Below are 72,089 nucleotides of genomic sequence, written 5' to 3' on the forward strand. Positions count from 1 at the left end.
GATGGATGAACAGTCTGTTTACCAAGTAAATATAGTACAGACAGGTAAATTTTAGAGGCAACTTCTGTTAGATATACCAGCTTTCAGATCCTCCCACCCTCATGACACAGGAGATCTGTTTTTTTAGTGATATGCACTGTTACCTGAATGCAGCTGCCCTCTGTGTGCACTGAAAGAAAATCTGAAAATATTCCAGATTACCAGGAATTACTGTCATTAGTGTAAGGGACCAGGTACTCCATATGCTTTTGTCTGGTATCCCCAGTGAAGCAAGGCTAAGGGTTGGGCAATGTGTATCAGAGTAACCAGCATCAAGTTTTTCAGCCACTGAAGGATTATAGGGACCTGCACTGATGATTCTAGCACATTTTATCTTACCTGTATGATTCTTAAGGGTTTACCCTGTAAACCATACTTGAGGATACAGTTAAAACACAATTAAGACAACTGAGCCATCTTTAATACAATATCCACCCAGCTCTCTTGGGATGTGGACAAATTGTTTTAAAACTAAGAATAAAAAAACCCAGCAGCCCAGAGAAAGGTCTAGAAAGAACACTGTTTTGTAACATATTTTTTCTACATCTTAACTCATACCTTTTTTTTTTTTCCATCTATCACTTCTCACAATCCCACTATTTCCTTTTTTTCCCCTGAAATATATTTCAAAATTTCCATGAATACAAAAGTGAGAGTCACTGGGAATAGCATACCCACCACTGTTCCCAACTCACCTACTTCCTGGCTACTTCCAACTTCCATCAAAGTGTAGATATGTCCTGTCAGGCCACAAGCATTAGGTACTTGGGAAGACAACTGATGATCTGACTACAAGTCAGACAGTATTAAAAGATGTGCAGTTTAGTACTTTACCAGTCCTTTAGAGCTTCATAAAAATATAGAAAGTTCAAAACCAGACCTATTTCCATTATTATTTTGACCCAACCCAGTAACTTAAGGACAGCATTTCTTCTGTTTAAACGCCATGCTTCAGGTACTGAAAGTCCAAAATCCCAGACTCCCTACAAGTATCATGAAAGTGTGTGAAAGATTAGAAGACTGCAACATCACACATTACAAGATCAAACACTCAACAGCTGAAGGAACACAAAAACACATTAACAAAAAATGTTCCTTCAACCAAACCAGAAGAATGCCTTCCTGAAATATAGCTGGAGGACACGAAGATGGATGAATTTTGAAACCTTTATGCTTGAGGAAAGTCTGACAGCTTGGGAAGGATTTAAATCCAGGCTAATTACGAAAACCTGCAAGATTTCAGATTTCCTTGTCATGATACCTGATCTGACACCAAAGGTTTCAGGCAGATTGTTGAGACATCACAGGGGCTCTCATACTGCAGCAGAAAATTGTATCAGATCTTGTAGTGACCAAGTGCTCATCTCTTGCCTTCTCTGTAAAATTTACTGCTGAGAACTGCCCTGTCACAGACATTTCAAACACACTATAAAAACTCAACCTTGGTAAGTGATTTCAAATTAATGTCTTGAGGAAAAGGTGGCTAATATTTCCCTAGTGCACGCTGTTATTTAAATCTGAAATTACTAACATGTATTAATAATGTCCCAGCGCAAAGGTATTGACTTCTGTAGTTGGCCCAGAATCTGCCATGCAAAACACAATTTTCAGAAACAAAGTGCTAATCTGAATTGGGGTGCAATCACATATGATCCAGCCTCAGGTTTTCATTTCTCTCACTTCTACTTGTACGTGATACATGAACGTGTAACATCACAATTGTTGCAACACTGGTGCTTTGAATGCCCAAAAGGAATAAACTCCTGAAAGTACACCTAAGAAAGGCTTTCCTGTTTGCAAAGGAACTGAATAAACTCTCCTTCAAGCTATCTTCTGTAAGTGCAGTAAGGTGGCAAGATATAACATTTAGTTTCAAATTAATAACTATTTAGATTTTTGGAAAAAGGGGGAAGAATGTCATCACTGAGTTAGACCCAAAGTTTAATTGTTCTTTTTCAATTACTGGAATAAATTTCAAAAGATGGTATCCTTGTAAAGACTTTATTCTACAACCATCTTTGATTCACTAAAACTGGTATTCCAAAGGGAATCAGAGGTTTTAAAAAAATACCACTAATGCCATTTTCCTTCAGCTTTAATTAATTCTTTTTTATTTTTGTAAGTCAAATGAGTCAATATATTCCTAAATCATCCATCTTGCATTTTGATGAGTTAGTCTACCACCATTGTTCTGAGTTATGAAATTTCAAAGTCTCTTTGGAATACTAATTTCATATTTATAGGTTTAAACTTTTTTATTCCTATTTCCCTGAAATTTTTCTTGACAGTTGCTGATGTAAAATTAATATAAAATATTTAGTCACAAAATAGTATTGCTTTTATGCACATTGTGGTAAGAGGTGTTTTTTTTTTTTCCCAATAAAAACTATACCATCTTCCATAAAATCCTAAACATATTAAGAACTGTGATGCAGAACAAAATTACACAGGGTGAAACAGGTACCAGCACAACAGTGAGATTATATTACATCAAAAAATTTTAATGGTCCCAAATATATACTCAACAACTAAGCATACACTCAGGGGGGCAAAAAAAAATTCTGACACAAAAGTGACCACATCTAGAATTCCACTCAATCTTTAATCAAGAAGGGACAAACAAATCCCTCACCTCCAAAAAAAATTCTGCAGTTTAAAGGGCAAAGGGAACAGATTAAAAAAAAAAAAAAAAAAAAAAAAGAGGAAACTTTATATTCGGCCCTCCCCCGTAGAGGTTTTTAAAACCTGTTGTAGCTTGAGTAAAATGTTCAGAATGTACGATTTCAAAGGCAGGTCTCTTTTATACAAAGAAACTGCTGGCATTCTTAACTAGTGAAGAATTAGCGCAAAAAACCACCTCTTCTTCAGAAGTCTCATACATGGTCCAAGAAAGCATATTCTGATTGTAGCAACTGACCAGCCAATGCAGAGTTCCACTAACAAAACTCCTGCCCTGTTGGCTTTTTTTGTTTTTGTTTTGTTTTCCATTTCCTTCCCTGAGAAAAGGGCAACGTGTGGTCCAAGCTGGAGAGCTCAAAGGCGTAAGTCTTTCCCCTAAACGAAGTATTTCCCCTCCTTCTGCTCCTTTGAATTGGCACTTGATTGGCAGAAATCCATTTGTATAGGTTGATCTGTGTCACACACAGTAGTTCACAAAAGATTGCTGCTTTGCTGTGGTTTTGTTTTGTTTTTGGAAAAAAGATCCTTCCCCCAACTAGTAATGTTCTTCCGCAGTTGCCATTATGATGACTCAAGCTTTGCTTTCTTTGACAAAGGTAATGTTTCCTCTTTATCTTCATCTTCATCATCCTCTTCATCATCATCAGGATAATCTACAAGCCCAACAAGGCCTCCCTACAAAGACAGACACAATTACTACAATTAAGAAAATATTTGCACATACTCACATTTGTATTGGAAAATGATGTCTGCACGGAATATTACCGTAAGTATACTGATTCAGGAAGTTTTGAATAAAATGAAGCAGAACAATAATAAATCCTTCAGGAAGAATTGTCTGAAAAATGCTTAAATGAATAAATCCAAAATGGGCTTTCACCTATCTAACTGGATGGAATTATTTCCAGTTGAAATTTAAGAAGTCCAAAAATCTACTTAGTTTTTCTAAATGCCACTGCAGCTCTATCTGTAAAGATTTAAATCTTTTTTTAAGGAGCACGGCTGAATGCAGCAACGAGCAATCTAGAGGCATCTCAGAAACAAACAAAGAGTATCCTTCAATTTGAATTTCTGAATGACGATACTTTTAGAGCACAGTCTGTCCCAACAAAAGCTAGTTTAAATGCATAGTAACTTACATAATTTTTTTGTGTAATGTAATTGAATGAGGTGTATGGGTTACAGAATGTAAAAACTTGGCAGCTGAAAATGAAAACATACCCAGTAATATTAAAAAATACCTTGTATTGCAAACAAACACAAATTTTAAGAGCAGGCAGCTGTGGACCCATGAAGAAGTGACACAAACTTCTAGAATTTCCTCCAACTACAGTACGTTTTACTTTCTGAAGCTTGACCAGCATTTGACTGCAACGGCAGTTACTGGTACTTTACTGCAAGATCATATTACTTATTCAGGTGTCTAATGATAAATATCCAAACCAGAAAATTTCAGCCAAATGGCTACCCAAATACAACTTGATAAACAGTTACATACATTCTGTACAGTCACAACATAACACTGAATATACTACACATAACAAGATCAGATAACGAACAAAAAACCCAATTTCAACACTGTTTCTGGTATGCAGCTGTAGCACGTTCATGAACAGTGTAAATTTTACTGCCAAGAGGTAGCTTATGCCTGAATCCATGAATGTTTTTCACTGCACTGCATATTCAATGTACATTTTTCTTTTACTACCACGACTTGAAATTTTGGAGCCAATACTATATGCAATATGCTCCATATGCAGACCCCATTTCAGAATCAATGAATTACTGTTTTGGAAAGAACAAGCCTCCAGCAGAAATATGGAACAGAATGAACTAAACTCTAAGCCAATTCTATCCCTTTTGAAAAGTGCTTGACTAACTCTTTTTTTTTCCCCCATAAATAAAATAAATCTGCTTCCCTTCCCCACAGAAGGATTTAGAAGATGTAATCCTTAGTTCTTCCATCAGCCAAACTCTTCTTATTCAGGTGTCGTCAGCAGAAGGTAATCCAAATAAACTCTTAAACTATGTTTGACTATAATAAAGAAAAGCCCTAGAATATCATTTACCTTTACTAGAAGTTAGGTGAACAGAGTTGTTCCAAGGCTGTGTGAGATCTGAGATAACAAACCTGGCCTTTCTTGTTATGAAAGTAAATTCTCATTACCTGAACTACACTGTAAGAACACTACCTTATCTGTCCCCTGGTGCTGAGAAAACACCAATCACTCTATCTCCTTGACTTAAATAAGTTTAAATAGAGCTTTAGCCAAAAATACAATAAAATCCAACCAGTGTTCTAAAATATATAAAAAATGCTGGTTTGGGATATTCACTGCAAGTTTATAGTGACTCTTTTAAACAGGATTTCTTCTTCTACTTCAATATGTTCCAACCCAAAACTATATGTTATTGCAAAAGATAAAAAAAGTCATGCTAGGTATTAAAAATTGTTTACATTTTGGCAACAGAAACCACTGCTACAAAATACAAGTTATTTCTTTCATATGTGCCTGTTGCATCATTCTGAACAATATTAAAAATGGTAACAGCAGAACTTCTCAATGGGGGTGGTGGGAATCCAAGAAGTTATTTAATGGGCATTAAGTTATTAAGTAGGCAATTTACCATTGCTGCTTTTCTGAGAAAATAATGTTGCTTTATAATGACATTACAAGTGCACTTTGGAGTGGAGCATCTCCCTTATGAGGAAAGGCTGAGGGAGCTGGGTCTCTATAGTTTGGAGAAGAGGAGACTGCGGGGGGACCTTATTAGTGTATATAAATATATAAAGGGGGAGTGTCATGAGGATGGAGCCAGGCTCTTCTCAGTGGCAAACAATGATAGGACAAGGGGTAATGGGTATAAACTGGAACACAAGAGGTTCCACTTAAACTTGAGAAGAAACTTCTTCTCAGTGAGAGTGACAGAACACTGGAACAGGCTGCCCAGGGGGGTTGTGGAGTCTCCTTCTCTGGAGACATTCAAAACCCGCCTGGACACATTCCTATGTAACCTTATTTAGGTGTTCCTGCTCTGGCAGGGGGATTGGACTAGATGATCTTTTGAGGTCCCTTCCAATCTCTAACATACTGTGATACTGTGATACTGTGTGATACTGTGTGATACTGTGAAAATTTGGCAATGTTTCCAAAGTATTTCTGTATTTCTACCTGCCAAATACCCTGTGCAATTCAACAAAAGTAAAGTGTCGTCTGTATTTCAACATAAATATCACTGCAAACAGCAGCTAGTGCTATGGCTCATACTTCAAGAGTTTGGGCATTAAAAGAGCTGTTATTTCTTCTTTTTATATACATGTCATATCTCCTTAAAAATGCTAAAAATCGGACAAAATGTACACACAAACCAGATGGTCCATTATCGCATAACCTATCAGAATTCACTCAAACTTGGGAGATGATAATGCAAATCCCTAGTCTGTAACAGTTAATTCAATCTACATTCATTCAGAGTTACCTTAGTTGTGATAGCTGCCATCTGAGATGTGCTTTTAGAAACTGATCCTGGAGACCCAGGGGACCCTGGAGATCCAGGTGACCCTGGGGACCCAGGCAGATTGCTTGCAGATGACTGGCTGGTAAGGTTAGATTTTGTACCACTGGAAAAGGAAAGCTTGAAACTTGGGCTCTGACGACCTGAAAGGTTAGTTTTCAGAAGAACTTCCTTTTCTTCACTCTCTTTTACTGGAGAGAAAAAAATAAACAAAAAAATATGCAAAAGTAGAGCAGTATTATTTAGCAAAATATTTAATTACATATCACTTTACTGTGTGGGAAAAGGCTCAGCACTTTGTGTACTGCTTGGTAAAGTGAGTAATCATAGACTTTTTTTTCTCATACTACTATACTAGCTACCAGATGTTGTCACTGGCCAGGAATGGACAATTTTATTCTACCAATGAAATCACCTGAACGTTTACATAGAAAATTTTGAATTATAAACCTGAATAAAACACAGGAAAACTTGACTATCAGCTAAGATTGCCTTTCAAATGCTTAAAGAAATCTGTAACAATATTTTGCATCATGCTGCTTTTAAAGACAACAAAACCTGTTTTGAAGGGGTGGTCTAACAACTTGGTGTCACAACTGCAAAATCTAAGAACTTCAGAATAAATATATGCTAATCCTTCACTGCAGTAGGACTACAGAATGCAAGTTATAGCTTCTGCATGAGCCATATGGCATTACTCTTATCACTTACATTTTTTCCTTTCCATGAATTTACTGATAGGGTCCATAATATCTTCATCATTTTTAGTTTTGTCAGAAGGGGGCACCACTGCCTCTCCATCTTCCATATCATCTTCATCAGTATTAAACCACATTTCCTCCTCATCCTCCAGGGTTCTTGCATCCCTTCTGTATCTATGGTTTCTCAAAATGGACCGCATGCTGCCAAACAGTAAGTTTAAAATTTCTGATTCAAAAACCAACTCATATTAATAATAAAACTTCTACTCAACATTTACAGTGACAGCTTACAGATACTAGTATTAGAGAACAATAAAAATACCAGCAAATCAATCTGTAATGTGAATATTTGTATTTTCAATGCAAATATCATTAAAAACATTATTTATAAAGAATCAAAGTACAATTCTGCTCATAGCACATTCAGACTACTCTGTCCAAAACTGTGTTGCATTCAGGCTTGGACTAACAGTTTGCACAGGTAAATAAAAAGTTGCAAACCAAAGAGTTTGGAAACTATAGATTTTTATTTTTTTTCTTCCTGAAAATACTTTATAACTCATCAGTATCTAGGGTCCAATGTGTTTAAGAAAAAGGAAAAAAAACCAGCACACAACCTCCTCATCCGCCAGTCTAACTTGAAATGACTCCAGTTTCCACTTATTACAACTTTTGGTCACTATCAGCATCTTCCATTCTTCAGAGCCCTGGACACAAAGTGCTACCTGACCCTCCCCATTTGATCTATTATCGGTGTTGGTCTATCTTGGCTCCACCTTCCTTTTTTTCTTACAGAAGCAGTATTACGGCCTTGGAGGAAGAGGGACAGTGATGTGCACCCTGAAGAACATAGAATCATTGCCAGATGTTGATTCTAACAGTCAATTTCCAACAAAAGCCTGAAACCTTTGACAAATTTCCTGTAGTGCTTCTTCAAAATTTACTGTCCACACTGTAAGTCTGAGATTTAATGTTTATTATAAAGTGTCTGTTACTGGAATCAAAATTTTAATAATACAATCTAGGTTTATTCTATTCATCGAAAAAATCTTGCATTACTGACTGCAGGAAAAAGCCAGAAGGGAAAAATCAGGAAATTACAAGGTATTAAAAAAGAACGCTAAATGTACTTTTAAAAATAAATCTAATTCTGAACAATCTGGTTGCCAAAATGATCATCTGGATGTATACATACTGCATGATTTTACACTTCATTTAAATTCAAGTTCTCTTAATAGTGCAAAACTGCACTTAAGTGGCACTCTTCCGAACACTTTTGTGGCCCACATCAACAAAATTTTTGGCCTCCTTCCTTACTGAGCTATTCTTTACTAGAGTGTGTGAACAGATTCTTGCTATTTTTGCATTTTAATATTTTTAGGTTTTCATTTCAGAAATTATGTGGACTGTGACAGGGCTTGTGCAGTCACTAAACAAGATGTAGGAAGAAGGCAAAAACTGGTCTGGTTGAGCTACAAAGCTCTTGAAGCTATAATTTTCTGTTGGATAAACTCATGCAGCATAACTATACACAAATCACTTAGCTCAACTTAAAGCCAAGCTAAGACTAATGTTTTACTTCCTAAACCGGATGGAAATTACTAAAGGAAGTAGCTGGGTGCTCTTTCCAACACGTGCATTAATGTAACCATTGTACTGAATTTAACAGGTAAGTGACAAGCTTAGCTGACACAAGACAAAATAACAACATCTCACCTGTAAAACATTAGTACTCAAAATTGCAGATCTAATGCATACTCTTGAATGTGCCCAACCAGCGATTATACCCTAATTTTAATTGTGCAGTAATCTCACATTTAAATACTGGTTAAGAAATCTTGTGGCAGGAAATAACTCAGAAGTCTGAAATTTCAAGATGTCCTTGTTTGACTGATCAGGATTACTTTTTTAATGTGCTTTCAAACTAGTTCAAGACAACAAGAACAGGTCTTGCTAACAATTCTGAAGATTAACTCATCTATTTATGCAAGCAGTCCATTTTGTTTTAATGAAATGACATATAGAAGTAGTATCATTTGCCAAAAACAAACAGGAGTAAAAAGTCTTAAACTTCCTATTTTTATACACCCTAACCTTTCAACCTTTGGTAACTGCTGTGTACTAAGGAAGGGAACTTCCGCTCTGGCAAACAAAAGTGATTCAAGTGTTGCATCAGATCGGTTTTTACTCCATCAGCAAACCTAACAGTGATAAAAAAAACATCCTCTGACAATTTCTTTGTACATTCTATTTCTCAGTCATTTTGGCAGAGATTGAAATATCTACTCCCACAGCTACCTATAATAAAAGGAAATCTGATGTGAATTTTTGGAGGAAAAATCCACTGAATGATAATTCACAACTGAACAATCTTTCACATTAAACAATGGAAATGAATTATTTAAGCAAACAAATTTCTGATACTTGATAGGCTTCCAGCCTCATCGCAACAGTGTACATAAGTTTAGGATATGACAACTTAGCATTATTACTGGGGGTCCAGCAACTAATGTTAGCTGAAAGCTGATCAAGAGTTTGAAGCAACACATCTGGGAATCACATTTTTAATCAGGTAAATTCAACAATGCCCAAGATGCAAGCAGGAGTCTAAATTATTTAATTTCCCATTATTGCAGAACAACTCACCAATATTCCCAAAACAGAGTTATAACACTTATATACTAATAAGAATATTTAGTGCATTTTACCTGTCAAGTTTTGGATTATCCTGTCTTTCCCTTTGTTGCTCAAATCGTAGTTTCAGTCCTTTGAATGTCTGCACATAGTCTACATCTTCCAGTGCCTTCCAGTAATTTTCAATTACATGAGCCGTTAACGATTTTATATCTTCCTACAGGAATGAACAAACATAAAGTGACTTATTTTAATTCAAATTATTTAATAAAATATAAAAAGTAACTGAAATGAGAGATGATTTTAGACATTACAAAGGAAGTAGCATATTAACTAGCTTACGCAAAAATGAGTACAAGTGTAGTTAAAAATCTAGAGCTTCAAATATCTTATCAGCTAAATGTGCATAATAGCAGCAATTTTCTAGCAGTATCTCCTTCCAAACTCATGAACAGAACCTAAAACCCCGATAGAGAATTATACCAAAACCAACTCAAAAAGGTCTTTACCACTGTAACTTATAAATATTTTTATAATTATATCAGTTAATCACTGGTATCTGTTGTCATAATTCAATTAAAAATATACTTATGAAATACAGATGTAGCACTCATTTCTTTCCTCACCACAAATAAATTACTTATGTAAAAATAATTATTCAATCTATTTGTTTAGGATGAGAACAAGGAAGGTATTTTTCATCAGAAAATAACATGAAGTTTCTCCTTTGTGGCCATACGGTGCTGGCCAAGGTTCTTTACAAAACCCTCCCAATGGTTCTGTTATTTCGGTTTAGGGTTGTGGCTGCCCAAAGCCACTCTAGGCAGCTGAGACTAGCACAGGTCTGCATCCTGCAGCGGGGAAACTGCTCCTGGGCATTGTTTGGCTTTCTTAGCAAAGCACAGCCCCTAGAATACACCTCAGAATAAACACCTTAATTACCAGCTAATAAGGACAAGCAAACGTGAATCTTAATACACTGATTGGTTTTGGTTATGTGCTCAAAGGTCTCCTCTTATGAATGGCTATACATTAGTAACAATAAAAGCACACTTTTTAAAAATTTGCTCTCTTTATAAAAAAACCTGGATTTAGAAAAAAGTATTACAAAATTTACAGATACCAAGAACTATTTTGGAAATGCAACCTGGAAATCTATGTGAAAAGGGAGATAACAAAATAAAAGACAATTTATTTCCCCATAGCATGAACTGCAGAATCAGCACCAAATCTCGCAGGGCACTGAAAGACCACAGCACAGAAGTCAGGGCCATCCATATGGATTAACTTTTTTCACTGCTACAAAACTATTTTTAAATCAACTCTTCCATGATGATCAGGTCATCTCAGTCCTGAATTACCCTGAGTCTCAGCTCCAAGAGAAAAGAGGTCATTAGCATGGAAGATTTCAAGAGTTGACCAAGCCTCCTTTTTTCCTCACCCACTTACTCCTCCATGACTGCACTCTAACTTGGCCGTACTTACCACATTTAGGGTCTGTACAGCACCTTGTCAGAATCTGGATGCAGACAACACTAAGGGAACAGTACTGTGCTGACAGCCAAACTGGCATGAATATTTTAGGAGACTTCCCACTGAAAGAACTTTGCAGCACTCTACTAATATAATAAAAAAAGACTGGTATTTTTTTTCTGTATGTTTCCATATTTAGTTGAGTTTTACAGAGCACAGCTAAATTGGATGGTTTTGTAGCAGCAGTTTTAAATTACATTCCTGTGATAGCAGGCCAATCTGCATGATTTGCATACCTGCGAATACACACTATTGAGTGAATTTAACTTTCAAGTCACAATACTGTTTGAACATAAGAGCAGATGTACAAATATGTAACAGTGCTACAAGAGAAAGCTGGTTTAAATACAGTATCATACAGTCCCATTGCGATAGCGTAATTTAGGGTACAAGTAAAAAGAAAAGTCGTCTTGAATTACAAGATTAAACAATACAGTAATTGTCTCCATCATGTAACAGCACTCACCACTCTGATAAATTCAAACATCTCTATTATGGCAGAGTTCATCAGATTATAACGGGAACCATTATTTAGAAATGCTTTGACCACAGGTTCAAACAAAAAACTTTTCATTATGTAACGGTTGTAGAATTCATCCTTTAGCCCAATTATCTTTCTTTTGAAACGAAGGGCACCTGAAACAGAAGTGTTACCAAAATATTTTTTAAATTTAAAAGAAAAAAACCCTAGAAATTATTCAGCATTACTCAGGACAATTTGCAACCTCAGTTCTTACACAGCATTAAATTACTAGAACTAGATAATACATTCAGCTATTCTCTGCTTCCCAACAGTCTTGACTATATTGCTGAATTACTCATCTATCTTATCATAAAGAAATCCTTCATCATAATTGTAGGAGTGAAGCCACCTCTGTTCACTGAAGAAATATTATACTACTGTTTAATTATTCTAATGTAAAGGTGTATTTTTGCTTTTTTAAATTACCTATGACAAAGGCAAAATATTTTCTCAGCAGCAGAATTAGGAAATTTGCTTATTAAATTGTCATTTATTTAATTTACTTATTGTAATGAGTAAATTGTAATTTACTTACTAAAATGTAAGTTTGATTACATTTGAGTCCTTATTTGATTAGGATGCAAACTACCTCATTTTGAAATGAGCAAACGACATTTTCTTCACACATATAGTAAAGCAAAGACTTAATTTACATCCAGTTTAAAGCTCTTTCTGAAACTCCAAAGCTTACACAAGTATGTGAATGTCCATGTATAAACAGAAAGTAGAGTTTTAACTTGATACAAGGCATCACGTTTTGGTTACCAACTAGACGTAAATGAAAAAAGATTATTCAAGGGCTCTAAACCCTAACTCAGGCGATTCACTTACAAATTTAAAAGGTCATTTCTTATTGTATGGTACTGCTCAGTCAACTTTAGGCTTTTAGTCTATGTGCACAATGGAATTATGGAAAAACATCTCTTACTTGCCTCCAGAATAAAGTCACACTGTTTTATTATTACTGTGCTGAGCATGGTCAATAAACTGTTACTAGAGTCTGAAGAGCAGCACACAGAGCTTTTGTGCTGTTTAATGCACTCCAAATTAGAGATCTGTTAATCTCTAATCAAATACCTCTGATAATTTCTACTAAAAAAATATCAAAAGTTACAATGGCTATCGGTATATTCAATATTGAGATACCATCTTTTAAATTCACCTCTACACTGAGATTAAGAAAAATCCTTCTGCTTTTTAGGGAAAAAAAAGCATCTATAAATGCAAAACTATTCACTAATACTACTGACATAGCTAGAAATTGGTATGAGTAACACAGAGTATAACAGAATTCCTGTATTCAGTCACAAACTGTTATCATCTGTGAACAGTTTTCTTCCAGCAGAATGACGACACGCAACACTTCACATTCACAAAGTACTAGTTTATTCTTCAGATTTCCAACTTACACAATGCCAAGAAAGCATGCTTTGAGGCCATGAGAACGAGTACCCTTCGCAGGATATCTTTGTTTATGATGTAGTTCTTTATGTGATAAGTATGATGTTCTACACAGAAAGTTAGCAATTCCAGTATTAATGCCAAGAGTTGGGCTGTCTGAAAATCATCTATAATAAAACCAAAACCAAAATCATTAAGCGTATCTAGGATACTGCCTTTCAGAAGCTAACTTCAAATATCCAGCTGCAGTCTGGTAAACATTTAGAAGTTCTTCTGTATTCCCACAGACAGTTTAGGAAACATGCCACAGGGTATGTTTAGTCTTTAAAACAGAAACTGAACAATCTTCTTATGAACAGAGTATTTTCTATTTATATATATATGGCAGGAAACCCTCTTAAATTACAGAAACAATTACATTTTGTTTTAACTCAGTGTTTGAAGGTTCAGAGAGGGCAAAATGTAATAGTAACACAATCATCAGGCTTTTTTTAACCAAATCTCATTATGATGCCCATATGTCTATATCATAAAGTTTGCCCTACATGCAGTGCCTTGACTACATCTGCACCAAAAATATGATCTATTATGTCTTTTAACAAGAAGAATCTCAGCCTCTTTTAATACTTCTAGGACAACCGTTTCAGCATATACAAAACATTAATCCTGCTTGTAAGTACAAAAGTAGTAAGTTAAATATTAAATGCCTTTTTTAAAAAATGTAGTTCTACCTTTTAAAAGTATTGCCAGACAGTCGATCATTAAAGCACAGAAGTAATTTAAATAATAAAAATCTCACTTTCAATCCATCTGGATGACAGTTAAGATAAAATAGATTAATTTAACTAATACCTTGGAAATCCATACAATAAATTAAGAAGTTCAGAGAACATTCATGTATCATTTATGTACCTCCTTTTACATCCATTTTGGATGTGCTATACTATTAACAAACAGTACTGCTGCTAGTAGCCAGCAAGAACAGTTACTTCATCACTGATCTCTGCTTTCTTTGATTTAGAAACAATACCCTCAAATTCAGCACAGTATTGTGATACACATCTTCTCAGGGGGAATTCTGCATCCTTTCTAGTAATCCTTGACCTTATAAAACTTTTACGTGTTTACAAGTCTGTCACTGAACAGCCCCTTGAGTTACTAAAAATTATGCAGTATTTCATTTTTTTCTGAAACAAAATCTGCAGTAAATGCAATTCATTTCTTAAATCACGTCTCTGCTGAATTTTATAAATTATTCAAATGACTAAATAATGAATCAACATTTTACTTTCAACAATGTATCAGAGACTCAGATACTCTTTAAAACAGAAAACATCCTTTGACAGTTACTTTATTTTAAACATTGACATTCAACAGCCTTGATATGTTCAAAATCCAGAGCGGCATTACCTTTGCTGGGCTTGTCCTCTGTAGTATTGGCCAGTAAAGGGGCTGTCAGAACATGCATACAATGTTTGTAGAAGAAACCCAAGAACTCTGTCTTTTCTGTTTTCTAAAGAATGGGAAAAAATATTTATATATCTGTGTAACGCATATCACCAATACTCTAAAAACCAAATGTAATTTCATTTTAAGGTGTTTACTTACATTGGCAGTGGCAAGCATATTTTCTGGATCAACTAAAGTACGAAGCAAACCCATTAGTAGCACTGCCCCTCCGAGTTCTGGATCTGTGTCACAAATCATGTGTTCTATAATGAGGTTGATGAGTAATATATCCTAACAGGGCAGAAAAAAAAAGGGCAAAAATTAGTTCTAATGTTCCTCCCTTGCACCAAATCCAAATTATCTTCCAAAAGGGTTACTGCCTGTTTAAAATGGTGTTCTATCAACATTCTGCAAAATGTAAACAACTACCAAACAAAAAAATCCAAACTTAACAGAAACAATTTAACTTTACATGCCACTGATGCATCCTGGTCAGTGGTTCAACATTAAGAAGGCAAGCACTGAAGAATCTGTCAAAGCAACTAAAAATGGTTCTGAAATTAACAATCTAATTTTGAATTCAGTCTGAACTTAAATGTCAAAAGGTAAAAAGTAGAGACAGGCAATTAATAGTCTCAAAATACAACTGATTTCTGGAAGTGTTTTCAGAGTACAGTTTTTATTCGCACATCCCTTCCTCCCCCCCTTTAGAATACATATCAAGAGTTTTACTTCTACAAACATACAACAGTACATTTTATAATGCTATTGAACTTGATGAGATTACTTCCACGTAAAAATAACCCCAACATGTATTTGCAAAATCCAAGAAATACACATAAAAGTAGAAAATAATATTTACATTTAGGAATCCTTGTGCTAAAATTGCTTGGTTACCACCGTCCCCCATGAAAGAAGACAGTCATCAGATTCAAGTAGCTGGAAAGACCAGCAATATTCCCTGTCCCAGCTGGCCCTTTCTTCCAGTACAGAAGTAGCAGCACCAGCAGCTTCCTGCTCTCTGGCATGTTTTTAACAGATAGGAGAAAAGACATTAACTATCTCCTCTAGTGAAAAGGCAGCACAATGTTTTTTTCTCTACTGAATACCACTCTGAAATACCCTTCTTGCTACTAGTTGTGTGCTGCCTTTTGTATTCATCAGCTAGACAGGATCTCTGGGAAATGTAAACCTCTGTTGAAATGTGATTTTGAACACTCAGGACCATCATTCCACTTGCAACGTGTGAGAGAGTAAATGAAACACAGGTTTCTCACAAGTAAATTAAAAACACATGTGTATGCTAAGATCAAGACTGAAATTTGTATTTTGCATTTTAAGGAGGCCATCATTCAAAACCATTCTGCGCTGCTTGTATGACAGCTATGTTAACCAAAATGGTAGTTTATGGTAACGTGTTTTAAGGAACAAGAACATGTAAACAGGCAAACATTCATCTCCCCAAACAGAACTGTGAAAAACATGGCAGTTCAGTATCCTGTAACCATGATGACTGTATTGCATATTTCTTCAGAACTAGGGTTCATGTCCTTAACAGAGCTGTAAATATAAAATACTAATTTCAAAAAACAATTCACACATTTCTAGGGACCCTCTACTTACATCATCATTCTGCTGCGCTTCCTGCATGACAAACTCTCGTACCATGGATGGGTTGTATTCAACCAAATATGAGAATATATCAGTGGCTGCACTTCGAACTTGTGCATCATCCATCCCCTGGAGAAGTGAAATAAAATCATTTATGTTTCCTTTAAAGAAAAGGCTTAAATGCAATGAAAAACACAAAGCATATAGCTTTTAATTCCTACTTACAAGTCATACCTCACTATTACTAAAACTGTATTCTAAACCTGTATTGACTATAACCTCTCCTTTGTACATTTGACAACTGTTGGGAAAAATACATTTTATGTTTTCCTTGCTTTTTGGTCTATTTCCCTATTTTCTAACTCAATAGTACACCAAAGAGCATATAAAGATGTAAGGCGAATAAGAAAACAAAAACTAAGAATGCCAGGGCACTTACCAATGTCATACTGCAACTGGCTTTAAAGCTTTACAAAAATATTTTAACCCAAGCTAAGACAACAGAATGTAGCAAACACTTCAGAAAACTGCATGTCTGAAGTTTGGCATACTTACTTTTTTAAAACAACCTCTCTGGACATACATAAAATTGTTAGCACAAATAAAATGGAACTGACTTACCAATATAACTTCTAGTGCTGGCAGAATGCCCATATTTGACAAGGTTTTGAAAAACGCATCTCTGTTTTGAGGTTGCAGTGTTTGAGAGAATGCACAAAACTCTTTCAGAAAGTTTACCTGAAAAACATGAATAATACACTAGTTAGTAATTAAAAAAACAGATGCATGCCTCACTTCGTAGTGACTGTCCCTTTCATGTATGTTTTACGTATTTCTTACCAATTCCTGTCTTTTCTCCTCATCTGTGGCTTCATCTGTTAGCTGTGCAAACAAGTCTGTCAGAAATTTTTCATCTTCCTATAAAGGCAAAACAATACTATTTGTTTATTTCACAGTATCAAAAAAGCATCCAACTATAACATAAAGTTCTTCTAAACCATGCTTCCTGTAACTTGAGAGAATATACACTTGTGTACTGTAGTTAATCACACCAGTATCAACTTTCTAACTCAATTTTCAAACAAATTAATATCAATCTTGGTTTTGTGCTTTTATGATGTTCAGCACCACTCCAACCCCAACACTTCACTCTCAGTTATGACGTATCTTGTACTGACTTTTGGCTGTCTGTTTTCTATTTTCTACTGCCAATCTCATCATTTTGTTCACGACTTTTCTAACTTCCTTCCTCTTTGGCACATGCCTGTCCCTCAAACCACACTACCATACCCTTGCTTCAATTGTTTACATGTATTTATAAATATGACCTCCCACTTGGCCCTACACATACATGTATCTTTGGAATCTTGAGATCTTTGCAGGAGACAAAGACACAACGAAGAGAGAGTTTTCTAACAGCAGGAAGGAGGCGAGATTCTTTCTCCCCAACGTTGTGAGAAGGGTGAACTTCAGAAACCAAATCAAAGTGTTTCTATTATGTACAGCATCTACTGGGCATTCTGGGTGGCAGCCATCAAAAACCATTCCATTATTTTTCATGCTGCTGTACCTTAGCAAAACTACAAACAGCAGACAACACATTACAAACATGTATTTAGACTGAAAAAGCAGCAATATGTAGCTTCCCATAACCATCAGAGTGCTAACAACTACATAATCATTAAAATCTAAATAAACCTTCCCTATCCTTTCCCCAATATTACACAGTTATAAGATAGCACTCGCTTGAAAAAGCTGCCTGTACATCAGATAGGAATAGACTTTTTTTCAAAAAGCTGCCAGTGTTGTTTCTTGTGAAGTCAAGTGACACCACGTGCAATATCCCTCCACCCTAAAACCACAGCGCTAGAAAACCAAACTGCCTTGCTTACATTTACACAGCATAAAGCAGAACCACAACAGTACTTCAGATACATCCACATAAAGTTTCGGAAACTGCAGATTATCTAGGTACCTCACCCAGGGTCACTTTGCAGCCTTGCTGAGAAAATGAGTACCTCAGTTCCAATAGCACACCACGGTAATGCAGCTGTAACACTGTCACAACCCAGTCCAGGATCTCTACATGGCACTGCACAACACAGATAAACCCAAAATAGGTTGGCATGAGCTACCACCCTACAAGGCATTTCACCACACTGCAAGGCAAACCCTGTATTTGGGATATGTCACCAGTTTCCTCTTGTTTGATATTGTGCTGTGCTTCCAATCTGACCCAACAGCTTAGTGATAATAAAGAAGAATGATTTCTGCACACAATTTCAGGTGCTATTTCTGTGGCTGCTTCAAAATCGAGATAGGACAGGCTTCATTTGAAGTTTACTGAAATTCACTCTGGAGGACCAAGTACTGGAAATGCAAAGTTTGACTTTCAGATTTCAACAGTCAAACATGTTCTGAACCACTATTAAGGTCTTAGATTTCAAGAAACGTAACTTCAGCTGTGATGAAAGAATACAAGGATGTTTGACTACCTGCTATCCAGCTGTAACATGGCTTGGTAAGATTCCTATCCTAATATCTCACTCATTAGACATTACAGGTAGCATGACAAACCCACAGTACACATACCAACATATTTTTTTACCAAAATTAAAAAAAAAAAGGGCATAAAAATATAAAAAGTATATGATTTTTTTGAAGAGCATGCTAGTTATTCTCCATGATTAGCAGTGTATTTAAGAACAGGCTAAGTAGTTTGCCTTCATTTATCTTTTTGTGACTTTTAATCAAGATGTAAAACTAACCTCGTCCCTTATCAGAACTATTGAGAAGATACATGCTTATCCAAACTGGAAAAGCGTAACCCCTACACTTCCAGTCTCACTGTGAAATGAACTTTTTACTTCCTTCATAATACTTGACAGTAACTGCAAGTCAATACCACAGAAATATCTTAGAATGGTCATTGGGAAAAAATAGTGGAAATTTCAGCATTTCAGTATGTCAGAGCCAAGATTAGTGTGCTTCTGCATAAAAAATGGCACACAATACTACCCAAAGCTGGGGGGTTTTTTGTTTGTGTGGGTTTTTTTTTAAGTCAAGTGTGGAAGGAGAGGAGGAGACCCTGTGGTGCTGGTGCCATGGGGGATCTCACTTGTGACCCACTGCAGAGCCTAGGAGACAGAGGTGGCTAGGGAAGCTGCACTTCCAGCACTAACAGCAGAGCCTGACAGGCAGGCCCTTGCGGGGCAGTACCCCAGCTCAGCTTAATGACAGGTCACCATGTTCCTGCCTGGTTCAATACGAGGCCATCTACAGGAGAGGCCAACCCACTCACTCTGTTACTGGGCTTGCAAACATCTGGGACTTGTAGAGGGGACTTTCTAACACTATGGATTCTATTTAGAAGATCAGTTTAAAATCAAACAAAATTAAGATGAATCTGAGTGACTTGAAACATCCCATTCTTACATGGATAACATGCAGTAAATGGCAATTATTCCAAGAAACAAAACAAAACAAAACAAAACCAAACCCAACCTATTACTAACTTTGCAGTTAGGTCTCAGCCCTGAAATGTGTTTTAGGTGCTGTCTCATTCCAGGATGCTTAAGGAAAGGTAGACAGGTTATTATTGATGGGAAAACCCCCAACACTCCTATATTACAGAAAACTGTGATTGCAGTGAACAATTCTAAATACAAGATTCTCTCTCTCAGGGTGTAAAATTACTGACATGTGCAACATATCTACAGATACATTCCTGGACAACACTACCAGAACCTATGGAAATGCAGACTTAAAGCAGAGGTCACATATATTAAAAGTTACAAAGCACCAACACCAAATGCTAGAATTCCACAAGCTTAAGTGTTTCCCATTTGGGGTGTTTTCCAACTTGAAAGAATCCCCCAAAATACAGCTGTGAACACAGCACAAATGCGTAATTCTTTGCAGTATCTGACCACTTCATGCAGACAAGCACCAAAATCCATTTGGATGTTATCTTGGAAGTTGTGAAAGTCACAACTGTTTCTAAGAAAATAAAACTGCAAAAGATAGTTTATGAGGCAATTGTAGAATAGTTATTTTCCCATGCACAGAAATTAATTAAATGTGCAATACTTAAACTATGCATATGCCAAATACTAAGTGTATTCATTTATGCTTCTACAAAATCCAAGTAGATGCTCCTTGGATTTAATACATTTCAAAGTTCATGAAGATAAAATTAAGCCAGGCTATCTATGCACTCAATCATTTATGACTTTAAAACCAAGAAAACCCACAAAGTAGGATCACAAGAAATGACACTATTTATATTTCTGATTCACTTTCAAAGCAGTCCTCCCCCTCCTACAAGTAGGCACTTAAAAAAGCATTCTTCAAAGCAGGCCTTTCTTAAATGTAATTAACTCACACTTACCAGATCCTTCATGCCTGTGATTACAGATAAATGACAGAAAACATGCCTTTCTGAAAAAAAACTTTCAAGAAGCTCTGTGACACCTGTGCTGGAAAACAGTACACTTTCCATCCTATTTTCCACCTCCATATTCAATTTTAGGCAGAAATAGTATTTCAGCCAAGAAAGTTCCATAAAATGTTACCAGCAAACAGATTTACAGCTTCAAACATACATGCCTTCCTGCTGCCACAACAGAGGATTTTATAGTTCAAAAAATGTTTCAGTCTCCTTTATCTCAGACTACCTTCCCACACATGCCTTCATTTGCTATCAATAAGCTATTTCCACTTGAAACAGCATGCTGAAACAGCAATAAGATCCATTTATCACATTTGGAGTTTCTGTAGACAGTGACCATAATTTTGTACAATGTAGAAGTTAATCTCAGAAATCATTAGCAGGTACCACTTGCAAACTTCTTTCATTGTCATTTCCCCCAGAAAGTGGAATCCCTTTACACCTTACTTGCAAGGCAAATTTTGCTGGGAGTGGATCTCCAGAGTTACTCCTGAGCCAACTACTGCAAAACAGCAGACTGGCAGAAGACATTCCAGTCCTAATACATTTGTGTAAAGCTACCCACATGCACTGACACAATTCTTTCTCTAAAACAACTACAGATAATTAAAATTGCATCCACGAAGTTCTGTAAAGAATCAGTAACTACCTGTAAAACCACTTTCAAAATTATAACCAGCCTGTTGTTATATATAAACCCAGCAAAATACACCTAAATGTATATAACTGTTACTTTAATGCCTACAATTTTTTAGCTATTAAAAAGGGATATAGGGACTAACAGCAAAGTGATTTCTGTATTTAAAAATGCTAATTTACCAGTACAGTAATCCCATGTGATCACCGCTCTCCTAGGCACATGAATTATTTTAACATATGTCCAATGTTCCCATTGTACTCTTCACTTTCCTCAAAACAAAAGACTCTGAATAGAAGTCTAAAAGTACATACTCCAAAGTAATCCTAACAATATTCTGTATTGTGGAAAGTAGAACACTACAGGACCTTCCTAGCAAAAAGAGCACGCCAATGAGAAAGGGGGGACAGAACAGAAGGAAACAGTGTTTGCTCACTCTATGGCGCAGTTTTGCAAGTTTTTTTGTTTTTTAAGAACTAGTTAATAATTCAAAGGGAAAGAACTGGTGGCCTCCAGTGTGAACATTAGTATATATTTTTTTAATTGCAAAAGAGCGTCATATAAAGTAAGAAACACCACTTACCTGTCCCACCCCCACTCTCAAAACTTGGCGAACTCCATGTTTCAGAGAGGTTTCTTGGTGGCTATGACATCTCAAGACTAGAACAGGCTGGACCCCAAGCAGTAAGAGCATATTATGAGGGGCTGAAATTGGAAAAAAATGTTATATACCTCTTTCATATCTTATGTACAGTGAATCATAAAACCTGTAATTGCAGAGGTTTCCAGAGCAGTTAATTCTGTAGACTGGAAATACTGGGCTTACTATCCATCATGAACAACAGTATCTAGTTTAGTGAGATCTCCACGCAGTTACTTAAAATTACAGATCTTAGACAATTAAATCACAAATAAACTAACCTCCGTTTCTTATAACAGCCCATCAGTGTAAACATTTACATAAAGATTATGGGAAAAGCTAACCTTCGTAAAGGAGAGAGGAATACAGTTCATAACCCTAAGTGCCAAAGGCACTCCATTCTTTATTTTTATTGTTTTACCACAGAACAGCCAGAAGTTATTTACCTACCAAAGGAAGCAAAATCATGGAAGCAGGTAGCCTCCATGACTGCAGATGTATTTATTTTTTCTTTTTAAAGATGTCCAAAATCCCTAAAAAAGCCACAATTCTTAAGAATCTGGACATTCTTATTTACAGAATTCACTAGTTACATTGAAAAATTGACCTTACATGTCCCACATTGACACCAAATACCTTAAATAAGACACAGTGGCAATTTTGAGGAAAGTCACCTGGCCTGTCAAAGAGCGTAAGGCACAACCTGCGCAGAGGCTTGTACAAATTTCTAATTGCTTCTCTGTAACTAAGGTATGGCTCAGTTAATTTGAAACGAGGGAAGTGCAGTGTGCCATTTTAGTTAACATACAGTCTGACATGAGAAGGGCTCTGTAGAGCTTCTCTGTTTTGTCCTGGTGGAAGTTACAGTTTTTCTTGTCGTTAACAGTCAGTAAGAAAGAAAAGAACAGAATATAAAACAAGTCAGTTGCACACACAACAGCTGCAGTATGTCACAGGGTATCAGCTGCTCAGGGACTTTACTTTTAACCCGAGAGGTAAAATTTCCTAAAGAGATCACTCTTCTCTCAGTGGTTCACAAGAGACAATCTAAAGCCAACAGCTGAAGCATTAACAACCTGTACTACACATCACCTAACAACTTGAGACTCATCCATGGGTCTCAACAAACTACCAGGAAGCATCGCAAAAACTCCTTAATTAACAATGATTTATAAAACACCAGCTTCTTAAGTACACATGTAAGGTTAGTGAGCATTGGGATCTCAGAAGATCTAAAACAAAGAATGCCAGAAACTTGACGGACAAGTTTAAATCTTTCATGAAATAACACCCCCCACCACTGAAATACTAGGATAGAACCAATTATAGAAATGCATGTTAAACCATACACTAATAAGAGACCTTGAAAAATAGTTACAGAAGTTAAATCTACAGAAGCAGTCTTAATTTTATTCTCAGAACATTATTTATTCTGCTTAAAGAAATGAAAAGGAACGGAACCATACATTTTATACACAGAATGTAGAAATGGGGGTGGTGGAGAAAGGAAAGGGCAGAGATAACAGAACAGTGCAACCTGACATACTGCTTTTTAAATAAATGGATAAATGAATGTCAGGTAAGTAGGCTTAAACCTTGGTTTAGAGATACACTGTCAGAACTAGAAAAATCAATCTTCCAACCAATCAATCAAGCCATTTAATCTCTTAGAAATGCAATGGGTGTATAATTTGTGATGGCCTCTTTTAATTCCCTCAAAACCAAGAACTGATCATAAATACGATATAATTTCCAACAGTCTTATTTATAAACTCAGGGAGTAACTACTCAATGCTATACAGCTGTACTGTGAAAGGTCTAAGAAATGCAATGTAACAAGGAGTATGTGTTCCTCCTCCTGTGCTACCACTTGTGGCTGCTCAGAACTGTAGAAAGCACTTGAACAATTTGATTTATTTAACTTTGAAAGTTATGCAGTGAAAATTATTCTGGCCCTACCACACACATATTACACTTTATGCTCAACCACAGACAACAGCAACGGAAGTGAAGATAATGCTCAGAAACCTGCAGTCACACAAATCAAAATCAGACCTGAGCTTCCGTTTCAACTGTAAACTGCAACTAAAACGTTCTTCAACTGCACCAATCCTTGATATTCTAACCCAAGCTTACCTTACATCTATTAACCTAACACAGGATGCAAGAGACAGAAAAAAAGGAAAATAATCAACTACTTAATCAAGTTACCCAAGGATTTCTGGCAAAAACACCCTTAATGATTTTGAAGGATCAGGTCCCCTTTTTTCCTTGCCCAGCTTCCTTTTCAAGAGTGTTCTCAGAATCAGCCATAACACCTACACTCCTTAATAATTCTTCCATTCCTCCTCCTCAAGCTAAAATATATGATCCTCAGAACTTTGCTTTTAGCAACCCTTGCAAAGAGGTCAAGATATTTTAGAGACATAGGTCATACTGGATACTTAAGCTGAGATCCCTTAACTGAATTATTCAGCACTCGCAACGTCAGACTTGTAAGCTTTCTCAAAATGGCCGCTCCAAAATGCTGAAGGCCTTCTGACTGTTTCGGATACACATTTGGGACTTTATTTATCAAGGACACACATACCATGAAGAGTTCGGTTCAGTTGGGTGCAAACTGGGGTCTAGTACTAACAAAGAGGCCCCTGATGTTCTACCAGCCTTCCACCAGCTGCTGCAGGAAGTAATGGTTGGTCCACAAGGCACATGCCTCAGCTGCTAGGCCTGGGTGACATCATGCACATCTGGCTGCTTATCAAATACTCCATGTGTGGACATAACAGATTAAAGCTCCAACAGAGTGGATTAAATAGTATCAGTATCCTGATCAGCTGAGTGTGGTGGATGGAAGGTTGGGAGGTTTTGCTATGAGCTTGCAAAAGGAATTTTCACTCTCCTTTGCTGTATATTCCATAAAATTGAACAGGGTGTATGCTGAGATTCAACTTCAGATAAACGTGATTAAGGTCATCAGCAGCATCTAGCACTTTGCCCATTTCTCCAGATAAGACAGCCCTTACAAAGACAGTGGCTATGAATTTATGAAATGTTAGAAGAATTAAGATAGCAACAATTAACAAACTACAATACATGTGCTGTAACAATTTGCTGAGCTCGCTGAAAGCGTTAGGAAGCTCCTATTACACACATATTCCACCTATTTCTATACAGTTCAGGAAGTTCATAAGTTGGTGCAAAATATTTAAAGCATTTAAGCAAGGTATCTATAATCATCATAAAATCTCTTTACATTTGCATTAAGACATACATCATGAAAACCTGGCAATTCGAAGCAGTATTATTTAGGGACTTAAAAGACAAACTAAGAAAACATTCAAGCACTTAAGGCAATGTTATGCTCTGAACCTGTTCTTTCCAAACAACTGATTTAATTTACTTGCAAATCAGAAACAGTTTTATCCTGGCATGATATTGTATTTGTGAAATCTGGATGAAGTAATTTGGTATTTTTTTTCTTGTCATGGTAGCATGACAAAAATCATCCTTAACTGCAGCGCGTGGAAAGTCCCAAAATACAGAAAAAACCCCACAAACCCCTACAAAAAATCAACCCTGCAAGATGCAAACAGTACTATCCATTCCAAACAACCTCATTCAGGATTCCACATACGTTTTGCTCCATTTAGATCAATTACAGAGAATCTAGTCCAGTATCTGAAATTTAAGAATGTAACAGCTCAGTACTCGAATCCATGCCTTTTATGTCTTACTTCAAAATTACTTTTGTAATCACAGAAACTAAGGTTCCACTGAAGCATCTTAATCTTTCCAATAAAAATTATCCAACTTTCTCTGCACAAGCACAAATAACAAATAAAGAGACAGTGAAATTCTGAAACTTACCTGTAACATACCAACTATTTCCACTTTATTAAAAAAGATGAAAGAATGCAGTGTTGATAGCATATTCTCCTCAAAAACTGAGGGAGTGGGTAGGACCATATCTTGAATATACTGTACTCTGTATGTCTGATGTATTTTTTGCTTCAGCTCTGGATCAGATATAGGTATCACCTCTTTAAATTTTGCTGTTTTAGTCAGAAATTCCCTGTGTTTCCGTGACTGCGATAAAGACGGATCATATTCTAGGCATCCAATTACGTCCATTATACATTCCTCAGAAAACATGACTTCAAATAGTGCAGTTCTGTTCAAAAGGAAAATTCCCTTGATAATTTCATATAAGTGGTGTAGTCCTTCAATATTCTCCAAGTCTTCGCACACATGAAAAATTTCTAAGAGCTTCTTAATATAGCCCTCATTTTCCAGTGCTAGTGCGAGTTTTTCACGACGTAATGGTGAAGGCAGTGAAGATGCCACAAGTTCTGCAATTTCTTCTAGCCGGCTTAATTCACATGATGGCAATTCTAGACCTGGTGATGACATATCATCAAAACGCTCTTCCTCAGATTCATCGACAAGGTCCTGAGTAATATCGACAGAAGGGTCTTTGCCTTGAACCTACAAAATAAGATGCATTCAAAAAGGTGGAGTTTTAAGTTTATTGCTACCTGAATGCTTTTATAACAATACCATCTTAAACATCACACACTTTTTCTTTGTATGGCCAAAACAGAAGTGCAAACATAAGTCTGACACTGAGTACAACTGGTTTGGAAAGCAATAGATAATGAAAAGATTTCTGCAAACAGACGGCTTTGGAAAATTATTTCTACATTAGATATTTATTTATTTTCTACAAAAAGGATAAAGAATAAAGAGAAAAGCTACATTTCCTGAGTACTCCAAATAAAAAAGGAAATTCGTAATTACTAGTATGGACAACTTTCTAACAGGCTACTGCCCCTCTACTCTGCTCTTGTGAGACCCCACTTGGAGTACTGTGTACAGATCTGGTGCCCTCCACATAAGAAGGACATGGAGCTGTTGGAGCAAGTCCAGAGGAGGGCCACAAGAACGATAAAGGGGCTGGAGCACCTCCTGTATGAAGACAGGCTGAGGAAGTCAGGGCTGTTCAGCCTGGAGAAGCTGCACAGAGACCTCATAACAGTCTTCCAGTATCTGAAGGAGGCCTACAAGGATGCTGGAGAAGGACCCTTCTTCAGGGACTGTAGGAATCTGACAAGGGGTAATGGGTTCAAACTTAAACAGGGGAAGTTCAGGTTAGATGTAGGAAGAAGTTCTCTACTTCTGGTGAGGCACTGAAACAAGTTGCCCAAAGAAGTGGTGAATGCTCCATCTCTGGTAGTGTTCAAGGCCAGGCTGGACAGAGCCTTGGGTGACATGGTCTAGTGTGAGGGATCGCTGCCCATGGCAGGGGGGTTGGAACTAGATGATCTTAAGATCCTTTCCAACCCCAAATAGTCAGTGATTCTATGATTCTCTGCAGACAGACTTTCAAATGCAAACCAGTATGGTATTATTGCAGTTATAGCTTTAAACATTTATCTATAGGCTATTTAACTGCTCTTCATGCTTTTCAAAGCTTCTGCTACCTCAAACAGATGAGAGGCCAGTCTTGTTAATTTAACTGTCGTTTTCAATTCTGGAGAGCTGCAAGTCAAAATCCGTTACTGTGCACATTCTAAATACCCAACAGAGGCACAGAATTCCCTCTTAAGAACAGAAAGCCCCAGACCAACATTAACAAAAGAGTAGTGGAAATCTGGAGCCGTTATCAAAACAAGGCACAGGACCTGCAAAGATCTCCCTAGAGATACACCAAGGAAACTGAGGAAAGTACAAATTAGTGAGGAAAGAAAACAGAAACAGAAGCTTGGTCACCAGTGTTTCAGCTTCAATGACATCTTTATTGTAGTATCTGCTTGGAGTCTGGTATGTCAAATCCATAAAAGCATTGCAGTGTAGACTGGCAGAAGTCACTGTTCTTTTCCATCTTGAAAATCTTCATGGATAACAGCAAGCCTATACTTAGAGTGAAATCCAGAATGCTGTCAAATTCCACATACTGTTCTGCTTATACATCAGCAACCACTTCCAGTATAAGTGGTACAAAAGTTTTCTTTTTAAAAGAAGCTTTAATAACTTAAATAATAATGATGAGATCATGAGATGGTCGAGTTCGAGATCCTCAGGACAGTGAGAAGAGCATGCAGCAAGCTCACTGCCCTCGACTTCAAGAGAGCAGACTTTGGCCTCTTCAGGAACCTGCTTAAGTGAAGTTCTATGGGATATAGCCCTGGAGGGCAGGGGGCCCCAAGACTGTTGGTTGATATTCAAGGACCACCTACTACAAGCTCAGGAGTGTTGCATCCCAACTAGAAGGAAGTGCAGCAGGAGGGCCAGGAGACCTCCTTGGATGGATAAGGAGCTGCTGAGGAAAATTCATAGGAAAAAAGAGGCTTATAAAAGGTGGAAGCAAGGACAGGTGGCCTGGGAAGAATACAGGGATGTTTTCCGGGAAGCTAGGGACCAGGTTAGGAAAGCTAAGGCACAGTTAGAATTAAACTTGGCTAGAGAAAGATAACAGGAAGGGATTCTATAGGCACATTGCAAATAAAAGGCAGACTAGAGACAACGTGGGCCCTCTCCAGAAGCTATGAGGAGAACTGGCTACCCTGGATTTGGAGAAGGCTGAGGTTCTTAATGACTTCTTTGCCTCAGTCTTCACTGGCAAAGGCTCTGACCACACCATCCAAGTCTTGGAAGGCAGACGCAGGGACTGTGAGAATGAAGACCTTGAGCCCACTGTAGGAGAAAGGACTGGAAAAAGGGAAATATAACCCCCATTTTCAAGAAGGGGAAAATGGATGACCCAGGGAATTACAGATCAGTCAGTCTCACCTCTGTGCCTGGAAAAATCTTGGAGCAGATTCTCCTGGAAGGCATGCTGAGGCACATGAAAAACAAGGAGGTGCTTGGTGACAGCCAGCATGGCTTCACTAAGGGGAAATCCTGCCTGACCAATTTGGTGGTCTTCTATGATGGGGTTACGGAACTGATGGACAGGGGTAGAGTAGCTGACATCATCTACCTGGACTTGTGCAAAGCATTCGACACATAAGTAGTACTTCTTACTTCCTGATTTAATTTTAAATTCTAAAAAACCTCAATGATCTATGCACATGCAATTGTAAAACCAGATTTCTTCTGCTTTTTTCTGAAATCAGTGAGAACAAAGTCCAAAAGACAGTGGAGCGAGCTCAAGGTTTGTTAAGAACAGAAGAGTCCATAAAGAGAGAATTAGACAAATTTTGAGAAATGCCACCTAATGTAGCATAGAAATTAAGAGAAGTTGTAATGCTTGGAATGGAAGAAAAGAATCCTCAACAAGAACTGACAAAATGAATTAAGTGAATACATTGACTAAAATCTTCCAGGTATTGCTCAATAGTTAATACCTGACCAAATGTTACCCAGAAACAACATTGATTCAGTGACTATACAGTCAGCTGGTCATAATGGTAAAACATAATGAGTTATTTTAGCACATATTAAAATATATATATATGCTATATATAAATAGGTTCATTTCTTTAAACTGCAAGAACTATAGTTTTGAGGAGATAATGAAGGGAGAGAGCTATCTCTTCCTTCAGAGGAACTATCAAATCAATCTTCCATACCCTGATAGGCAACAGAAGCATACTGTCATATTTACATGGGAAAGTTCTATTGAGAAACTCAATACTGCCCTCACCTGAAATAGTAGAATGAGATAAGAGGAAGAGAAGAACGAGAAATGTAGAAACAGGAATGTGAATAAGATACAGTTAAGTCTATGAGAAATATGTTATAAAATTCACTAATAGCTCACATACATTCGTCTGTCTACAACAAAACTGTGGACAGGTAACCTTTTCCCCTTTGGCCATCCTGGGAAGAGTTAATTACAAAATTAATTGTTACGAAACTTTTTAAGCACTCATTTTTGAGCTAAAGTTTCTTGGGCAGTAATAGAGCTAAAAAGACCTGAAAATACTCTAAAAAACCACTGCAAACATACTTTAAGTTCTTAACAAATTTCTGGAGGAAGAAGAAAGTTTTCAAACTCAAAAAATGCAGAATTTGTGGGAGGTGGTTACAATGATAGTTTGTTCTTTCTATCCACTGTGTTCAGATTCATTTCTTAGAACAGTGTAAAAATTCTGAACACAAACATTAAGATGATTTAGGCTGTCTCAATCTGAGACTTATCAAACTTACCTGACATATTTTTTCCCATATTTCATCACATCCTGCTTTTTCTTGAAAACTAAGTGCCAAATCATAATTTTCAGCTTCAGACCACACAATCAAGGTATCCTTTAAAGAGAGGAAAAGTATTTTAAGGCAATGCTATTTCAGATTTTGCAAATCTGAAGAGTGTTTAAAGTGTAATAATTTAAAATAAAAACAGTTTAACATCTAATTATAACAGGAGAGTAATACACTACAAATGCAATCATCATACTTTGCAAAACTTTTATAAGTTCTGAGATTCTTAGAATTACAAACATTTCTGCATAAATTAAGGAAGTTCCAGAAACATACTGAAAGGTTTAGTTAATTCAAATTACCATAATACTGTATATCTCAAAAAGGTTGATCTAGAATAAGTACTTCTACCTCAATGAATCCTCTGATAAAACATGGTAACAAAAGCAACTGGCTTTGGTTTTGATTTGCGTAGGTTTTTTTAATCTGTTTCAACTGGACCACATAAAACTGCACATCTTTTGTAAGAACTAAATTATGATCCTTTTTTTTTCTTCTCATTTTTATAAGCCCCAGAACTCACTGTGCAGAAGGCACAGAACAGCTGTTTAAAAGCAGCCCCAAGATGCCTACAAACTGTAAATGAGAACAGAAACTCGAATATGCACACAGCTAACTGCCTAAGAGTATGCATACCTATTACACTGAACTACACGCACCATTTTTACACATTCCAAATTCTGAAAGGATGTTTTGCCCTAAATTTCTACAAGTTAGTTGAAACCATGCTTAGCTATGTTTACTACCCAGACAGTTAAGCTCTCATCTACTTACTAGAATAGTTCAAGAGTTTACCAGCCCTCATATTGCATGCAAAAACAATATATGGAAGCGGAAGCTGATGCTGCAAACAGTGATATCGCACACTGATAAGGTATTCGATGGAGTAGTTTACAGACAGTCTGCTAAACAACTGTTAGAATAAAAAATAAACATGAAAAGAGAAGAAAATATAATCTGCATTATTTACATATCAAATCAATTTTAGTTTGTCTTTTGTCTTCCTATAACAGTTAGCTGAAATACAGCCACATCAAACATATATATGCAACTGCATTATTTTAATTAAATGCTAAAACATGCATATATACTCACTAGCACAAGACATGATAATTTTTCTACTTGTATTTCAATGAGAACCATAACTTACAGTATTTTTGCGTCATTACGTATAAATTCTGTTTACAGTGATTATTCCTAAAGGAATTACTTTTAAATATTTGCAAAAGCACTAAAAGTTGCCAGACATCGATAAAGTTTAAGACAGTTTATTAATTAGGCTTAATTTATTTCAAATATTAAAATGAACACTAAGGATAAAGAGAAATCTTACATTGAGATTTTGATATACACTTACTAGAAAACTCCTTTAACTATAGTCTAAAGAGCAGAATAAGGTAGCTCCATTAGGATTCAGTCAAGCAATACAATATAATCAATTTGCCATTACCAGAGCAGCTATACTGCTTCAGAGGCACTAATGGCTTTACCTTGCAAATAGCAAACAGTTTACCTTTTCCTTTTCCAAAGGGTTGAGGAAGAGGTGGTACACAGAAGAAAGGGATTTAGGAAGACCACCTCCAAAATACAAAAGGAAGAAGAAAGTCACAATTAATACTTTATTCTCTACAAGACAGGTCATGGTGAAAATACTCTGGTAATAACAGATTGACAGCACCTAGTACTGCTGACTCCTACAGAGCCAGAAAAATAACAGGCTACAAAAATTTAGAAAAGGAAGGTCCTAAACAAAATTCTGGGTTGTTTTGGGGGGTTTTTTTAACCATCTTTTAAAAACAGGATGTCCCTTACTGCAGTATTCATTGGATCTATCAGGTTCAAACTGTAATATATTAATCTCTGCAATTAGTGTTCATACTGCAGAAATTTTAAGGCCACTGTCTCATCAGCTTCCCACTGAGTAGCACTTATTTCATTTTTAAAAAACCAAACCTTGACACTAAAGCTTAAGTAGACCCTAGCAGAACTTGCAACACTCCTAATTATAACACCATTTAAGTGGTTAAATTTCTAAGCAAGCAATTTCCAAAAGAAGATAAAAATGTATTTTTTTCTCTATAAAAACATGACTAACAAATAGAGAAATTACTAAAAGAACAAAAATAAGGACAGTGTTAATAATATTAACTGTGGTAAACTGAATAAACAAAAGCTGTAAGTCTCTGAATAAACTCCAGTACAGGACCAAGACAGGTCAGCTGGTCAGTCTGTCTTTTTCTTCTGGGGACAGGAGGAATAGAGGGAGAAGGACAGGCAGAAAAAAATGAAAGGGAAGACACAAAGGTAAAGCTGCTTTTGAAAACTAGAGTCACAGATACACAGATGCGCATTTGGCTATAGTATAGCAACTGTTCTTATAAACAAGATCATCTACTATCATATATGGAAATTCAGACTTTTTTTCACCTCTACACATTTTGATTTTTCATTTTTTCCTTCTTTGGAAAGCAAACCAAAACCTGCTGAAATAAACTGAGCAACAAAACAGTAACACTCAAATTCCGTACATTAGTATTAGCAAAGTATTTTCCAACTGCCAACATTAAAAATTTCTAATGATTAGTTATCTGTTGTCTTATCACACAAGGATTTCGTATCATAGATTCTTATCAGTGCCTCAACTGAAATGTATCAATTGCTGCTCTCTGGATCTTTAGTAGGAGTATTTGTACATTCTTCCTTGCCTCAAAAGGCTTTTAAAGAGAACGTAAAGTGAGAAAAACCACTACACTCTGTTGCGCAATATACAGTTCAAATTCATTGTTAAGTGCACAGTTATTAATGTAATTTTATTTCCTTAATCATACAAAGCTTTTAATCATCAAAAAGAAGAGCATGACAAGACTTACATATGTAGTGAGAAGTGACTAAAGGGAACTCTAGATGTAGTTAAAGATAAAAAAAATTAATAAAAATCTAGTTTCTGCTTGTTTTATTTAAAGGAATTTTTCTATGTGTTTGATCTGAAATCTCCTCAGTGTAATTTGAATCCACTATCTACTCTGGATCTCTCAGCTATGGAATAAGACTATCTGTTGCTTCCAAAAGCCAAACATTACTTCTTGCCACTCCAAAAAACAACCAAAATTTCTTAAGACTATCTCTCCCATTCAGAGAGAAAACAGCAGTGTGAGTAAAAACGCTTAGGAGAAGGAGCTATTGGTTAGAGAGGTAAGGAGATGAGTCTTGCACATTACTCTTCTGAGCATAAAATCTTCTATCTTATATGATTCATAAAAGCAGTTCTGGCTCAGTTTGACCAAAAACATATCCTTTTTTTAATTACATACAAAATGTTAGTCTCTAGACAACGGGATAGGATGACTAACACAAACATCTGAAATCTGTTCTTGTCTAGGTTGGCATTAAAAACAATTAAAATATGAAACTGCAGTATTAAACCATAGCTATATTGTGTGAACTATGCCATAAACACGGACACGTTTTATCACTGAAGGCTTTTACACTGAATGCTTTGCCAGAATCCAGGCATTCTAGCTCTTAACATTCCTAAAGATGCATTTGAGTTCTTGGCAAGATCTTTTTTAAATAGGCTGATAATCAGGAAACTATTTATATAGAGTTCACAACCTTATTCTCAGTTTGAAAATCACTTGCTGCTTCACAAAAAAAATATTTTGACAATAGTGCCAGTTGAACAGATCATCACTATCTTAGCCTATGCAAAATTTGCTGTCTCCTTAAAACCATTTATATAAATCTGTGTTCTTCAACATTATTGCTCATTATGACTGCTCATATATAACCACGAATTTTTAATTTTAAGCAAAAATTCTTATCATGGCCTCTTGTTAGAAGACCTGCATATATAACATTCCCATAAAGAGGTATATATCATTTCTACCAAAGAGGTTGCAATCTTATCCTTACAAAGATACAGACTGAGGCAAAAACTTCTTCAGAATACAGTTGGGGATTCCTCTGCTGCCTGTCTCATCCTTGGCTGTATCACACTCACATGGAGCAAGTTCTTGTTGGTTAGTGAGAGGTTTGCAGGGAACCACTGCTGTGTGCTACAGCTTTATTTAAGACTTCACTTCCACGAAGCTGAACTTCAAAACCATTACTGCAATAGTTTAAGCCAGAATACAGTGGCAATTGTATTTAGATGGGTGAGGCTTTGTATCTACAGAATCACAGAATCTTGAGGGTTGGAAGGGACCTCAAAAGATCATCTAGTCCAACCCCCCTGCAAGAGCAGGGTAACCTAGAGTACATCACACAGGAACTTGTCCAGGCGGGCCTTGAATATCTCCAATGTAGGAGACTCCACAATCCCCCTGGGCAACCTGTTCCAGTGCTCTCTCACTTTCACAGTAAAGTTTTTCCTGATGTTCACATGGAACCTCCTATGCTCCAGTTTACACCCATTCCCCTTGTCCTATCACTGGACATCACTGAGAAAAGCCTAGCTCCATCATCCTGACACTCACCCTTTACATATTTGTAAACATTGATGAGGTCACCCCTCAGTCTCCTCTTCTCCAAGCTAAAGAGACCCAGCTCCCTCAGCCTCTCCTCATAACGGAGGTGTTCCACTCCCTTGATCATCTTTGTGGCTCTGCACTGGACTCTTTCAAGCAATTCCCTGTCGTTCTTGAACTGATGGGCCCAGAACTGGACACAATATTCCAGATGAGGCCTTGTGATTCCCCTCACATTTTTTCAAAATTATTTTCAAAAGTCTTACTTTCCTTAACAGAAAGGTTGTTGAATACACACTATCAGTCTAACACTCAGCAGACGTCACACTTTTATTAGACATTAAATCAGTTTTATTTAACTATTAGCAAGCTGATCAGCAACTGCATTGTACAGCATTCATACAATCTCCAAAGCAAGCCCTGGGATTTCATAACGAAGGATTTCAGAGCAATCAGTACTCAGGATTCGATTCTGCCATAAAATTGATTTAAGCTTTCTTTCCTAATGTGGTAAAATTAAGAAAACTACTATTGTTTGACAGTGGCCTCCTACTAGTATTCACATCCAGGGAGAATATCAGTCTTCACAGCAGCTCCAAAATATTCCCTTGGCATCCCTGTGGGATTCAAGCTACTCTCAAGAAGCAGCGATTCCCAAATTACACAGGTCTTTCATAAATGCTTGCTTTCTGTCTTAAGAAGCAAATTAATCTCTTCCTACTAGTCATCAAACAATTTAGGCCTGTGAATCTTTCCTGCATCCCACTGGAAGCTCAACACATTAAGTTTGTTCCTCCCCCTCTAGTCCTCCTTATCAGAGCCCTTACATTGTTTACAGTTGCAGACACTTCCACATGTCAAGCCACCTTTCAGCATCTTGCTAGCTAAATATTTACAATCAAAAGTACAATTTCCTAAGCAGTTTTCTGCTTCAGAAATAAACTACTGGTGCTACTCAAGATTTTTAAGTTTATTTATACAGCTATCATGTTAGGTTACACCAGGATAAGATCCCATCCTAGTAATGACATATAAAGGTTCACTTCTGCATTTGGTTTTGTGCATTTATTCACCTAAAACTGGAATATCTGAATGTTATCCTCAAAACTGGAATAACATATCAAAGCACACTCAGTCTTATTGCAGAATGTATTCTATTAACTTCGATGAAAGCTCAATGATCATACATGACTTTTCAGTTATCAATTTCACAGCTGCATTCCTATGAATCATGAAATAAAAACCAGTTTATTAGTTCTGTAACAGAATGGACTCACTGGCCTAGTGACCATACCCAGAAACAGCAGAAAAATTGGATTTCACTGGAAAACATGTGAAGATAATGGAACATGTGATAATTTGAAATAGATGAACCAACCCACCCAAACCCAACAGCAGTCACTCTCCTTGCTTCTCCTCTCAACCGGCAAAACCACACATTCTTCCTTATTATCTTAGCTACAATAGGCACAAATTTTACTGAAATAGTTTCACTGTTGGCTCACTTGTCCCGACAGCAAGGGCAGGAAGTTCTATGTTGAGGACACCAGAATTGCACACAATACTCCAAGTGAGGTCTCACGAGAGCAGAGTAGAGGGGCAGGATCACCTCCTTCGACCTGCTGGTCACGCTCCTTTTGATGCAGCCCAGGATACGGGTGGCTTTCTGGGCTGCCAGTGCACACTGAAGCCGGCTCATGTTCATTTTTTCATTGATCAACACCCCCAAGTCCTTCTCTGCAGGGCTGCTCTGAATCTCTTCTCTGCCCAACCTGTAGCTGTGCCTGGGATTGCTCCAACCCAGGTGTAGGACCTTGCACTTGGCACGGTTAAACTTCGTAAGGTTGGCATCAGCCCACCTCACAAGTGTGTCGAGGTCCCTCTGGATGACATCCCTTCCCTCTGGCGTATCAACCGAACCACACAGCTTGGTGTCATCAGCAAACTTGCTGAGGGCACACTCAATCCCACTGTCCATGTCACCGACAAAGATGTTGAACAAGACCGGTCCCAACACCGATCCCTGATGGACACCACTCGTTACCGGTCTCCAGCCAGACATCAAGCCATTGACCATAACTCTTTGCATGTGGCCATCCAGCCAGTTCTTTATCCACCCAGTGGTCCACCCATCAAATTGATGTCTCTCCAATTTAGAGACAAGGATGTCGTGTGGGACAGTGTCAAACGCTTTGCACAAGTCCAGGTAGATGACGTCAGCTGCTCTGCCCCTGTCCATCAGTTCTGTAGCCCCATCATAGGCGGCCACCAAATTGGTCAGGCAGGATTTCCCCTTAGTGAAGCCATGCTGGCTGTCACTACCTACCTCCTTATTTTTCATGTGCCTTAGCATGCCTTCCAGGAGAATCTGCTCCAAGATTTTGCCAGGCACAGAGGTGAGACTGACTGGTCTGTAATTCCCTGGGTCATCCATTTTCCCCTTCTTGAAAATGGGGATTATATTTCCCTTTTTCCAGTCATTGGGAACTTCACCTGACTGCCATGAGTTTTCAAATATGATGGCCAGTGGCTTAGCAACTTCATTCGCCAGCTCCTTCAGGACCCACGGATGGATTTCGTCAGGTCCCATGGACTTGTGTATGTTTAAGTTTTTAAGATGGTCTCAAACCAGATCCTCTCCTACAGTGGGCCTATGGTCTTCATTCTCACAGTCCTTGCATTCGCCTTCCAAGACTTGGGTGGTGCGGTCAGAGACTTTGCCAGTGAAGACTGAGGCAAAGAAGTCATTAAGAACCTCAGCCTTCTTCAAATCCTGGGTAGCGAGTTCTCCCGATACCTTCTGAAGGGGGCCTACGTTGTCCCTAGTCTGTCTTTTACTCGCTACGTACCTATAGAATCCCTATTATCCTTAACATCCCTAGCCAAGTTCAATTCTAACTGGGCCTTAGCCTTCCTAACCTGGTCCCTAGCTTCCCGGACAGCATCCCTGTATTCTTCCCAGGCCGCCTGTAAGAAGAGTTAAACTAAGTATTGTATGTGTTGTCCAGCAACCACTGTATAATAAAATTCCCCTTACTAAACAAAATTTGCTTTTAAGCTCTGTGCTACTTACCCATAATTACATCCAGTATATTCCATGCTGAACTTATCATCATCATTATAGTAACATTTAAAAATAAGAATAATAATAAAACTCAGCATACAGTCCTAAACAAGAAAAAAAGTCAGGAGGCTGAGTCGTACTGATGCACATTTTACTTCTTCAGAATAAATCTTCTGCCTACAAATCATACCTTAAAACAAGAAATATTAGTCCTTTTTCTGAGCCACAAGGCATTAGTTTCCTCAAGATGTTTTCTTTCTAGCTTGTTTTTCTCACACGGATTCCTTTCTTCTAGTTCTAGTATAAGTAATGACGAGTTTGCCAGGAAGTATGCAGATCAGAGCATCCAAAAACTTCCACTGGTAAAGTTCACAGGCACATCTTTTTTCATGAAAGCAGCAGAATGATTCTTCATGGTGACAGAAAGACTTACTCTAATTTATCTGACTCTCTACATGTTTCATACTTTAACAAGTTATTCCAAACCTCCAGATGGTAGGTAAGTCTGGGAAGACAGAGGAAGTATCTCAGGACAGTGCTGATGTATGAAAAGAGTCCCCAAGCAGATCCCAAGGTCTACCAAGTATTCTTCCTCTCCAAAGGGCAGACATTTGTATCTACCACCAATCAGATCAACATTTATGTGCACATAGAGACCTAACTAATCCACAATAAAGGGCAGTCAATGCTTTCAACCCTGAACCCCAAGAAATCTAAAGCAGACAATTTGATAAAATGTTATGTCAGGTTCACAGGGTATGGCTTCTGTTGTTTTGTTTTAGTTTTTTGTTTATTTGGTTTGGTTGTAGTTTGTTTGGGGGATGGTTTATTTGTTTTTCCATGGATGTCTTACACACCAAGACAAAAGTGGCAGCAAAGTAAACTTGTACTCAGGTCTTCACACTATCATTCTGACAAATAATGATCTAAGCTGTGACAGTTATCATTAAAATATGCAGATGTATACCCTGAGATTGCATCATTTTTGATACCAACAATTAATGAGACAATCTTTTTCACAGTGGCATTAACAGTACAGCACAGGTAGGAGGTTCTTTCACCAGTGGAAGAGCTTCACTGTTTTTTACAGAGTTCTTCTTGAAGAACTCCACTGTTTATTACACTATTTATTACAACCCTATTATTACCTATAGGGTTGGTGAAGAATCCAAAGCAACTGGCATTGAAAGTTTCCCCAAGAACTTATCATACCTCTCCTTCCTTCCAATCACAAATTATATTAGTTGGTCCAATAAAAGATTGTTTCTTCTTACAAGCCTCATGTCAGCCAAGACAAAGTCATCCAGAGACCTTATCCACTGAGTCCACTAGTTCAATTAGATATCTGAAGGCCCACAAGGCACATGCTAAGTACATCACAGTAAAAACAGATGTACTGCTATGTACCTCTTTAAAATGGAATGGAGGCTCACCTTCACAACAAAATTCCAAGACAAAAGGCTGGTAAGATCATAACACTGGAAAGTTACATTGAAGTTTTAAGACTTAGTTTCTAGAAGATTGTTCTTGAAATTTTACGAGCACAACTGCCAGGCAAGCTCAAAGGTCTACCTCAGGCTGCAATTTCAGTAGAAGCTTAGGTGACCTAAAGTGGCATCCTGAAGCCAAAAAGGAAAGATTTCTCACTCTTCCATCTCACAGTTCCACAAATGGATATTGTGTGAGGTGGCTTGAAACTTCTGCTCACAGAGACAGTTATGAGTCTTTGAAGAGGGATTTGGAGTACTGTGGTTTAGTGAGTTTAGGCAGTTCAGAGTTCTATGAGAGCAGCTGTAAAGAAGCAACTCTTCCTTTCAGCTGTTAAATTCCCAAGATTAGCTCATAGGGAATCAGGTTTAAACTCTGCACTTATTTTTTACTAAAGGAAAAGGTAAGAAGGCCTCACATAAAAGAGAATGTGCTATAAAGTAGAATCAGTACACACATCAAGAAAGATTTGGTATTTCTAAGGCTCAAAGTGAAGCCCTACATTCAATCTGTAGTAGTTGCTGCTTGGCTTAAATATTATGAAAAATCCACCTACAAATATAAATTCTGTCTATGCAGCATTTGAAAGCTTTAAGAACAGCAATTTTCTTTCTCCTGCACAGAACACATACAGCGCCGTTTCAAAAGGGCAGATTCAAGTTTAATATTTTTATTTCAGTAACTACAGTTTCACAATCACCAGTATTGACTTGTGCAGTGCCAGATCACACCACGTCTGACTCTGACCCAGAGTAGCTATGACCACAGGTGTGAAATGCTGTTGCGCTCACAGGCATGTGTGGGGGTTTGCACAGATCTGACAATTTTATGCCTACTTTAAGTAAGCTTCACATCTGATCTGGCATAAAGCCTACTGATACAAGGCTCACCCCTCAATGCTTTTTCAACAGATTTGAATCAGCTAAGCAAGTTTACACTAGAATAGCACTTTTTGCCATAAAGCGGTGAAATACTCAACGTTGTTTTAGAAGTCCTAAAGCTTGAGTTACTGTATCATAGAACCATGACCTCAGGCCAGTTAGGATTACAACCAAGAGATAGTTTACTTAGCATTTTTGCTGGTCTTGTCTTTTCTTACTTCCTGCAATTGATTTTCCGCTCTCCATTGGCCTTACCAGTTGCTCAGTACAGACTGCCAACACGGTGCATTACAAATTGTATCAAGGCGCTGACAGAGGTTAAATTTTTCAAGGAAGGGTATTTTAACCCAGACTGGTTCTCCTCATTCAGTTCAACATAAAATCCTACAAGCAGCTGCACAACCACTGGGTCTGCCTGTGAGCAAAACTACAGTACATCTATGCTTATAATAAACTATTAAAGGTGAAGACTGAAAGGTATTTTAATACATTAACTGCACCTTACCAGATTTTAGCAAGTCTGAGCTGACTAGACAGGCAACAAAATACAATCTGGTTTAACATTTCTAAACCTCTAAGGGTAATTCTCAGCACCCATGAGAGATTAACAGAAAACAAAATTCAAGACCTACAGTTCACTTCTCACCCATCTCAGCAGCTTTCTTTTGGGGCTTACAATGTATGGCTTCAATAACTGAAGAAAGGTCCAAACTAGAGGTGAGAAGCTGCTTTTGTGTATAGAGAATGCTTTGAAGCTTTAGTAACCCATATCCATCTTGAAGCAAAAACCAAACAAAAGTAAATATGTAAATAGCTTTAAAGCCTTCCAGTCTTAAATAAAACACATCACAAGTTGTAGTGTCTGAAATATAAATAAAAAAGCCAGAGGATATTAAATTTCTGATACTATAATCCTCAGGAAGCTCAGCTACTTTGTGATTTTCACACCTATGCTTTGCCTGTCTCTCCCAAAGCAATTTTTGATGTAAAATAGAGCTCAAGTGATATAGATAACTTCACAAACACTGCAGAGAAGTAACACGCGTACATCGTGAAATGCACAAAACATTGAGAACTACTCTGTCTCCTATTTTTGGTACAAACCCATAAAATATAATTTGAAATACAGGCAAAAAATCCCCCAACCAACTATTGCTGAAGTTAAAGAACCTGCCTTCAAATGTGAAGAAAAAGCAGCATGTTTACCTGTTGCTTCTGGTACGCAGTGTTAGGGTTAATTTTCGACTCCAGAAGAAGAGAACCTAGAAAAAAAAGTTCCACTTTACATGTGTACTATTAAATTCCAATTTCAACATGAATCTTCTGATCACCCTTTCCACAAGTAGTAACACCCTTCCTCCCAACAACAACCCTGTGAAACCCATATTCTACAGCTTTGCATTTTGGTTTTGTGTTTCCCTCAAATATATTGTTCACATAGTACAGAACATTCAAGACTGTTTTGAGGACTGGATTTTGAACCTCTTTCTTTTTCAAAGTAATGACTTTTCAGGGAACATTTTTAGAAATTTTAAAATCAGCACACAAAAAGCATTGTAACTGTATTTCGCAGATCACCCCCAGTTGTTCTGTGTGAAATTTGCTAATCGTGTGGTATTTGTTCTTGAAGTTCAGCTAAAACACATTATTTTGCTGGAAAGCATATATAGAAACTAATGCTTAGAGTAACAACCCTTGTGATAGCTGGACAGAGAAGGAAAACATCCTAGATGAGCTTTACTGATGACTTCAGTACGCTAGTACTTAGGCCACAGTCCTGAGCTCCGTATTTTGGGTTTGCCTAGTGAACATCTAAAATCAGCATTCCCTATTATAATCATCTCTTATAGGCACTATTTCATTTCAATCTTACTTTCAGTTTCAAAGCCTCAGCTTCAAATACATGAAGTTTTAGAATATTATTTTCAGCTATTCACCCAGCTGACTAACGTCTACAAATTCTTTACTATCTAGAAATATTTAATAGCAGCAAATACAAATCAGAATCGTAAGAATTAAAGCAATTGATAAATTCAACATTATATTTTAACTGCTGAACACACATCTACAGACATGGGAATCCTGAAATTAGCAGAGTCTTGAACACCATGTTTGACAAAATACTTAGAAAACAATAAATCTTGGAAGACAATGAATGAAGATATTTCATCTTCCAGGCTAGGAGGAGACATCAAAGAATTACCTCCTTACTACACTTACCACAGAAGAACATTTCTTCTCCTCTTCTGCTAAACCTGATGTTTGCAGGAAAGACAAATCGAGCATTATAAGGCTTGACTTGCTTCTCATTACTACATGATTCAACTTATTCCTCACCATTTGTGATTCATAACTAGAAAAATATAAATTTGGAAGTAGAAATGTAATGAAGTGTAAAAGGTGTGCCCTACACCTAATAACTGCCCTCAACCCATCCTTCTGAAGATCTGATGTTCCACTTGTGCCATTTGTTCTCCTAAAACGTTCACCTACTCAAAAATCAGTGACTATTCTACTAGTTTAGTGAGCCTATTTTCCTATACTAAGTTTAACAGGGTCAGACCCCTTGCTGGTATGAGACAGTTTTAGGTCTCCCTTATTTGCTTCTGTGAACCAGGCAACAGTAACAGACATCTGTAACGCAAATATATTCTTTGGGAAAAGGTTACAGAAATTCAACATACCAAAAACAAAGTTCTCCTCTATTCAAAGTCAATATCAGTACTGATTCCTAAACACAGATCAAGATGCTTAATCTCGCATTTGTCATAAGCAATTACTTTTTCTGTAGGTATTTTTCTTTTGGTACTACACTAGAATACATTAAGACTATCTAGTCTACTTTATAAAAATACACCAACAAAACTTCATCTTCACTGACCCAATGACTATTTATAGTTAGGAAACACCTGAAAACTCACCTTAATACAAGCTATGGTTTTAATAAACTCCCCCAAATTATGCAGATCTAATTATACCCTTGAATGAATTTATACAGGTAACTGCAAAACACTGGTGCCAGAAAGTAACATTTGAAGCCATCTAATAAAGAAGAAAACACTGATTTGCAGAATTCTGTTATTTGCCACTGTAATGCAAAAAGGCACAGCTGTTTTTTTTTGTTAGTGTAACTACACCATTCTATGCTGAGAAAGGAATGTGCGTATAGGGAAAAACTTGCTCAAAAGAGATTACATGCAGATATACAATGCTATTTTCAAAGATATTTAGAGAAGTATTCTGAGCCAGTAGTCTTCATCAACAGATCTGAAGACTTGTTTATATATATACATACAGAAAAGACCTGCTGATATGGAACACTGCTCCTCTCCCATCTAACTGTTATGTGGATCCTTCCTCAAAAGCAGAAAAGGTACAGTGTCACTCACCTCCCCACACCAGTACAAACATGTTTTTTCACATGAAAACTTCAACTCAAGATGCACAAAGAGGTTTAAGCTCTGCAATCAGTTCTGCTGCTAGTGATTCAAAGAAACCAATCCATTGAAACACAGGAAACAGCTCAAACTGAGGTCCAGGAATGCGCTCTGCATTTGCAAGAGACCATTCATCAGTCTAATGCATTTCTGAGGGGTCAAACCCAAACATTAAGCAGACGGGAGAACCAGGAGAAAAGAAAAAAAAAAATTGCCACCCCCACCCCTCAACTCCCATGGTTTTGTTTGGGTAATTTTTGTTTTGGTTTGGGTTTTTTGAGGGGTAAAGGGTGGCATTTTCATAGAATCATAGAATAGTTTGGGTTGGAAGGGACCTTAAAGACTATCTAGTTCCAATTCCCTGCCATGGGCAGTGACACCTTCCACTAGACTAGGTTGCTCCAAGCCCCATTCAACATGGCCCTGAACACTGCCAAGGATGAGCAGCCACAACCTCTCTGGGCAACCTCTGCCAGGGCCTCACCACCATCACAGTAAAGAATTTATTCCTAGTATCCAACGTAAGTCTCTCCTGTTGAAGTTTGAACCCATTCTCCTTTGTCCTATAACTACATGTCCTTGTAAAAAGTCCCTCTTCAGACGTCTTGTAGGTCCCCTTTAGGTATTTTAACCTAAAGTAAGTACATAACCACAATTTTTTTGGTGTTACTTTCCTATAAATAAACAAAATTAAACCCTTGAGTTTGGAGCAAGATATAACAAACTTAAGTCAAACTTTGGCTAAGCCTTCTGCCAGTATTACAGGGTTACTGATAACTAGTCTAACGAAAGAGTGAGGATGCAGGTGCCTGCCCTGTGACTAAAGGCATTAAACATGGCCTCCAATGGTGCAGTTCACTTCGGCTTGTCAAAGAGTTTAGTTACAGGACTAGTAAGCTTCAATTAAAAGTTTAAGCCTTAAAATTAACATGACTTAGTTGAACATAAAAGTTCATTACAGAGGTCACTTTAGGCATCTGGGCTCAGAACAAAAAAAGTGATCTGAAACTATGCAGTTAAAATCTAGACGCACACAGACATTTCAAGAATGAGGCAGGCCACCACAGCCTCAAATACCATGTGAGAAACAGGTAAGAAACCAAAGGTTTCCAAATACACACAGAAACTCACATGGAAGGTGATTATTTGTAAGAAAAGAGTTCACTATTGCCCTACTGTAACTCCAGTAGCATACAGTGCAACTAGGAATCATACAGAGAAACTTTTCAGGGTTTTAAGTAAAAAAGTTAACAGCTGTTTAAGTGTAAAAAACCAAAACCAATTCCCTGTTTAAAAGCATAATATATCTGATCTGAAAGCAGTTTATGCTATTTCTGTACAGTAAGAGATTACTCCAAATAGCCCGCAGTAATTCTTAAAATTTAGTGCCTTGGGAGCATTAGACATCTCAGATAACACTGTAAGTCACTCAACTGCTCTCAACTCTTAAGATGCTGTTAAAAAAAAAAAAAAAAAAAAAAAAAAAAACCCAACAACCAAAAAAACCCCAAAACAACCACCAACCCAAGGAAAAAAAACCCAAACAAAACCAAAACCCAATTACTCCTATAAATGAAGGAAAAAAAAAAAAAAAAGAAAATTGCACTCTTACTCCTCCAATTTCAAATGATCGCTTACCTTGGACTTGGCATACCGATTGTAGCTCCCTTATCTGAACCCCCTGACCCTGCCATAAAATCTCAGCCACTTGGAAAGCAGCTATGGAGCTACACCAAGTCACAGCTGCTCAATCAAAAGACTGAACTATGTCCTAGCCCCAACAGTCAGCCAAATGAACCTCTGGTAATTCTGCTGTTACTCCGTGCACAGCCGAACTGGTCCTTTCACATGACTGGCAATTTCCCATCCACAGCAAGAACTCTTGCTAACATCCCCCATGGCCTCCCCCACTCAGGAAACAAGAGCCTTTAATTTAGGCAGATCCCAAGGTTTTCAGTCAGCTTCCTGAAGTAAGTCAGTAAGAACACAGCAGCACGCACACGATAAATCTCAGCTCTAATGCTAGGAAAAGCTGGTTTAGAAAAGGAGGAAGGAAGAAGTTTCATTGTGGAACGAGAAGGAGCTGACAGAGAAAGACAATACAAGAACGCAATGGAAACATGAAGACAAATGATGTATAGGTCAGGTTCCCAGTACTTTTACATTTCTGATAACTGGGAGGGATAGAGGGGTAAGAGAAATCACAGTGAATGACTTCATTTAGTTAAAAAAGCATGCAAGAGAACGCTCAAATTGTGTAGTACCTAAAACATTAGTCTAGTGTTACCTTCTCCCAAAACATTTGCTCACACGTAAAAATGATTATGTTTGCCTTCAAAATCAGCCTGTAAACAATTGCCACGCAGAGCACACAAAATAAATCGATTTTATGAGGTGCTTACAAAAGCAAGTTAGAAAAACTAGCCTATTAATAGAGTGCACATTTACCCAGGACTGATACTACCTACTAAATTAAGAACTTAAGCTCTGTGTATTATTCAATACTCTTGAAATACGTGGATGCTGTTTGAGAGAAGTCTAATGCAAGTATCCTGTTAAATATACTTCTGTGTATTAGGTGCTATTAGTAAGTTTGAGCCAGTTCTGCTTTGACAGAATATCTTAGCTATGCAACACAAAGCATCTTTTTTTGGGATCATTTATACCAGTCTGTATTTTCTTTCTTACAGATGTTCATTTACAACAAAGAAGCTGGCAACAACAGCCCAATTCAGGTTCTAATCAGTCTTAAGCATACATATCCCACTAAAAGTCAATAAAAGGATTTTAGTTTGAATGGGCTATTTCTTCACAAGCAGGTTATGAACTGCAGTTCTTTTGCTTTCTTTTCTATAAAGAATTTAAAAAAACCCCAACGAAACAAACAGGAAATTGTTTAGCGTGTAGAAGACATAACAGTTTTCAAACACAAGCACATCAATTATGTAGACAGCAACTGTATCTACAATATACTGTAAAGATCAGCCTAAAAACATAGTGATAACCTTCTTTTTACTTCCCTTCTCACACTGAAAAGAAACTAAGTCTGTTACCATTCTGAATAATTTCTGTTATACTATGAAGATGGCCAAACTATAAATGCAACTTTAGTGAAAAATAAAATCAAGTTATCAGTTTACCATCAGTTCAACTTTTTAAAGTATAATCAAGAAGCCACAAAATCCTGAGATTCATGCTTATCAGCAGCTCTATTATCAAAATCCTGCTCTAAGTTTCATTCTTCCTTATCAGTTTACGATCTCTGCTGTACAGATTACTGTACAGTTTGTCAGTACTTTCTCAAACAGTAAGATGCAATGATTCTCAAGATGCTTTTCAACCTAGTTTCTGTAATGACAAAGCAAATAAAGAAAATTACAAGGTCTGTTGACAGTCACAAGCTACAACTAGATCTACAAGTCACTAGATACAGCTAGCTGTATATCTAATGAAGTAGTAAGTCATGCACTGACAGACTTTACTATCAAAATGATACATGCTAGATATTGCAAAGTATATATTTTACAATCTACTCTGATTATAGCAGTCATCACTTAACTTAATCAATACTAGCCAAACACGTAGCTACAGGGGTAGATGCTACTGCTCAACCTACACAATTGTCACATGCTGCTCAGAAAATATGAAGGAATTTGATAATGCATTGTTTTAAATGTACTTACAGGAAGATCTAGAACTACTGAAGGACTGAGAAATACCATTCCATAAAAAAAAACAAAATCTCTGAAAATTCTGTTCTGTCCACTGTACTGTCCTTACTACTGTAACAAGTGTACTCTGAAAACTGTTGACAGCATAATTCTTGCTACCAAAGAAAAGGGGGAAGGGGAAAAAGGGGTGGGGGGGAAAGGTGTTAGCCATCCAATCACCTTTCAAAAATTTATGTTAAGAAACATGATCTAAGTTTTAAACAACTCCATTAATGAGATCATTTCCAGAAATATCTAAGGAAGGATACATCATAGTTATCAGTTTTGAACCTGGAGTACATTCGGCATGTAGTGATAGATCATTAGATGCCCAAACCCGTTCAAGCCTTACAACATGAGCTTCAAGTATTTAGTATGCAACACACTATTCACCATGAACCAAGTGCCTACTATGCCTGCACTTCATGGCAGTCTTCCATGTCTTTCACTTGGCCTACCACGAATGAACTACGGTTAGAGCCTACTTGCTTTTAGAAATCACATTAGAATTACGCAGCAAAACCTTAAGGCAACAGTCACAAAACTAAGCCCAGTTCCTTTTCTGGGTAGGATGAGGAAAGACTGTACCCTCAGACATACACACTTACCATCACTCTCTGCCCTGACTAGCAGGGACATGCCCTTGAGCCTCTCCACGTAGCAAGAGGACACATGCCCTGTGCCTCGATCGTCCCACTGGCGGTCCTCATTTAGCGTGTAAACCTTCACCCTCCGCCGGGTGTCAGTCATCCTGCCGCCTGCCACACAACACAGCCACCACTTTGGCTTACAACTGCTGGAGAAGCAGGAGGCTACTCGGCGGCTAGGCCCCCCTCAAAGGAGGGGAGCGGGAGAGAAGGTAGCAGTCCCACACAGGCACACCAAGCAAGCTTTTCTTACTCCTCTTCAGTGCTCCAAGGGACTCCTCATTATCGAGGGTAATAGCGTTGGGGGGGGCTCAGAGGAAAAAGGGGAATGAGAAAAGAGGTGGAGATGGAAAAAGGGAGCTGCTCCAGGCACCGTCAGGCGCTGCACAAAAGACGAATAAGCCTGCGCAGAGGACAGCCGCAGAGAGGAGAGAGGCTCTTTGCAGGGTGAAAGGCAGGCAGGAGAGGCGGTAAAGAAGGGCTCCTGGAGGAGAAGCAGATCCACGGGAGTGGAAGCAGCGGTGGAGAGCAGATGGCACGGGCGACAACGGGCAGCCAGCCCGGGGTGACAAGAGAAGGCGACCCTGGCGGCCCGGGCCCTGGCGAGGGAAGCAGGCGGGAAGCTGGCGAGGCCGGGGTGAAGCAGGCTAGAGGAGGCAGACGGGAGAGGGGCCGCTCGCCCGGGCCTGGAGCTTGGCTCTATTGTGCAGCAGCTGCCCAGGCCCGAAGCCCCTCGCTCGCAGTCCGTCAGCGCGGGGCTCGGAGGAGCCGCCCTCCTTCCCGCCGGGGCTGGCCGGGGCCTGCAGGGGCTGCCTGTCCCGAAGCAGGATGAAACAGGCTGGCAAGCTCAGCACCTCGTCTCCTCCATGAGCTCCCGTCGCAGGCAGCGGCTTCACTCCCAGTACGACTCCGCCGCCATGTTCTTCCTCGTCCTCCTCCTCCTCCTCCCGGTCTGCGGTGGCTCAGTCCCGACACTTCTTCGCGCCCTGCGACGTGGCTGCGCTCCAGGCACTTAGCAGCCCGGCCAGCAGAGAGGCACTCTGTCCTGCGGAAGGGGCGACCAGCGACGGCGCGGTGCGGCCCATCCAGCCCGGGTGCCTCCGGCTCCGCCTCAGTTATTGCGCGGCCGCCATCTTGGTTTCACCTCTCACTGGAGGCGCGGGGTCTCCCAGCCAGCGGCGGAACGGGCCGCCCGCCAGTGCTTAAAGGGACAGCAGCCCCGAGCGGGCAGCGGGCAGGGTCCCCGTCTCTGGGCAGGGTGCGCTGTTGGTGGCCTCACGGAGCACTGGCAGCCCCGCACCGGCACCACCGCACCCAGCACCGCCCTCACGCAGAGCAGTGCACTTCACTGCCGGGATCACTGCCGGAGCTGGGCGGGCGGGACATCCGTGGGACCCGGCCCGGGCCGTTATCGCGGACACAGGGAGGGGCGGCGCGGGGTGACAGCTCCCTCGGCGGCGGCTCTTCCCGCGCTCTGCGCAGGGCGCTGCCGAGCCAGAGGTGACCGATATCGCGGCGAGACGGGGATCTCCGGCTCCCGCGCGTGTGCGCGGGGCGGGAATGTCAAACGCGCAGCCCCGAATCCCACCGCAGAGGAGACGTCGGGTAGCTGTGTTCACCCAGGTTCGCGTTTGTGTGTCTGCTCTACGAGCACAACCGGGATGGTCATCTCGCAAAAGGGTTTTTTCCTTCCTTCCTTTTTTTTTCCTGTCACACATTGCTGAGTGAGCCTAAAGTTAAACAGCTTCTGACTGAGCGGCTGTTGGATCTCCATAGGCAGAGATAGGATCTAACAATCGCAGTAACAAACAGAAGCTGTCGAGTCTCTGCTGTTGCCACTGCTGCCAACATCTGAACATATGTTTGACAGATTTCCCTGAAATATGCAAACACAGTAGTCATTTGGGACTCTACAGACACACCACTGTGTGAGTCCACCTTATAGTCTAGGTACACTACACACATGGGAACTCATTGCAATTTATATACTCTATTAGATTGATTTATTTTTATACTTTAAAGCAAGTATGATATTTGTTTATCAAAGTGAGTTATACTGGTGCTAGTTTGAGCCAAACCCGCAGATGATGAGCTTTCACTCCAGAATTCATTACACTCACGAGGAGGCCTCCAGTTAAGCACTGTTTTCCTTTCTCCACTTTCTGGTTTGCTTGCCATGTGATGAAGTCAGTGCCCAGGTACAGAATTGGTACTTAGTTTCCCAGTGGATCAGATAAACCACTCAGCCTTTGCTTTCAGGCCTGGCTCTGTTGCCTAAGGACTACTTAAGAACACAGATGTCTTCAGGAGTATTGTTTGCGTGCCCTTGAAGTAGCTGAAGGCATGTCGTGCTGCCTAATGCAATGAAAGCTTTGAAAAGAGTTGATTGTCAGAACTGAAGGTCATGGACCTGAATGAAGGGAAACCTCACGCAGCACATGCACAGAAAGGCACTTGTCACCTTTGTTTGACAACCTGTGCAGCCCTTGTGGGGTCTTGCCCTGAGAAGTGCTGTGCCAGAATTTCTCTCGGGCAGCTCTGGAGATGTATTTTTGTGACTTTGAAAAGGAATGAGGACACTTAGAGAAACCTGCATGGGACCATTACAGTCATTTACAATTTACAAATTGTACCCTCTTGTGGCCATCAGATTAACTGTTAACTGCAGTTTGGTTCTTTCAGGGTTTCTTGTGAATTGAAAACAAGGAGTTCAATCAGATTTCAGTTTACATAGTTTGCTATATGAAAATTTTGGGTTCAGCTTCTCTTAATTTGCCTTGTATTATTTTGATATCAGTCTGAAAAATGCTCAGCCCAACAATAGTGCCCCACTTGTCAGGGTTTTATCCCAATTCTCGTTATATTTAGCAAAGTGTTTCATTTTTTTCAAACATTTCCACCCCAGTGCTTCCAAAAGAAAGGGTGGGTGCTGAGGGCAACTACCCATCCTGGAAAGCAGACGTGAAAGAAAAAAATCCCACTCAGTTTATTTTTCTTAGAGTCACAAGTTGGAAGGCAAACGTGTCAGGTCATACCTCAGTACCTTCCCTCCACTTCCAGGAGTTTGATGGACTGTGTCCAGAAGGAAATATGTTCAGGGATTGTGAGAGGCCATTCTTAGCTGAGTTAAAAGGTTAAGCTCCTTAGCTCCTGTAAATAATAAAGGACCATGCCCTGGCAGAGGTTTTGGCCCACCAGGGATTGAGTAATAAGTGAGGAAATGAAGTACTGAATACAGTTTTAAACTTCTCATATTCACAGGAATGTGGATCAGTGTAATAGGAATAAGACTAAACTGGGTTTACCAACAAGGGCCTCTTGCACAGCAGTCCAAGAACAAGATAACTTCTTTCATTATCTGCTTCTAATTTGGGGAAAGAAAATGATATTGTTATTGTGAGATCAGACATATAACTTGGAGCTATGCATTAAACCACTGTTAAGAGTTCCTAAAACTCCTAGCTAATTACTTTCTGACAAAAAAAAACCCCAAAACCACATACTGAGGAAACTAACAATTTCAGATGTTCTTATGTAAAGCTAACTGGTAGAATATTAGTCAGTGCTTGCCCGAGTATTTCGATATGGTTACATTCAGTATGTGCAAACAAGGTTACAATCCATACTATATATACACACATGGACACTGGCTACGTCTTCTTGTTCCCAAGACACGTTTTGACTTTTTCCCAAAAAAGGCTGTGGAAAATGAACAACTGAGTGAAAAGAAAAATTACACAGAAAAACTGTATCAAAGCAGGGGGAGTCTATAAAGATGTCTCTAAAGAAGTCAGGATATTGTGATCAAGAAAGAGGGGAGATTTTGAAAAATAAATTTCTAGTTGAGTGAGGAAGTGAACACAGCAGTTTGAAATAAATACATACAAGAAACAGAAAAAAGGCAAACCTAGCAATCATTGCAAATTCTAAAGCATAGAAAGATGGATGAGGGCCTCAAGGGATGTGAATGATTGGAAGTTTTAGGAAAGCTCAAGTTTTCTAAATATTAACACTATTATAGGCCTATTCTATCTAGATTATTTTAAAATGTTGATATTGATTCAAAAAAGTAGATTTGTTTAGTAAATAAATTTGTTCTATACTTGAAAGAATGTGTGATGTATTTGTATCATATGAACAAATGCCTTCCTGGTCATTATTAAGATGGATATTGAACAACTTTTCTTAGAGAGAAACATTTAAAGTACACAGGTCCTCAAGAACTTGAATCTACAGGAATCTTAAAGGACTGTGATCTCAGAAAGCATGAAATATATTAATTTGTAATAAAGCTTAAATTATTGCAGAAATTCTGTGAGACATGAAGACTGACTGCAAGTATTCAAATCGGACAAGTGAGAACACATAATAATAGACCGATTTATCTGATACCAATCACAGACAACAAATGCTGATACAGGATGCAGTAATGAATTAGGAGCTGGAAATACAGCAGTAGCAGCTGATGCGGCTTTTTGGAAAAACCTCTGAAAAAACTGTGAATAAAAATTGTGTTTGACTCAAAGAGCCTGGAAGAATTATATGCATGGCTGAGGACGGAATGGTCAGAAACAGACAGGTTCATCTACTGAAGGCTGTGATGGAGCAGAAGGAATGGCTTAGCCTGAGGCAGCTGGGAAGGTTACTGGCAGCTGCTTCTGGCTTATTCCTGCTTTACAGGTGTCTGTGAGTTCATAAGTACCTCCCAGTCATCACTGCATTTTTAAGGCAAACAATAGCACTTAAAATTTTGAGCTGTAAACAGTTTTGATGCAAGAACTGATGGGTGACCAGCTTAGCCAGCCAGGGTGGGGGATGCCATGGTCAGCTATGGATGGCCTGGTTGTGCTCTGACTTACACCTCCAAAATGGAGCCAGTCAGATACAGCCAAATACAAGGTCACACCTATGGGTATAAATAGTAAGGCAGCTTCTTTCAGAAGCTCAGCTGCATTGTAAACAAGCAACTCAACACACTGTCTGTATAATATATCTTCTGGTGTTATCTAATACCTTTAGGAGCTTATCATAGTACCTAAAGGGGAAGATGGAGAGGGACTTTTTTTACCAGGGCATGCAGTGACAGGATAAGGGGGAATTGTTTTACATTGAAAGAGGGGAGACAGATTTCAATTTTATATAAAAAGGAAATATTTACCATGAGAGTAATATCTGAGAATGAGAATGAGAAATATTTACCATGTGGCTGCCTCATCCTTGGAAGTGTTCAAGGCCAGGTTGGATGGGGCTTTGAGCAACCTGATCTAGTGGGAGGCATCCTTGCCTGTGGCTGGGGGTTTGGAACAAGGTGATCTTTAAGGTCCCTCCCAACCCAAACCATTCTATGATGATTCTATAGTAAGCTAGCAAGCTGTAGAATGTAACTTTAGAATAATGTAACTTCAGGACTAAAAAGTAGCTTTAATACCATGTTCTATGAATCATGTTTCAGATGTCGCTGCTCAGTTTTCACATCCTGCTGCAGATTTCCTAGAAGCAGTAGCCTAGAACCACAAACCTGAGCCTGTGAAGGTCAGCAGTTAAAATTTTGTGACTCTACCTCCTACATAATGTGCATACAAATCCCCTCAGCAGAAATGTCATCTCTTTCAACCCATATTGTCATCTTAATTTTCACAGTGCTGAAAAGACCCTAGTCTCGCAAGCAGGGCTTCTGTTAAGAATTCTGTGTAACTGCATAGCTGTGCACAGGCTGTGTTTGTTTTGAATTCCTATATGCCTCTGGAAATGTTACACTTTAAAAGTGTAGGCCTCATCATCAAAGACTGAAGAATTTCAAAGCACTGCTGAAGCTATTGGATGCTGAGAACATGTCTGGGTCATTTATTCACCTGATAGTGAAAATTCCCCTTTTTCTGAGAGGGGAACTCTAAGACACCTGAATTATGCTAGCTGTCACTATGAAATGTGTATTTCTATTTTTACATTTATTATTGCGCCTGTTGGCTGTATTTGTAAACCTTTTTAGTAAGATGTTAAGGACTATTTTCTTTTTTTTCTGTGTCAGAGTTCTATTGCTAACTTTTGTTCCTTGTATGTTTTTCTTTTTTGTTTTGTATTGTTTTGTTTTCTTTTTTTCCACAAGATTTCCAGTACTTTATCTGTAACTCGGACTGCAGCAGGCTTCTCCTAAGCCCATATGGTTAGTGGTCTTTGAGAAAATGATGGATAGAGCGGAAGGAAGTATGAGATCCATGTCGTAACTTTGTTTCCAAGAAGCATTGAAAGCTCGCTAAAAATCCAGAAGAGAAAAAAATAGCCCTGTTTTCCTATGATGTTTCTACCTAATCATACAAAAAAATAACTCAGCAATGCAATACTCTCATTAAAAGAAATTCCTCATTACCTTAGTGCATCTTAAGGCGAGTGTGGAAACTGTTAAAGCTGTTTCCATTTGTGTAAATAGGTGGATTTAGAGCAAAAATGGAGAAAGACCAAAAATGGAGGAGGAGGGACATTGTCAGGACCAGAGCAAGACACAGAAGCACGTGAACACAGACAAACAGACGCTCATCCCTATACATATATACAGGACCTCCGTAGGCTGGTACTTTTAGTTAGAGCAGTCATCTGGGATGATCGGGCTTGACCTGTGTAAGTTTAGTATCAGATTCCTGTGCAAAACCTGGTGAAAATAACAATACTTTTCTATATATATAAAAAAATGTAATTAAAAAAAAAAAAAGTCAGAAACCTGAAAAGATCTTCTGGAAAAAAAGGAGGAATATGAGCCTTTTTTAAGGAAGAATTTTAGAATCAGCCATTGTACTGACAGCACTTAAAATATAGGCTTTTTCAGTTTTAAAAGTTATGAGTCACTTCAGTGTTTGTGAAAAATGATGGCCTTAAAAATGCAAATAATTTGAGCTGCACAGAGCAGGAACAATTGTGGTACAAGTTACAACTAGGTAATATGAATAGCAGGCAGATGAAGAGCACATCCAGCTACTAGAGAGATTACTAATTATCTGTTGGCTCTAGGATCTTCATTTTTATATATGAAACAAATGAAGTACAGGTGAGAACCTGGCACCCAGTCTGTGCAGTCTGTGGATGAGTGCTGCAGTTAACAGCAGCAAGGCATTTAGGAAGGGCTATGCTTGATGTCATAGAATCATGGAATAGTTAGGGCTGGAAAGGACCTTAAGATCATCTAGTTCCAACCCCCCTGCCATGGGCAGGGACACCTCACACTAAACCGTGTCACCCAAGGCTCTGTCCAACCAGGCCTTGAACACAGCCAGGGATGGAGCATTCACAACTTCCTTGGGCAACACATTCCAGTGCCTCACCACCCTTACAGTAAACAACTTCCTCCTTATATCCAATCTAAACTTCTCCTGTTTAAGTTTTAACCCATAACCCTTTGTCCTATCACTACAGTCCTTGATGAATAGTCCCTCCCCAGCACCCCTATAGCCCTCCTTCAGATACTGGAAGGCTGCTATGAGGTCTCCACGCAGCCTTCTCTTCTCCAGGCTGAACAGCCCCAACTTTCTCAGCCTGTCTTCATATGGGAGGTGCTCCAGTCCCCTGATCATCCTCGTGGCCCTCCTCTGGACTTGTTCCAACAGTTCCATGTCCTTCCTATGTTGAGGACACCAGAATTGCACACAATACTCCAAGTGAGGTCTCACGAGAGCAGAGTAGAGGGGCAGGATCACCTCCTTTGACCTGCTGGTCACGCTCCTTTTGATGCAGCCCAGGATACGGTTGGCTTTCTGGGCTGCGAGCGCACACTACCGGCCTACGTTAAGTCTGTCATCGACCAACACCCCCAAGTCCTTCTCTGCAGGGCTGCTCTGAATCTCTTCTCTGCCCAACCTGTAGCCATGCCTGGTATTGCTCCGACCCAGGTGTAGGACCTTGCACTTGGCACGGTTAAACTTCATAAGGTTGGCATCAGCCCACCTCACAAGCATGTCGAGGTCCCTCTGGATGGCATCCATTCCCTCTGGCGTATCAACCGAACCACACAGCTTGGTGTCATCGGCAAACTTGCTGAGGGCGCACTCAATCCCACTGTCCATGTCACCGACAAAGATGTTGAACAAGACTGGTCCCAACACCTATCCCTGAGGGACACCACTCGTGACTGGTCTCCAGATGGACATTGGGCTGTTGACCACAACTCTTTGCATGTGGCCATCCAGCCAGTTCTTTATCCACCCAGTGGCCCACCCATCAAATTGATGTCTCTCCAATTTAGAGACAAGGATGTCATGTGGGACAGTGTCAAACACTTTGCACAAGTCCAGGTAGATGGCGTCAACTGCTCTGCCCCTGTCCATCAGTCCCGTAGCCCCATAATAGATGGCCACCAAATTGGTCAGGCAGGCTTTCCCCTTAGTGAAGCCATGCTGGCTGTCACCAAGCACCTCCTTGTTTTTCATGTGCCTTAGCATGCCTTCCAGGAGAATCTGCTCCAAGATTTTGCCAGGCACAGAGGTGAGACTGACTGGTCTGTAATTCCCTGGGTCATCCATTTCCCCTTCTTGAAAATGGGGGTTATATTTCCCTTTTTGCAGTTGTCAGGAACTTCACCTGACTGCCATGAGTTTTCAAATATGATGGCCAGTGGCTTAGCAACTTCATTCGCCGGCTCCTTCAGGACCCGTGGATGGATTTCATCAGGTCCCATGGACTTGGACATGTTCAGGTTCTTAAGATGGTCTTGAACAAGATCCTCTCCTACAGTGGGCCCAAGGTCTTCATTCTCACAGTCCCTGCGTCTGCCTTCCAAGACTTGGGTGGTGTAGTCAAAGCACTTGCCAGTGAAGATTGAGGCAAAGAAGTCATTAAGAACCTCAGCCTTCTCCAAATCCTGGGTAGCCAGTTCTCCTGATAGCTTCCGGAGAGGGCCCATGTCGTCCCTAGTCTGTCTTTTATTTGCAATGTACCTATAGAATCCCTTCCTGCTATCCTTAACATCCCTAGCCAAGTTCAATCCTAACTGGGCCTTAGCTTTCCTAACCTGGTCCCTAGCTTCCCGGACAACATCCCTGTATTCTTCCCAGGCCACCTGTCCTTACTTACACCTTTTATAAGCCTCTTTTTTACTTTGAATTTTCTTCAGCAGGTCCTTATCCATCCAAGGAGGTCTCCTGGCCCTCCTGCTGCACTTCCTTCTAGTTGGGATGCAACACTCCTGAGCTTGTAGTAGGTGATCCTTGAGTATCAACTAACAGTCTTGGGCCCCCCTGCCCTCTAGGGCTGTATCCCATGGAACCTTACTAAGCAGGTTCCTGAAGAGGCCAAAGTCTGCTCTCTTGAAGTCAAGGGCAGGGAGCTTGCTGCACGCTCTTCTCACTGTCCTGAGGATCTCGAATTCGACCATCTCATGATCGCTGCAACCAAGGCTGCCCTGGAGCATCACATTTCCAGTGAGCCCTTCCCTGTTGGTGAGCACGAGGTCAAGCATGGCACCTCTCCTTGTCAGCTCCTCTATTACTTGCAGAAGGAAGTTGTTTTCCAAACAATCAAGGAACCTCCTGGATTGCTTGTGCCGGGCCGTACTGTCCCTCCAACAGATGTTTTTGTATTGCATTTCTTTAGCCAAAAGTGAAGCTAAGTAGACCAAATGCAAAATTGGATTTTTTGCTCTTATTGTCACCTAGAAAAAACAACCTAAACTGTTTTAGAATAGGTGTGCCTCAACAGTCACATTGAAACACTCCTGATTCTACATTCCCATCCTAGTCCACTGATTTTCCATACATCTTGGCTCCTTTCTACGTCATGCCAGAGACAGAACGTGGCAGATGTCTGTAACATCTTGAAAGGCATGAAGAAAGTCAGCAAGGGTCAGTTGTTTAGTGTCTTCTCCAATACAAAAACCAAGGAGCAAGGGGCCTAATGAGTGGATGGAATGGTCAAAGCAAGAAAAAGAGGTCTTTTTTCATACCTCGTTGAAGAAAGTGATGGAATGCTCTGCTGCAAGGTGTCATGGGTGCTGAAGTCCAACATACTAGTCCAATATACTAATCTACTACCAGGCTGTCTCACAGAGAGTATGTGTAGCATGCACAGCCTCAAAGCTGAGCTCTGAAGTCAGAGACTTTCTGTGACTAATGAGCAAAGGCATTAGTGGCATGTGGGGATTATCAGCAGATGTCCAGGAGGAAGAAGGCGCGGAATGGTGTGCATGCTAGTAAGGTCTGTGGCAGTGAGGTGCAAAGGGGGAATGGCAGTTTTCACACCCCAGTGCGTTGAAGTGTAGTGTGAATGCAGCTACACATGCCACAGGGCTCTGAAGCCTCTGCTGTGTGGCAGCCTGATGCACGCCAATGGGGGTAAATAAACATGGCTAAGAGCACACTTGGACATTGCTACTAAAGGTGTAAGTGTATATACCATTTCAGACATAAGTGTACACTGAACAGTTGTCTAAACTAATTAACATGCAGTATTTATTTATGAGGTTTACAGTTCTCATTGGTGACAAGCTAAGAAAATAATTATGAGAGCATCTTAAATTTCTAAGAATATATCTTGGTTCTACCTGTTTATTTGTGTTTAATACTGACTAAAAAAGTATGATGAGAATTATTTACCTTCTCTGAAATCGGCGATATGAAATATTTTGTAATCATGTACTTTTTGGATAGTGCAAAACCAATTTGGGAATGATAACTCAAATTCTAAGGGAAAATTTACATATGTAAAAATTTTTTACATATGTAAAAATTCTCAGAAGGTTAGAAATATGTTATCAAATCAGGAGCTAATTTTAACATAAAGAATCTGTAAAAGGGTCAAGAAACACCAACAGGAAAAGAAATAACATACTGTTTGGGTATCTTCTTGTATGTAATTTGGAAATACTGCTCCTACATCTAGGCAGAAGTAGCCATAGCAGTATCTAAAGTTTGTAATAGTGAGACTTTGTTGTTCCCCCTGAATTTACGTTTCTTTGTTCTTTATGATGCCATCATAATTTTGTCTCCGAGATGCTGCAAAGATAATGCCTACTAAATAATACAATTACTAAGATCCAAATAATTTTTTTTTTCCAGAAAAGGTCACAGCAGCATCAACATAAATCTGAAACAGAAAACATTTAAAATATGTTATTCAATTATTACTAAAATTCTATATCAGTGTTTTAATGCATTGAATGTATTACTTCAAAACCTAAATTGTTCTCAGCACAGAGAGAGAAGATTTTTCTCTCACGTGGGAACAGTCTGGGAGCTCAGCAAAAGAACTTTTGTTCTGCTTAAAAGATTAGATGATGCATAAAATATAACTCCCAATTTATCCTGTTCGGGTATGTGCCCAAAATATAAAATATAAATGTGTTGTTGAAAAGATATTTCAATTTATATTGAAACTGCCTTAAAGGTAAATGGTGTTTAGTTCTGGAAGTGTGGTTTATATCCATTTTTGGGTCATAATAATTATTTTAATTTTAAATTATAAGACTTAGCTATGCTTAAGAACATAGACTCTGGATTATATACAGTAGTCTGGAGTATTTTTCCTGAACAGTCTTTTGTTTTTTTAATATTCTTGGCACTTCATCAGTATCTGTAAAATTAGAAGGTCCAAAAAAACTAGTTAAAAAATATTTTCAATTTTTTGTTTTCCCAGATGTCTTGGATGCACTGGATGTAGGGTTTGGTTTCACAGACAGATAGGCAAAAAGAGTTAATTTTTTTTTTTTCTCTAACTTTTCCCCTATCTGATTCCTGTGAGGCGCTGAGCGCTGTCTCCCATTAGGTGACACATTACATTCACCACTGACAGAGGCATTTGGGATTGTTTAGAATCCTATCTTTAATACAGTTCTCAAGGATCAAAAGCAAGCTGCTGACTGTGAGAAATTGTCCAAATATATAAACTGAAGCTTCACAAGAAAGAGAACAAAATTCCAGCATGTCATGCAGGCACATGGTCCACTCCTGAGTCATCATTCATAGGCTCCAGCTCAGTCTGATCAAGAATCATCAGTGCTGGACAGTCTTGAGACCTGTCACAAAAGAAGCCCAAATTCCTTGCTGGCAGCTATAGGTGTTACTCATACTACTGAGACATTTCAGTAGCCATGGACTTGTATCTTTAGGTCAGCAGCTGGCTCAGGATGCTATGAAACCTGTGTGGAGCCTGGGGGGTAAACTGGATAAGCAATCTAACCCCCACTCATTTGGCAAACATAGTATAATATATATATATAATAGTATATATATATGTATAAAATAGTATAATATAAACAGCATAGTATAATATAAACAGCATAGCATAATATAAGCAGCAACAGGAGATGTCACATGCATTCTTCACATTCTTGCAGCAGTTCATAGAAAAACTGTGGTCTCTATTTTTTACCCACTTCTATTTCTTGCCTATTAGACTTTTGAGTTTTTCTAGGTGTTTGAGGCTCACTGATTCCAAGACATTCTCTTCTTCAAATATTTAGTACCATAACCATTCAATTTAATGCATATGTATGGGAACAACAGAATTGCCAGCTGCCAGTAGGCACTTGTTGAGGTCCCCTGAAACTGGAGACAATGCCACACTAGATCCCTGATCACCTAAAGATCTTACAGTGCTTTGCAGGCATGAGAGAATTCTAGGGCAACTAGAGATAAAGGAAAACAAGACTAATTCCAGTGAGCAAAGCTGCAGCTCTGATCCCTTCCTGCTTTCCTCTGTGCTTCTCACTTTTCATAATCCCATATCACTGGGACTATGATTTATGCTTTCCTGTTACCTTTTATATATCACATGGAACTGCACTAAATCCCTTCCCTGACCTTCTCACCTAGGTAACCATGGATCCAGTCAAGCTCATCTCCATCCTTTACTCGTGCAGTTTCCCTCTTTCTGTCTTTACTGCATTCCTCCTGATTCCTTTCAGCACGCCCAAATGATTTGTGCTTAGGTTATGTTCTCACCTGCCATTCTGCTCATACCCAACACTAGTTTGCTGCTATAGGACTAATCTCTACACTTGCAAGGTCCTACACAACTTGGTTCCCTCAACCCAAATACATTCTTAGTGTTTTTACTATCCTCGTTCCTGTCTTACACTGCCTTGAAAGCCTTCTACTATGAATCAGCCTCTGGTTTATCCTATTATCATACCCTTTCTTCTTCACATTGCAAATGCTGTTCTCAGTTTTTGCAGGAAGTGACTTTTTGAGAGTGTTTGCACACAGCCTTATAATTTAGTTCAGTCTAGCTTCTTCATAGGGGGGTGGCAAGGGGAAAAAGATTCCCAATTAATGTTGCAAAATAACTGTATAGAGAATCCACTGTAATCAAAAACTATAGTGAAGGCACATACATGAGAACAGTCATAGCCTGGGGGAAAAGGGATGCTTTACTTAGAGTAATACTCAGCAAGATTTCTGGCTTCTGTTATTATGCAATGACCTTTAAAGACTGTGATTCCTGGTTTTTCTGAAATTACTGGGTTTTGCCATGGACATATTGGGATCAAAAATATTTTATAATTTCTAATTTCAAATTATCCTCACCTTTGACTTCCCAGCCTGTCTTCTGGTGGACTTCAGTAACCATGACAAAATAAGGAAATGAAAGATTTCTAAGGGACCTGATGCTTAAGTTGGAAAGGGATTGGAAGCGTTGTAATTGGATACATCATTCTTAGAACCTGAAATTTAAGTTGTGTATTGTTATATGTCTACATTTAAAAAAAAAAAAATTGATATCTCTGGTTATTTCAGGCATTCATTAAGCTTTTCAAGCCTTGGTGGTGGTTTGGAATGTCTGCTTTCAGTTTGAGCACAATTTTCCTTGTGCAGTTCTTACACTAATACTGGTTGTGTTTCTAGCTTAATACCAGAATTTAGCTTAGAGACAATAATTTTGGTAATTCTGCTTTATTTTTTACTTTCTCTGTACAGTCTGAGAAAGTGAAAGTGAAGACGTTCTCAGCCAAGGTACAGTTGCGTTCAGCTTGACATTAATGCAACTGCATTCAACTGTACACCTAGTACAGTACACCTCTTATACAATTCAGGAATCTGTGGAAAGGGCATGAAAACTAATTCTACCTCAGTTTCTTGACCAAATCCTGAATACCAGACCTTATAGAAGAAGCTATGAGTAAACCAATGCCACTATTGCTATATGGTGTGGGTGATTTCAAAATAATGATATTTGCTACAAGTCAGATACCAGCAGATATCAGGCCAAACATTTTATTTCACTTCTAATTAGGAAAAATCTTTCATCTTAGGATTTTACAAAGAATCTGATGCTAAAAAAAAGTTTTTCCAGACTTACAAAATGCTTTTGTTAATATTTAAAAATTTCATCTGTACTTTATTTTTTCCACTAATATTACTACATCCAAAAATTCTGACCTTTTAAAATTTTAGTAATTTTCTGTTAAAGTGTTGACAGTATTCTTCCTTTTATTGAGATGGGATTTTCCAGTAGAATGTTGTTCCATTAGGGGAGAAAAAATGAGCTGTGTTTGAAATTCCTGAAAGACTCTCTGGAAACTGTAAGACCAGCACTGGGTGGATCCAACTCCCCCTGCTGAAACCAAGGATGAGAAGGGAATGCAAAGGGAAACACGAGCTTCTATGCCATCTCCCTACTTTTCATTGCTGGAGAAAATACTGCTACTTGCATGAGCCTTTCCCTTCAGTAGCATGGGAGCAGGAATAAAGGCATACGTGTATGGGGGCCAAGGGCATAAGCAGTGAGTCCAGAGCCTACTGGTTCTAAGGAAGCTCTTTGGGGAGCACAGTCTCAGGGAAGCTCCTCTGCTGCCCCCATGAATGTCTGGGCTAAGCAACTGCTTTCTGTACTCATGCCTTAAGCCAGCCTTGCCTCAATGACCCAGCTGTTAATCTGAGATTGCCTTTAGTCAGCCCCATCTTATCTCATTGCCAAAGTTCTGTTTCTTTAGACTGACAATATGGTGACAAGCCATATGTAGGGCCTTTCCTGGGATAAGCAGAAAATGAACCTATGCTGTAGCTGTTAGAAAGTCTATAAAGAGGAGATCTTTACAGTTAGAAACCTTCTGTAGTGTAAACAAAAGCCAAGAACATGGAGAGGCAGGTATGAGTTTAAAAAAATACTTTTGAGCACATTCTTCACGATGTTTTCATAGAGGAAAAATTCTGCTTCTTGTTATGGCAGCAACTCTGTTAACTTTTTGGGTTTATTAACACACAAAATGCTCCATTTCTGGCAGTGTTCAAGGATGGATGCTTTGTTGGGTGACATGGGCTAGTGTGAGGTGACCATGGCAGGGGGGTTGGAACTAGGTAATCTTAAGGTCCTTTCCAACCCTAAATATTCTATGATTCTATGTGTTTAAAAGTCTCATTGAGAAAACTTTGATGCAAAAGCTATTTTTTTTCCCCCATATGTGTTACAATTTCGGAATTATCAAGACTGACACACTATGCCAGTTGTTTTAACAACAGTGTCTTGGCTAGGTTTACAGATGTTCTCTCCTGTCTTTCTAATTTAACTCATGACATCTTATCAGTACCTCTGCCAGTGGTGATGAGAATAAATCTGAAGTGGAAACTCTGACACAGGTGCTTTCCTCATTAATGACTAGGACTTAAGCATTTATATTGAAGTTACCTGGTTTTATATTTCAATTCCTGTTTTGCCCCACTGTCTATCCTCTCTGTTAATGTAATATTTATCCTTCAGAGTATGATGTAAAAATATGTATCCTCCAATAGCATGTAATAAGGTCTTAACTGAAAGAAAATAAGCTCCAAGAAGCACATCACTGAACTGTCCTATCTGTACAGTCTGCTTTTCAAAGTGCTGATTATTAAAGTATGTTATGGAAAAACAAAGAACACTGTGTATGAAATAAACAATAGTAAAATAATTTATTTTAAGGTACGTCCAGTAACCATGAAACTATTACAGAAGACTTACTTTTGAATCCTTATGATAATTTGTTGATCTTAGTTTTCTGGGATCTGCATTATAAATGTTTCCATCAAGTGGAATACCAGTTCTCTCTTAAGATACACATCTGTAGTTTACCTGCATATAAATGTACCATAAGACAGATGGACATAGATTAAGTATACATTTGTTGTGCAGAAAGGATGATAAAAAGTTTTTCTTAATGTCAGGATAATACAACATAAATAGTGGTATGGTGTTAAGCTCAAAAGCATACAAAACAAAGGAAGTCATTCATTTGTATCAAATAGTTCAGTTCCCAGGAAGTCCTTCAGAGAAAAATAAATTGTTTGACTTTTTTCATTCTTAGCCATCACCTCAGCAGTGACAACTGAGCCAAAAGGTATTTGCTACTCATGAATTACGTGATTAAATATATGGCCATAATTTCTTGACTGTCCTTTTGACTCAGAATTTTCAGGTGATGTCTCACCTCCACCTGACACTGCTTCAGAAACCATGTTCAAAAGACACCAGATGCTTTCAGTCCACCATGAATGAACCCTAGAGGTTTTTAGCATATATGTTATTTTTACAGGCTTGCCTTAAGTTTAAATCAAAGAGATGAACAAAGTATGTCTTATTTATGGAACAAAATCAGAAATATAAATTTAATATGAGTTACAAGTTCTGTTAATCAGTTGCATTTTAAACAGGGGACACATTTTGTAGTTTTATAATAGTTCAAACTCAAGACCATGCATTTCACAAAATGAAGCAAGAACTTGATAGCAAAAGAAATCTTCAGCCATTTAAACAGGAGATGTTTATGGAATGACAATCAAATAGTACTCTTCAAATAGTAGCACAGTGAATGGTATCATAATTGGGAACTGTGCTGTTTCTTGCCTCCAGCTATCTCAGTTCAGATCTTTCACAGCAGAAGAACTTAGGGATCCTGAGGGAAATTTCTTCTTTTTCTTTTTTCAAAACACTGTACTGAAAATAAAACCCCTGAGAGGTCACAGGGTTACATGGAAAGTATCAGTTTAATTTATTCAACCTAAATAGAAAAAGAAATATTTTAGCGTACATTAAAAATAGAGTCATTTTATGCACTTGTTAAATCTAGTGTCTGATTTTATCTGTTGATTTATTTGTGCACAATGCATTCTTGCTATAGAAATTGGTAGGCTGCTGTTGACAACTTCTTCAGATAAACATGCCGGTAAGTATACATGTGTTCCTGGCTCTTTTGCAAAAATGAGTGCACAAGGTAGGAAGTCCTGTTTCTATACCGATTCCTAGGCACAACCTGATAGCTGCTTAGTTTTCTTATTGAGGGTTCCTTTATAAGAAGACAACCGTTTTCATCTTTTGTATCATTCTGTAGCCACAGTCCAGCAGCCATCGAATTAGAGAAATGTAATGAATTGATTTCCTACATATGCTGCCACTCTTCACTGTCGTAATATATGTTATTGTGCCACAAATACACAATGCTTCTGGGATTATCACAGCTATTTTATATTTACCTTATAGGTAGTTATGTTGTGCAAATAAATTAGCATTCTCAAAACAAAGATATTAAAACCATTAAAAATATGTAGTAAACACAATGTTTGCACTGACAAATATATCTGTGTTGCAAAGTTTGCTCCTTTTGCCTTACTACCCAGTGCAAGTGTATAAATGGACTTGTTTGAATTTATCTTCGAGCCACTCTTTTAAAAGGTGGCCTTCTCCCTTTGTAATGCTCCCACAGTAATGATCAGAAGACCAATTAATCCCTCTTTTTGTTAGGAATGGCTTCATAGCAGAGTGTTCTTAGTGAAGAGTTTTTGACTAGTTTTAAAGTAACAAAGCCTGATTTTATTAGTTTTCAGTGTATGTGGCAATGCCATACTTCTACCAGAGAACTTGGGAAAAGCAGTTGCCAATTACGAATTGGTAAAACTGATAACAGAAATGATGTGGACAAGTATGGTACAAGCGGATCACTGCCACACATGATTGGTGTTGATGTTATTTATGGGCTTGTGTATTTTTAGCTACTGGCAATGCCTGCCACAGTAGAGGGATGGTAGATACAAATGGAAAGAATACTTTGAAAAGGATGTTATTTTTATACCAAACTTCTCATATTGCTCAACGGATGTTGCCTCAGCATAACACTGAACACAGTCAAAGAAAGTGTCTGTCACAAGACTGTAAGAACTGCCACACTGGTCAGACCAAAGTTCCATCTATTTCATCACTCTGTAGAATGAGCATTTGTGACTGTTCTGAGACAGAGTGTGAGAAACAGAATAATAAAAAGTGGTCCTTATTTCTGACAATCAGTTGTTAAAGCATTTCGAGCCATAGAATTCAAGAGCAATGAACATACCCTCCATATATTTGTCTAATCCCTTTTTAAACCTATCTATGCTATTGATTTGCAAAGCATCCTTTAGCAATGTTCAGCAATTCAGTTATGCAACCTGTAAAAAAAATGTTCCTTTTGTTTGTTTCAGATTACTATATAGCCTTCGCACTTCTGAGAAACAATGAATTGTCATTTTTATACTACTGATTTTATGCCCTGTCCATCTCTTACCATGAAATCCTATTCAGCTTTCCTTGTATAGAACTTAATAATTGTTTCTGATCACTACTGTTGAATTTCTCTGTGTCTTATTTATACTTTGGTCTTTGAGACAAATGACCAGAAGCACATGTATTTGAGATTTAAGAATGGTACAACAGTACTGTGATGTTTTCCTGCTTTGTTCTCTATTCACAGAACAGAGGTGGTGGTTTACCATCCTCACAGTAAAATACTTTTTTTCTTATGTTTAAATGGAATTTCCTGTGTTTCCTTTTGTAACCATTGCCTTTTCTGTGTTCTTTCAACATTCCTTCTGAGTGTTATGAGGCTGCTCTGGCCAATGCAAGTAACTACCCAGCTCTCTCATAAGTTAATAGTGGAGTGGCACGTAAGTTTCCTAAGATCTGTCAGCCTGGAACATTGAGTCAGGTTAAAAGGAATCTTAACTGCCTCTCAAGTTTTAAAATGTACATGTAGCTACTTCAGTTTTCCAAAACCAGCTGTTGCTAGGCATGCTGATCATTGGCAGTACAGTCTACTAGTCAGAGCACTCAGAAAGCACAAACCGTATGTTCAACTTCTGTCACAGCCTAAATCCAAACCTTTTTTCTCAAGGGAGCACCCTGACTGTTAGTTTATAAAGTTGGGTGTGCACGTTACTGTCTCCACTTCCCTAATGCTGAAATACTTGCTGTTAGCCATGTACACAGAGAAATGATGCCAGAAATACAGCATGCATGGGGGAGCATGATTGTTCAACCTAATAGCACTGCAAGGGGGAAAAGAGAGTTCCAAGTTCCTGGCTGATGGCTGGAACTGGTTTTGATTTCTTGCCCCAGTGACCAATAACAATAGTCTTGTGATCAGAGACCAGAGTTCAACTATTAGCCTGCAAGTCATTGTGCAGTAAGAACCCGGAACGACAGGCTTATGTGCAGATGATGGACTCATTTGGTTGCTATGGGAGGCAATAATTCAGGCCACAGCAATCAGAGCAAGACTGTCAGTACGTTTGCAGTGTATACAAGCATCAGTGGCAGCAGCACAGTGGTGAGGCACTGGAATGCGTTGCCCAGGGAAGCTGTGAATGCTCCATCCCTGGCGGTGTTCAAGGCCAGGTTGGACAGAGCCTTGGGTGACATGGTTTAGTGTGAGGTGTCCCTTCCCATAGGAGGGGGGTTGGAACTAGAGGGGAGTTGGTCTTTCCAACCCTAACTAGTCTATGATTCTATGATTCATTCAGGCCATGATAGTCTACTGTTAGTCTCCACTCTCTGTTAGACTTTCACACTGGCTATATGGAGCTATTAAAGGGTGAGTGGATCCTACTGATCACTCCTTGGCTCTCCAGTCTACGGATCAGCTTATGGATGGGAATCAGGGAGTCTCGGTTGGTGCGATATTGCCATCAGTGCACTGTTGTGGTTATGATTGGCACATGTTGTTCTTTGATCTTCAGCAGCCCCACAACAGAAGGATCCTCTGAGAGACCAGGCAAGGTGGACAGCTGCTCAATTTCCTCTGTCTCCAAAGCGGCAATACCAAAAGCCCATCGGTACCCTTTTGGGTCTTTGAAGTACCCTCTCCTGAGGTAGTCTATGCCGAGGATGCATGGAGCCTCTGGACCAGTCACAATGGGGTGCTTTTGCCACTTCCTCCCAGTCAGGCTGATCTCAGCCTCCAGTACAGTCAACTCTTGGGATCCTCCTGTCACTCCAGAAATATAAATGGGATCCACCTTTTGACAGCTTGATGGCATCAGGGTACACCATGCACCGGTATCGATTAGAGCCTTATACTTCTGTGGGACTGATGTGCCAGGCCATCTGATCCACACAGTCCAGTAAATCTGATTGTCCCCTACCTCCACCTGGCTGAAGGAAGGGCCCCTCTAATAGTCATCACAACATTGGTCACTTACGTCTTGTGGACAGGGATTAGTCTTCTTTATCACAGGAGATGAAGTAAAATCAGCTCTTCCACTCCATCTGGGAACCTGCTCACCAGAGACTGAAGCTGCAGCTTTCATGGGATGATCATCCTTGACCTTTGTTCTCTTCAATTCATTCACCTGTTCCTCCAGAGCTGAGGTAGGTTTTCCATCCCACTTTCTCATGTCTTCTCTGTGATCCCACAGGTAAAACCTTAGGGTGGCCCGTGGCATGTACCTCCTATATATTCTCTCTTGAGCAGTAGGATGCCTTTTGTTAATAGCTGAGACATGGGCTGGTACACGTGGGGAGCTGGATAGATCAGATAAATCATCTCTCAATTGCTTGAATTCCTGAGACAGTTTTTCCACAGCTGAAATGATGGAGGTGGTGAGCTTGCCTTCGAACTCTTGGAGCTGGCGAATCATTTCATCCACTGTTGGTGGTACTGCGTCATTCCAGGTTATTGCTGCCAATGAGTGGGCATATATGATGGTGCATTCCGTGTAAATTTCTGCCACATGAGCCATATACATTTGACTTCACCTGGATCTATAGGTGCATTCCCGGCATCTGGCCTGCAATAGATCATCTCTACAATAGCTGATTCCCTCAGAGACTGGATGCCTTTCTCTAGCGTGGTCCAGTTGGCTGAACGACTCAACATCGTCCTTGTACAGAAACCTTTCTTTCACAGCTGCCAAGAGCCGCCTCCAAAGGCTGACAGTCCATTTCTCTTTTGCAATTGCTTTGTCAATGCCCCCTTCTCTAGCAAGTGATCCCAGCTGCTTGGCTTCCCTACCTTCTAGCTCATGACCATCGGCCCCATTGTCCCAGCATCGGAGCAACCAGGTGATGATGTGCTCCCCTGGCTGATGGGTAAAATCTTTTCGCGTATTGTGTACCTCGGTTGAGGTCTGGGGTCAAGAAGTCACCTCTTCTTCTTCCTCGTCCTCTGATTCACATCATAATAACTTTTGATCAAATGCTGTCCCGTGTAGTAAGTGCATTGGTTCTTCATCTTTCTTCACTGTATGGGTTGCTCTTTGTGCCTCTTGTTTGCTTTTCCCCTTGTGTACAGGGGCAACTGATATTGGCACAAATTGGTCCTCTGGCTTAGCTGCAGTGATTATCACTGTGGCTGGAGTGGCTGCAGTATTTGTTGTCAGGGTTGGTGCAGCTACTCTGCTTTGGGTTTGAGCAGCACCAGCTGCTGTGCTGTCTGTTGCTGTCAGGGTTTGGGTAGCTGCTGTACTTGTCGCTGGGGTTGGTGTGGTTGCTGTGCTTGGAATTGGATTAGCTGCATTGTCTGTTGTAGTCAAGAGTTTGAATATCTGCTGTATTTGGAGTTGGAGTAGCTGCGTTGTCTGTTGCTTTGCCATCAGATCCTGAGCCTTTTTTTTCCTTTTGAAGGTGCTGGATAGTGTTGAACAGGGCTCTGTAAGCATAGGCCAAGCCCCAGCATGTTGCCTTCATTTGTCCCTCTCTGGTATGACCAGGATGACAACACATCTCATTTAAGTGTTTTACTGATTTTTCTGGATTTTGCACTTGTTCAGTGGTGAAGTTTCAAAGTGCTGGAGGGGCCCATTGACCTAGATACTTGCCCATACTATCCCACACACCCTGCCACTCATGAGTGTCCAGACTCAGGGAAAATCTCTCAGTCCTCCTATATCATCATCTAACCCTAGACAAGACCCAAACCCGACTCTGCTTAACTCTTGAGATCAGATGAAATGGTCATGGGTAAAACACACTCTGTATGTGTGCCAACATGGTGATGCTCATCACGATCAGCAGGCAGGTCTCAAGGGTATCCAAAGGCCATTCAAAACCTTCAGAATTCTCAAATGATGCTGTGAATAGTCTGGTGGAGGAGCAGAGGGTGTGAGGGAATGTCTCCTTCATAGGTTGACCACCCGAAAGGAAAAAAATGTGTAATTGCTAAACACTTCCATTATATACCTCCAAAAGTATAGAGGTGATGACCACACTGGGAACGCAAGCCAGATCAGTTTCATGACTAATGAGTCTATTGTATTACAAGTCATTACCATAAAGTACAGCGAAACAAGAACCTTAGCCCAAGCCCCCCAGCCAATAAACACTAAACCATCAAATACCAGCAGTAAGTAAAGTACGACATGTTGAAACTCTGAGATCAAGAGCAACAACTTTGAGAGCCAATAAATCAGCATTGTGACCAGTGACTATTAATCTGAAACAATAAATGCATATCACAAATATGATTAGACACACTCTGGTCAGATCTGTCGTTATCTCAACCCTTTGGGCCCCATGTTGAACGCCACAAAGGACTGTCGTGGTTTAAGCCCAGCTGGTAACTCAGAACCGTGCAGCCGCTTGCTCACTCCCCCACCCCCTTCCTCCCCCCACTCCTGGAGGGATGGGGAGGAGAATTGAAAGAATTTAACTCCCATGGGTTGAGATTAGAGTAGTCCAGTAGCTAAGGTATAACACAAAACCACTGCTGCTACCACCAATAATAATAATGATAAGGGAAATAACAAGGGAAGAGAATACAACCGCTCACCAGCCCCGACTGATACCCAGCCCGACCCAAGCAGTGATCTAGCCCTCCCGGGTAACTGCCCCCAGTTTATATACTGGGCATGACGTGCTGTGGTTAACCCCGTTGGTTAGTTTGGGTCAGGTGTCCTGTCTCTGTTTTCTCCTGACTTCCCCTCCTCCCTGGCAGAGCATGAGACTCAGGAAGTCCTTGGTCAGAGTAGACATTACAGAGCAACAACTAAAAACATTGGTGTTATCAGCACTGTCCCCAGACTGAAAGTCTAAAACACAGCACTGCATCAGCTACTAAGGAGGAGAAAAATTACTGCTATTGCTGAACCCAGGATGGTGTCTTATATGTATATTGAAGTAATGATCTGAATCTGAAGGCATGAGTTGCGTTCAGATTGAAGAATTTGATACTATTCTTTGCTCTCTTATTATAGTGTTGCATTAAATATCTGCACTCCTCTAACTTCAGGTCCCATTTTTTTCCATTTATAGTACCAAAGTCATGCAAGAACCATTGCTTGGATGCAAAACCCCAGTCAAAAGGTACATTGTCAGACATGGTGTGGTCTGCAGTTTTACTGTCCAGAACTCTTGTGATTAGGAAGCTCCCTAGAATCACTACTGTCTTTTCCATGTCAGTGTTCTAAATCTAGTTTTACCTAAGGAAAACATAAAGTTTGCTTGGTAATTTTTAGCATTGTGGTTCTGTGGCTAAATCATGATCTTCATTTTGAATAATTCCTCATCTTTGCTATTTGAAAGACCACAAAGCAACACAATCTGCTCTATAGCTTCAGTTTAAAATGCTCATAAACAAGCTTTCTGGGTAAAATTCCTAATTGATTAACAAATCCATATTAGTTATAGCAATCACACCATTAGAGGTAGAATCCATGGCATGATCAGCATTTACATTTTAACACAATGTCTAAAGTTATACAATTACAGAATATATTCCATAATTCATTTAAAAAAAAAAAAAAAAAAGAGAAAACCGCCTTACCTGAAAACACCAGTCCAATGCCACTACTACAGCTGGAGATGGGATAGCAGAAAAGTCTTCTGTCTGCTTTTATTTTCAATTGTATTTTCATTTGAGCTTGCCTTTCTGACCAACACATGGGCAAGAAATGAAAAAAATAGGCCCTTTATGGGTCTGTCACATTCCTTGCGAAGTCACTTCAAACTCTACTCTGTGCACTGCAGCAAGAGTCAGGTCTGGCTCTGAATTTTTATACTTAAATACTTTTTGGTGTAGCATAAAACTTGTTAAGCAAGCCACGCAAAATCACCTTACACGTTCATATAACATAAGAATAATAATAGTGCTTTTTGTCTTAAAAAATTAATCTAGTTTTAGCTTTTATAATGAACAATTTTTAAATAGGACTGTATAAAATTTAACTAAAGATTATTAATTTTAATCAG

At 39.0% G+C, this 72,089-nt stretch overlaps 1 protein-coding gene across 7 annotated transcripts; it reads right to left on the minus strand.

Moving 5' to 3' along the window:
• Nucleotides 1-1,952: 1,952 nt before the first annotated feature.
• PPP4R3A (protein phosphatase 4 regulatory subunit 3A) lies at nucleotides 1,953-49,070 on the minus strand. Of its 7 annotated transcripts, XM_080617497.1 has the most exons (16): nucleotides 48,563-49,066; nucleotides 47,670-47,819; nucleotides 31,529-31,593; nucleotides 29,965-30,063; nucleotides 25,681-26,298; nucleotides 16,927-17,004; nucleotides 16,708-16,824; nucleotides 16,099-16,215; nucleotides 14,635-14,766; nucleotides 14,437-14,539; nucleotides 13,035-13,193; nucleotides 11,569-11,738; nucleotides 9,644-9,786; nucleotides 6,946-7,136; nucleotides 6,199-6,425; nucleotides 1,954-3,393 (listed from the first exon to the last, which is right to left on the minus strand). In XM_080617497.1, the coding sequence occupies exons 2-16, from the start codon at nucleotides 47,809-47,811 to the stop codon at nucleotides 3,280-3,282; spliced, it is 2,475 nt and encodes an 824-aa protein (XP_080473623.1). In that variant the 5' UTR covers nucleotides 47,812-47,819; nucleotides 48,563-49,066; the 3' UTR covers nucleotides 1,954-3,279. The 7 variants fall into 7 exon arrangements, 6 of the variants coding, with proteins under 6 accessions (XP_080473626.1, XP_080473623.1, XP_080473622.1 ...); XM_080617496.1 differs by having other exon boundaries at nucleotides 47,670-49,066; XM_080617498.1 differs by lacking the exon at nucleotides 31,529-31,593 and adding an exon at nucleotides 41,121-41,176 and having other exon boundaries at nucleotides 1,955-3,393; nucleotides 47,670-49,065.
• Between the last annotated feature and the right edge of the window lie 23,019 nt (nucleotides 49,071-72,089).

The sequence above is a fragment of the Psittacula echo genome, assembly GCF_963264785.1.
Source record: "Psittacula echo genome assembly, chromosome: 5".
NCBI lineage: Eukaryota > Metazoa > Chordata > Aves > Psittaciformes > Psittacidae > Psittacula > Psittacula echo.

Excerpts from the sequence above, each read along its gene's own strand:
- PPP4R3A (XM_080617497.1), bottom strand. The coding sequence starts at position 47,811 with ATGACTGACACCCGGCGGAGGGTGAAGGTTTACACGCTAAATGAGGAC. Across the intron at positions 30,064-31,528 it reads ACCCTTTGGAAAAGGAAAAG|GATACCTTGATTGTGTGGTC; the intron begins GTAAACTGTTTG and ends CTCTCTTTAAAG. Across the intron at positions 9,787-11,568 it reads TGTTTGAATTTATCAGAGTG|GAAGATATAAAATCGTTAAC; the intron begins GTGAGTGCTGTT and ends TCATTCCTGTAG.